At 38.1% G+C, this 72,089-nt stretch overlaps 3 protein-coding genes across 3 annotated transcripts; 1 reads left to right on the top strand and 2 right to left on the bottom strand.

Moving 5' to 3' along the window:
• Window positions 1–15,076: 15,076 nt before the first annotated feature.
• Window positions 15,077–27,832, bottom strand: LOC130836404 (speedy protein E4-like). Its single transcript, XM_057708439.1, has 5 exons — window positions 27,730–27,832; window positions 27,034–27,092; window positions 26,353–26,438; window positions 15,261–15,429; window positions 15,077–15,136 (listed from the first exon to the last, which is right to left on the bottom strand). Exons 1-5 carry the CDS (start codon window positions 27,797–27,799, stop codon window positions 15,077–15,079), a joined length of 444 nt encoding a protein of 147 aa, XP_057564422.1. The 5' UTR covers window positions 27,800–27,832.
• LOC130837438 (ras-related protein Rab-11A-like) lies at window positions 16,886–17,816 on the top strand. The gene has a single exon (XM_057710382.1). The coding sequence runs from the start codon at window positions 16,983–16,985 to the stop codon at window positions 17,631–17,633; it is 651 nt and encodes a 216-aa protein (XP_057566365.1). The 5' UTR covers window positions 16,886–16,982; the 3' UTR covers window positions 17,634–17,816.
• Window positions 27,833–31,667: 3,835 nt separating the features above from the next.
• On the bottom strand, window positions 31,668–41,918 carry LOC130836405 (putative vomeronasal receptor-like protein 4). Its single transcript, XM_057708440.1, has 4 exons — window positions 41,879–41,918; window positions 41,472–41,539; window positions 36,606–37,430; window positions 31,668–31,757 (listed from the first exon to the last, which is right to left on the bottom strand). Exons 1-4 carry the CDS (start codon window positions 41,916–41,918, stop codon window positions 31,668–31,670), a joined length of 1,023 nt encoding a protein of 340 aa, XP_057564423.1.
• Between the last annotated feature and the right edge of the window lie 30,171 nt (window positions 41,919–72,089).

Consider the following 72,089-nt stretch of genomic DNA (forward strand, 5'->3'; position numbering starts at 1 on the left):
ATTTATTTTGGGTTAATGCCCCCTCTGGGTCTGGGTTCCCTCCATTCTCCCTGGTCAGGGTAAAGTCCTCCTCCCCCTGTGAGTCAGGGTTCCACCCTTACCTTCTCCCCACTCCTGTGCAGTGCTCACTGCCCTCTGGGCTCTCTCACAAGCTCCCTCAGGGTCCTCCCCTTTCCAGCCCAGGTCAGGTTCTCCCCTACCCCTTTCCTGGTATCCCCCCCTTGGGGCTCTCCCACGTGGCACACATCAGACTCCTTCCACCCTTATACAGGTCAGGGTCCCCACTCTTCCACACCATCTCACCATACCACCCAGGGCCCCCCACCCACCCCCCTGTTCCCCAAAACCCCGCATTTGGGATGGCTCAGCCTTTTTGCCGGCATGGTCCAGCTTTCTCGGAAACCTTCCCCAGCAGTCAGAAGCCGCTCCCTCCCCCTCCCACCTTCTACCCCAACCCCACAGCCTTTGAGACTTTCCTGCCCATTGTGACAAGTTGCCATCACACAGCACTGTGTCCTCATCTGTACAGTTGCTGCCAGAGGTGACACAGTCCTCCCACAAATACAGCAACCCCAAAAGAGTACCTCGGTCAGTCACCTGGTCACCCTGGTCAGTCATGACAAGCTCATGTGCTGTCACTGCCTCCAAATGAAAAGGAAGCCCTTGCAGAGCCTGGAGTGGGGGAGCAAGTCACCAAAGCAGCATCCTCCCCCAAAGGCATTTCACTCTGGGGGCAGGGAGGGGTTGCAGTGCTCTAAACACAGACCGAGTGTTGTTTCCGGGTGCTGGAGGGACCCTGGCAGGAAGATGCTCCTGTCTCTGTCCTTGTCTCCTGCCACCTTCCTCCTAATCGTGGGATGACGTATATCCACACCTTCAGGGAACGGTCTATAGGACAGCAGCCCAACAGCAGAGTCCTAATACACATCCTCCACACACAAAATTAATAAGTTACAGGCAAACACAGAAAGTAAATCTGAGGAAGACCTGGCTTTTCTTCCCCCACGTAAAAGTAGTAGAGAAAACAGTGGAACCTGCCTCTTGCCTGGCTTAGGTTTATGTCTTCTGAACAGTAAAAGCCCCATCTCCACTCTTTTTCAGGCCCTTTAGAGTCTGGGCCACCTATGGGTGAGGGGTTAGGGTCTCCACACTGCACCATCCCCTCAATGGGACATTCTAGTAAGCACAACTGCAGGCACCTGGCCCTGGGGTCAAGGTTCAGAGAGAAAATCAACCATCTCCATGAGTGCCCCAGGGCCCTGCCAGGCTGACATCCTAGGAGCTGGTCCCAAGTGTCCTCAGTTTATTGGAAGAAATGAAATGCGTGGAGCATGGCAGTGACTTGCCCAGTCTCCTATGCTTGTCCATTTCCAAGACTACATGTGAATATTACTACAGAAACTGCCTTTAGAGCCTTGAAGCAGAAAGATCCCTGCCCCACCAGCTTGGGTGAGTAAGAATCACCTTACTGACGCCCACCCTGCCTGGGACTCAGGCTCCCCTTGGATCTTTCAGGACTTTTCTAACCTGATCTAGGACCATGGAAGACCAAGGAGGCCACCGTCTTTCAGGGACTCTAGGAAGGGGTCAGGAAAGACTGTTCAGAAAATTAGTACACCTTATGGTTTCCATAAGTCTAGAGAGGGTCTAGCCCTGCACTCCAGCCTCAGGGGGCAGGGAAGCCCCTTCCAAACTCCCCAGCCCCAAACAGCTCATCCCTTTCTATCTTCATTCCTGACTGCTAGATGTCCTGCCTCCCTTGGGGTCTTCCCTCATGTCCTTCCACTTCCTGGTCCTACATATTTTTTTTTTTGCCTCCATATCACAAGTGTACTGTTTTCTCATATCTTACCCCTAAAAAGAGCAAAACAAAAATGTCTAAAAAAATATAACACTAGGGCTTACCTTCTCGCGCCAGCCACCAGGCACTAGGGCCAGATCTAGCATGCCCATGGCCTCTGGTTTCCCCCTGCAACTGTCACCACCAGTGCCCCCACAACCCAAGCAGTCATGCCACCTCCACACCCTGTCCTCACTGGGGCAGACCTGAGTGCTCCAGGGCAGCCTCGGGAGCAGACTCCTGTGGGTGGCTCACACACAGAGGTGAGGCTAAAACCACACCTGAGTCCCAGGGGCAGGGTGACTAAGAAAGAGGAACAGAAGTCTTCCTGTGCAGCTGCAGAAGTCACAGATTAAGTCCCTGGGATCAGCTTGGTAAACCTTGTATTTATGGAGTATCCGAATGGACAACAAGTGTTCCCACAAATGAAACCACTCTAGCTCTAGCATCTGTGGAATTTGGGGATGAGTACATGAAGAAGTGGAGCCAGGTCAGCATTTGAGATGCTTCCACAGGGGGACCAGAGACCTATCTAGAGGTTTTGGAGGGCCTCCTGGGAAGATGGAGTTTGGCTGTGAATCTTGGTAGGGGCAAGGACACTGACAGCTGAGACCCCAGGAAAATATAATTATTACTGTATTTTAATGTTTTGTTTTATTCTGTTGTTGTTTTATTATTACTTGTTTTTAATTTTATTTTCAATTCTTTTAAAAATTTTTTAATATATTCTTTTTTCTATTTCTGCATTACTTTGTTTTTCTGTGATTTTTCCTTGTTTTCTTTTTTTCATTCCTTGGTTCTATTTTACTTAAATCTTTTTTCCTTTCTTCTATTTGTTCTTATCTTTATCTTTTTTAATCATTTTTGTGTGTTTGTTTTGTTTACTTTGCTTTTTCCTTCAGTTTGCATTCTGCTTTTGTTTCTATATTTTTTGTTTTTTGTAAATTTTTGTTTTTAATAGTTTGATTTTATTTTGGGGCTCATTAGTCTGTCTGGTTGTTCTTTTGTTTTTTGGTTTCTCCTGTTTTTGTTTCTTTTTTTTGTATATGTGTGTTTGCTTTTTTGTTTTTATTAGTTTTGCTTTTACCATCTGTCTGCAGTTTTGTCTGTCTGTTCATTTGTTTGTTCTTAATTGTTGTTGCTGCTGTTTGCTTATTTTTGTCTTTGCTATTTGTCTTGGTTTTTTTTTTTTTTTGTCTGTTTGTTTTCATTTCTTCTCTTCTCACCTTTTCTTTTTTTTCCCCTCTTTATTGCAACCTGTGTGGCTTGCCGGGTCTTGGTTCCCAAGCTGGGGGTCTGGCCTGACCCTCTGGGGTGGGAGCACCAAGTCCAGGATGTTGGAACACCAGAGAATTCCTGGTCGCATGGAATATTAAGTGGTGAGAGCTCTACCAAAGGTCTCCATCTCAACACCAAGAATCAGCTCCACCCAACTGCCTGTAGGCTCCAGAGCTGAACACCCCACACCAAACAACAAAGAAGATAGGAATACAAACCCACCCATCAGCAGACAGCCTGCCTAAAGTAGAACTAAGCCCACAGACACCCCAAAACACAATACCTGATGTGGCCCTGCCCATCAGAGGGACAAGATCCAGCTCCACCCACCAGAACACAGGCACCAGTCCATTCTACCAGGAAGCTTCTGCAAGCCACTGGACCACCCTCACCCACTGGGGTCAGATACCAGAAGCAATAGGAATTACAACCCTGCTGCCTGCAGAAAGGAGACTGAAAACACAGTCAATTAGACAAAATGAGACAAAAGAGAAATATGTTGCAGATGAAGGAGCAAGATAAAAACCCACAAGAACATGGGACTTCTTGGTGGCAGAGTGGTTAAGAATCTGCCTGCCAATGCAGGGAACATGTGTTTGATCCCTTCCCCAAGAAGATACCACATTCTGAGGAGCAACTAAGCCCATGTGCCACAACTACTAAAGCCTACTTGCCTAGAGCCCATGCTCCACAAAAAGAGAGGCCACCACAATAAGGAGCCTGAGCACCACAATGAAAAGTAGCCCCCACTCGCCACAACTAGAGAAAGCCCATGTGCAGCAACAAAGACCCAACACAACCAATAAAATAAATAAATAAGTAAATAAATAAATATAAATAAATTTTTTAAAAAAGCCACAAGAACAAGTAAATGAAGAGGAAATAGACAGCTTCCTGAAAAAGAATTCAGAGTGATGATAGTAAAGATGACCCAAAATCTTGGAAATAGAATGGAGAAAATATAAGAAATATTTAACAAGCACCTAAAAGAACTAAAGTATAAACAAATGTTGATGAACATTGCAGTAACTGAAATTAAAAATATACCAGAAGGAATCAATGGTAGAATAACTGAGGCAGAAAAATGGACAAGTGAGCTGGAAGATAGAATGGTGGGAATAACTGTCACAGAGCAGAATAAAGAAAAAGAGTGAAAAGAATTGAGGACAGTCTCAGAGACGCCTGGGACAACCTTGAATGCACCAACATACAAATTATAGGGGTCACAGAAGAAGAAGAGAAAGATAAAGGGTCTGAGAAAATATTTGAAGAGATAATAGTAAAAAAATTTCCCCAACATGAAAAAGGACATAGTCAATCAAGTCTAGGAATTGCAGAGTCCTATATAGGATAAATCTAAAGAGAAACATGCTGAGACACATATTAATCAAACTAATAAAAATTAAACACAAAGAAAAATATTAAAAGCAGCAAGGGAAAAGAAATAACATATAAGGGAATCCCCATAAGTTTATCAGCTGATCTTTCAGCAAAAACTCTGCAGGTCAGAAGAAAGTGGCATGATAGACTTAAAGTGATGAAAGAGGAAACCCTAAAACCAAGACTACTCTACCCAACAAGGATCTCATTCAGATCTGAAGGAGAAATTAAATGCTTTACAAACAAGCAAAAACTAAGTGAATTCAGCACCACCAGAGTAGCTCTACAACAAATGCTAAAAGAACTTCTCTAGGCAGGAAACACAAGAGAAGAAAAAGACCTATAAGAACAACCACAAAACCATTAAGAAAATGGTAATAGGAACATACATATCAATAATAACCTTAAATGTAAATGGATTAAATGCTCCAACCAAAAAAACACAGACTGGCTTAATGGATACAAAAACAAAACCTGTATATATGTTGTCTACAAGAGACCCACTTCAGACCTAGGGACACATACAGACAGAAAGTGAGGGGATGTAAAAGGGTATTCCATGCAAATGGAAATCAAAAGAAAGCTGGAGAAGTAATACTTATATCAGACAAAATAGAGTTTAAAATAAAGACTGTCACAAGAGACAAGGAAGGACACTACATAATGATCAATGGATCAACCCAAGAAGAAGATATAACAATTGTAAACATGCGTGCAACCAACATAAGAGCACCTCAATATAGAAGGCAAATGCTAACAGCCATAAAAGGAAAAATCACTTACACCAACCATCCAAACAGAAAAGTAATAAGGAAACACAAGTCTTAAAGGACACATTAGACCAGATAAATTTAATTGATAGTTACAGGACACTTCATCTGAAGTAGCAGAAGATGCTTTCCTCTAAAGTGCATATGGAACATTCTCCAGGATAGATCACATCTGGGTCACAAATCAAGCCTCAGTAATTTTAAGAAAATTGAAATTGTATCAAGCATCTTTTCTGACCACAACGCTATGAGATTAGAAATCAATTACAGGAAAAAAAAATATGTAAAAAACATAAGCACATGGAGGCTAAACAATATGTTATTAAACAACAAAGAGATCACTGAAGAAAGCAAAGAGGAATTCAAAAAATACCTAGAAACAAATGACAATGAAAACATGATGACCCAAAACCTATAGGATGCAGCAAAAGCAATTCTAAGAGGAAAGTTTACATAAATACAACCCTACTTCAAGAAACGAGAAACCTCAAAAAAACAATCTAAGCTTACACATAAAGGAACTAGAGAAAGAAGAACAGAGAAAACACAATGTAAGTAGAAGAAAAGAAATCTTAACAATCAGAGTAGAAATAAATGAAATGAAAACATAGAAAATAATAGCAAAGATCAATAAAACTAAAAGCTGGTTCTTTGAGAAGATAAACAAAATTGATAAACCTTTAGCCAGACTCATCAAGAAAAAGAGGGAGAAGACACAAATCAATAAAATTAGAAATGAAAAAGCAGAAAGAATTGACACTGTAGAAGTAAAAAGGATCATAAGAGACTACTATAAGCAACTATATGCCAATAAAATGGACAATTTCTTAGAAAAGTACAACCTTCCAAGACTGAACCAGGAAGAAATAGAAAATATGAACAGACCAATCACAAGTAATGAAATTGAAACCATCATTAAAAATCTTCTGACAAACAAAAGTCCAGGACCAGATACCTTCACAGGTGAATTCTATCAAACAATTAGAGAAAAGCTAACACCAATCCTTCTCAATCTCTTTCAAAAAATTACAAAGGGAGGAACACTCCCAAACTCATTCTTTGAGGCCACCATCACCCTGATACCAAAACCAGACAAAGATATCACAAAAAGAAAAAAAAAAAGAAAAAGAAAATTACAGGCCAATATCACTGGTGAACATAAGTGCACAAATCCTCAGTAAAATACTAGCAAACTGAATCCAACAATGTAGTAAAAGACCATACACCTGATCAAGTAGGTTTTATCCCAGGAATGCAAGGATTCTTCAATAAATGGAAGTTAATCAATGTAACACACCATATTAACAAACTGAAGAATAAAAAACATGATAATCTCAGTAGATGTAGAAAAAACTTTCAACAAAAATCAACACCAATTTATGATAAAAACTCTCCACAAAGTGTGCAGAGAGGAAACGTACCTCAACATAATAAAGGCCATATATGACAAACCCACAATAAACATTATTCACAATGGTGAAAAACTGAAAGCATTTCCTCTAAAATCAGAAAAAGACAATGGTGCCCATTCTCGCCAGTATTATTTAACATAGTTTTGGAAGTCCTAGCCATGGCAGAGAAGAAAAAGAAATAAAAGGAATCCAAATTGGCAAAGAAGTAGTAGAATTGTCGCTGTTTGCAGATGACAGGGTACCATACATAGAAAATACTAAAGATGCCACTGGAAAACTACTAGAGCTAATCAATGAATTTAGCAAAGTTGCAGGACACAAAGTTAATCAAGGCGAAAGAAACAGATAGAGAGATATATAATGTTCTTGGATTGGAAGAATCAATATTGTGAAAATGACCATACTACCCAAAGCAATCTACAGATTAAGTGCAACCCCTATCAAACTACCAAAAGCATTTTTCATAGAACTAGAACAAAAAAACTTTACAATTTATATGGAAACACAAAAGACCTTGAATAGCAAAAGGAATCTTGAGGAAAAAAAACTTTGAAGTCAGGCTCCCTGACTTCAGGCAATACTATAAAGCTAAAGTAATCAATAAAGTATGGTACTGACACTCTAAATATATGCAGTTTATTGTATGTTAACTGTATCTCAATAAAAGTTCTTAAACAAATAAAATAAAATAAAAAATTTTTAAAATAAATAAATGAAGTATGGTACTGAAACAAAAACAGAAATACAGATCAATGGAACAGGATAGAAAGCCCAGAGATAAATTTACACACCTATGGTCACCTAATCTATTACAAAAGAGGTCAGAATATACAACGAAGCAAAGTTAGCTTCTTCAATAAGTGGTGCTATGAAAGCTGGACAGCTACGTATGAAAGAATGAAATTAGAACAATCCTTAGCACCATACACAAAAATAAACTCAAAATGGATTAAAGACCTAAATGTAAGACAGGACACTATAAAACTCTTAGAGGAATACGTAAGCAGAACACTGTTTGACATAAACCGCAGCAAAATCCTTTTTGACCCACTTCATAGAGTAATGTAAATAAAAACAGAAATAAAGAAGTGGGGCCTAATGGAACTTAAAACCTTTTACACAGCAAAGGAAACAATATACAAAACCAAAAGACAACCCTCAGAATGGGAGAGAATATTTGCAAACAAAGCACCTGACAGAGGATTAATCTCCAAAATATACAAGCAGCTCATGCATCTGAATACCAAAAAAGCAAATAACCCAATCCACAAATAGGCAAAAGACCTAAATAGACATTTCTCCAAAGAATACATGCAGATGGCTAACAAACACATGAAAAGATGCTTAACATCACTAATCATTAGAGAAATGCAAGTCAAAGCCACAATGACATATCACCTCACACCAGTCAGCATGGCCATCGTCAAAAAAATCTAGAAACAGTAAATGCTGGAGAGAGTGTGGAGAAAAGGGAACCCTCCTGCACTGTTGGTGGGAATGTAAACTGGTACAGCCACTATGGAAAACAGTATGAAGGTTCCTTAAAAAATGAAAAAGAGAACTACAACATGACCCAGCAAACCCATTACTGGGCACACACCTAGAGAAAACCATAATCCAAAAAAAAAAAAAAACATTCACCACAATGGCAGCACTATTTACAATAGGCAGGACATGGAAGCAACCTAAATGCCTATTAACAGATGAATGGATAAAGAAGATGTATCACATATATACAATGGAATATTAGCCATAAAAAAGAATGAAATTTAGTTATTTGTAGTGAGGTGGACAGAACTAGAGTCTGTCATACAGAGCAAAGTAAGCCAGAAAGAGAAAAACAAATATCGTATGCTAACTCAAATATATGGACTCTAAAATAATGGTACTGATCTACACAGTGATAGGGCAAGAATAAAGATGCAGATGTAGAGAACAGACTTGAGGACATGTGGTGGGGGGGAGGCATGAAGGGGAAATTGGGACAAAGTGAGAGAGTAGCACTGACATATATATGCTACCAGATGTAAAATAGATAGCTAGTGGGAAGCTGCTGCATAACACAGAGAGATCGACTCGATAATGAATGATGATTTAGAGGGCTGGGGTAGGGAGCATGGGAAGGAGCCGCAGGAGGGAGGGGATAGGGGAATATATATATAAATACAGCTGATTCACTTTGTTTTATAGCAAAAACTGGCACAACAGTATAAAGCAATTATATTCCAATAAAGAGCTTAAGAAAAAAAAAAGAGGATATAACATTTGTAAATACTGTACATCCAACAGAGGAGCACCTAAACATGTAAAGCAAATACTAACTGACATAAAAGAAGAAAAAAACAAATGAAATATTAGTAGGTGACTTCAATGTCCCACTTACCAGAAAATAAATAAGGAAATGTTAGGCTTAAATGGCACTTTAGACAAGATGGACATAACCTATGTATGCAAGACATTCCATCCAAAGCAGTAGAATACATATTCTTCTCAAGTCACATTGAATATTCAACATGTGTTTGGCCACAAAAACAGTGTTAACAAATTTAAGCATACTGAAATCATATCAAGAATCTTTTCCTACCACCGTGGAATAAAACTACACATCAATTACAAGAAGAAAACTAAAATATTACAAATATATGGAGATTAAACAACATGTTACTTAACAACCAAAGGGTCTACAAAGAAATCAAAAGAGAAATCAAAAAAAAAATGAGAGACAAATGAAAGTGGAAATACAACATACCAAAATGCATGGGATGAAATGGAGAACAAACTAGTGGTTACCAGTGGGGAGAGGGAAACAAGAGGAGCAAGATCGGGGTATGGAATTAAGAGACACAAACTACTATGTATAAAATAACTAAGCAACAAGCATATATTGTATAACAAAGGAAAATATAATTTTATGATAACTTTAAATGGAGTTTAATCTATAAAAGGATTGAATCACTATGTTGTACATTATTTTGTACCCTAATATTGTAAATCAACTATATTTCATTTTTTTTCTTCAGATCTTTATTGGAGTATAATTGCTTTACAATGTTGTGCCAGTTTCTGCTGTACAACAAAGTGAATCAGCTGTATATATACATATATCCCCATATTCCCTCCCTCTTGAGCCTCCCCCCACCCCACTATCCCACCCCTCTAGATCATCACCAAGTATCGAGTTGATCTCCCTGTGCTATGCAACAACTTCCCACTAACCTTCTGTTTTACATTTGGTAGTGTATATATGTCAATCCTACTCTCTCACTTCATCTGAGCTTCCCCTTCCCTCTCTGTGACATTGTGGTACATGTCAATTTTTTAAAAAGTATGGAATATAGCAAAAACACTTCTAAGAGGAAAGTTTAAAGAGACATGTAAATCAACCATACTTCAATTTTTTTTAAAGTATGGGATATAGGGCTTCCCTGGTGACACAGTGGTTAAGAATCTGCCTGACAATTCAGGGGACACGGTTTCAAGCCCTGGTCCAGGAAGATCCCACATGCCACAAAGCAACTAAGTGTGTGTGCCATAACTACTGAGCCTGTGCTCTAGAGCCCACAAGCCACAACTACTGAACCCTGAGCACCTAAAGCCCATGCTCTGCAACAAGAGAAGCCACTTCAATGAGAAGCCCAGGCACCATAATGAAGAGTAGCCCCCACTAACCATAACTACAGAAAGCCCATGCGCAGCAAGAAAGACCCAACACAGCCAATATATTAAATTAATTAATTTTTTAAAAAGTATGGGATATAGCAAAAATACTTCTAAGAGGGAAGTTTATACAGATAAATGCCTACCTCAAGAAACAGAAAAAAATCTCAAATAAAATCTAAAAAAATACATCATAAAGAACTAGAAAAAGAACAAACAAATCCCAAACTTAGTAGAAGGGAAAAATGAATGCGTAAATAAATGAAATAAAGACTAAAAACACAATAGAAAAGTCGAAAACCATTAGTTGGTTAGTGGAAAAGATTTTTTAAATGAGAAGTCTTAAACTGAACTCATGAATTTTTTTTTAATTTGGAGAGAATTCAAATAAATAAAATCAGAAATGAAAAGAAATACACAAGATCATAATAAACTGCTATGAACAAATCCATGCCAACAAATCGGACAACCTAAAAGAAGTGGATAAATTCCCAGAAATATACAACTCTCCAAAACAATCATGAAGTAATGGAAGATATCTAAACAGACCAATTATCTTAAGGAGGGGGAATCAATAATCAAACACCTCCCTCTTAACAAAGAAAAGTTCAGGACCAGACAGCTTCATTCTACCAAACATTCTAAGAAGAATCAATACAAACCCTACATGAAGAAACATCTAACATGACTAATCACTAGGGAAATGCAAGTCAAAACTGCAGTTAGATATCACCTAACACCCGTTAGAATGGTTATTATCAAAAAAGACAAGAAATGCCAAGTGTTGATGAGGATGTGGATTAAAGGGAACCCTGTGCACTGCTGGTGAGAATGCAAATTGGCGAAGTCAATGTGGAAATCAGTATGGAGGTTTTTCAAAAAATTTAAAATGCAATGATCACTTGATCTTATAATCCAACAATTCCACTTCTGGGTATTTATCCTAAGGAAACAAAAACACTATTTTGAAAAGATATACGTACCTCCATTTTTATCACAACATGATTTATAATAGCCAAGATATGGAAACAATCCAAGTGCCCATCAATTGATAAATGGGTAAAGAAAATGGGGTACATATATACAATGGAATATTGCTCAGAGATCAATAAATGAATGAAATCTTGCCATTTGCCCACAACATGGATGGAACTTGATGGCGTTATATGAAGTGAAATAAGTTATACAAAGATATCATTTATGATATCACTTACATAAGGAATATAAAAAAGTTCAAGCTTATAGATACAGAAAACAGACTGGTACTTGCTATAGGTGTGGGCTGGGAGGTGGGGGAAATATTTGACGGGAGTCAAAAGGTAATTTCATTAATAAAATGAATAAGAATTGTGATGAAATGCACAATATGGCTACTGTGGTTAATAATACTGTATTGTGTATTTGAATATTGCTGAGAGTAAATCTTAAAAATTCTCATCAAAAGAAAATAAAATTATGTAAATATATATGGTGATGGACACTAACTAAACTTATTGTGGTGTTCATTTTGCAACTTATATGTTATCCTAAATTAATGTAATGTTATATGTCAATTATATCTCAATATAAAAATTTTATGTTTTGAAATTGTCTCAATTTTCTTAAAAATACATTATCATCACTCCTTAAAATGGTCAAGGAAGGTGCAAAAAATCAGTCACAGACCAATGGAGACTAAGGTGACGTTAATTGTAGGTGTACAGTGGTTTCCTGGATAGGATCCTCAAACAGAAAAGTGACATTATAAGAATGGAGAGAAGAAACTACTGGGTTGGCCAAAAAGTGCCCTCGGTTTTTAAGTAAAAATAAAAGACACTTTTTCTCATTTTCGCCAAGAACTTCATTGGACAACATATTCACCCTTTTGTTCCAGTACCTTCTGCCATTTTTCAGGCAACTTTGTAATTCCATCTTCCCAAACCTTTTTATCTTTTTGAGCAAAGAACTGTTTCAGTTACCTTTTACAGTCTTCCAGGGAATTGAATTAAGAAAATTTTGTTAAGACCAAAATAAAAGGAAATCCAAAGGTACAATATGGAGGATGAATCAAAATTTCCCAGCCAAGCTGTAACAGTTTTGCCTGGTAATCAAAGAAACATGCAGTCTTCCATTATCCTGATGTAAGATTATGCATTTTCTGTTGACTAATTTTGGATGTTTCTCATCAAGTCCCCTTTCAGTTGGTCTAATTAGGAGCAGTACTTGTTGGAATTAATCCTTTGGTTTTCCAGAAGGATCTTAGAGTAGATGACTCCTTTCCAATCCCAACATATACACACCACCATCTTTGGATGAAGACTGGCCTTTGGTGTGGTTGGTGGTGGTTCATTTTGCCTGCTTCATGATCTCTTCCGTTCCACATTGTTGTACAGTATCCACATTTCATTGCCCATCACAATTTGTTTTAAAAATGGAACACTTTTATTACGTTTAAGTAGAGAATTACATATGGAAATATGGTCACGAAGGTGTTTTTCACTTAACTTACGTGGAACCCAAACATCAAAGTGATTCACATAACCAAGCTGGTGCAAATGATTTTCAATGTTTGATTTGGATATTTTGAGGATGTGGGCCATCTCCCACAGGGTATAATGTTGATGTTCTCAATTCATATCTCTATTTGTTTGTAATCAACTTCAACGGGTCTACCCAACTGAGGAACATTGTCCAGCAAGAAATCTACAGCACAAAACTTCCCAAACCACTTTTGACATGTTTGATCAGTCACGGCACTTCTCCATACACTGCACAAACCTTTTTTGTGTGTGTTTCAGCTGTGTTTTTACCTTTCTCGAAATAACAAAGCATAATATGCTGAAATGTTGCTTTTTATTTCTTCCATCTTCAATATTAAAATGGCTACACAAAAATTCACCAATTTTGATGTCTTATTTAAATGCACACTGATATGACAGCTGTCACATACAATCTAACAAAATTGTTTTGAATGAACTTAAAGACACCTAACTGTTACCAGAGCCATCTTATGGGGAAAAAAAATGAACAAACTATTTGGCCAACACAATACTGAAGTCTGAAAAAAGTGTGGAGTTTAGTTGCTGATTTCCATCGTTGGTTTCTTAGCTATGGCAAGCATAAAAAGAAATATCAGATGCTAATACCAGGGAAAACTGGGTAAGGAATATATAGGAATTCTATATATTAAATTTGGAAATTTTCTGCAAATCTAAAACAGTACTAAAATAAAAAGCTTTAAAAAGTAACAACCACTACCTTTGCCCATAGATTTCTGTAACTCTGCTCTTTGCAGAAATATCTTCTCTCAAGACAGTTTTTCTTCATTTGATTGAGGTGTGGTGAGGCTACAGCCACCAAACTAAATAACTTTTTAACATTTTATTTTTTTTAATTAAAATATGACAAACTCCCATCCAGCTATCACTGTTTATCAACTAGGAGCAATTTTGCCCCCAAGGATCATTCGGCAAAGTCTGGATATATTTTTAGTTGTCACAACCAGGGGAGGGGTGCTATACTGTCAGGAGTAAGATAGAGAAGATTACTAACATCCTATAATGCACAGGATGGCCCCCTACAACAAAGAATCATCTATCCCAAATGTCAAACATGTTGAGGTTGAGAAACTCTGCCACAGAGCTTTCTTTCTTTTTTACTCTTTTTCTTCTTCTCCTTCAATCTATTTCCCTAATCAAGCTAAGGATGTGTATCATCTCCCAATATCAAATTATTTTGTTTGGTTTTTGAAATAAAAATTGGAAAAAAACTACAAACTATTTAGACACCAACATAATTTAATGGCAAGCAAGTAACTGAGACACGTGTTATCACGCAAATATTGAAGGTGGTAAGATTTTTCATCTTTAACAAGTTGACAAACAATGTATTCTCGTAAAGTCCTATGTTTTAAAATATTTGTTTTCTACTTGTTGCAAAACCTTGTCATGTACAATAATCTAAATTAACCTACAAATATATCAAATAAAGTTCAAAAGTACAATTAAATTCAAACAATTCAATATTGATGATAAACCATCAAAGAAATCATGCATGTCTACAAAAATTTTAGGGATCTAAAGCCTAGGTATGTAAATTTAATAGATAAAAATACAAAAATCTTATAAAATGATAAAAATTTTTTAACTTGAATAGCATCCATCACAAAAATTTTTAGTAATAGTTTAGTTTCAAAAGTAGTATAGTTTCAAAAAAAAAGACCAATATTTTCCCCAAAATGTGAAATATCTGCCGTATATCTATCATCCATAACCCTATAAATTTAATAGTATTTTATATGTTTATTAAAATAGGTATTTTAAATCGCAATATAAAACCCCTTCTTTGGCAGTTTATTATCTATTGGCTTTAGTTAAAGTGTCACAATTCCTGGCATTTTCTTATAAGTATAACCCAGTTTCTATAATTATGTGTTCATTTTCATCTTTTCGCTATTCTTTTTGTTATTCCTTTAGTGCTCTTTTGAGTCAGTATTATCTCACTTTGGGATTATAACATGCTTGGATTATAACAACATATTATTGACAATGTATGATGTAAAAAAATTATCATTACAAAGAAAAATAGTCCTCTGTATAACCTGATCAACTACAATATAAGTTCTTTCACTACTAATTTTCCACCTCCTCTTTTAAGAGCATTGCTTATTTCTTAATCTGATATTTTTCTTGTGATGTTCACAGGTTCAGATTGGAGGACGACTGTAGCTTGACCTCAGGCCTCTGTGGTCCTTGGGAGTTCTAGGGAATGAGAGTGCGATCTCGCCCCCATGCCCAGTGTTCCGGATCATAAGCCTGGATCTGGAAAGAAAACATCCAATGGTTAGGATGAGAACCCTCTGGAAAAACACAGACCACCAGTGCCTTCCTTCCAGTCCTAAGTCTCCTATGCTCCCCTCTCTCCCATCCAGCCCATCCACCCTACCTCCTCACACTCATCTGGAGAAACCTGAGTCTTCCAGTACATGGAGCGAATGAACTGGAAGCGTAGCTTGTGGAACATGGGGAGCTGAATGCGGCTCTTCCCATAGAGGAAGGAAAATATGGCTTGTTTAGGGGCCTGGTTGTCCTCCTCCATATCATTGGCCAGGTAACTGGGGAAAGAAAGCAGAGTTCTTATCAGAAACAGAACAAGAAGAACCTCTGTTTAAGGTCATCTTACTAGACAATGCTACAGGCTGACCATCTTCAGCACATGGCCATAGTCAGCTTATTAACGGTCCCAGGGTACAGCATCAACTGGGACGTTTACTGCTGAAAGAAGTACTTTTTTCTTACCTGAATGACAAAGATCACACTGGGAACCTGGAAACTATATTCAGCTAACATTACGCAATACAATTTACATCTTAATTTTCCATCAAAACTTTCTCCCTCTTTCACTCCTATGTGTATTTGCAAATAACTTTCTCTACGTGGCACTGTAAGATTCTCAAGGAACTGACTCTGATTTATTTGTGTACCATCCCTCTCCCACCAAATACCTAACATAGTACCTCGCTTATATGGGTACGTTAATCAGTGAGCATTTCTTAATTTCCTCCTTTGTACCTCTTCCTGTTCCCTCATAGTCCTTGGCACACTGGAGTTACTTAATAATCTTATGTCAATTGAAGGAATCAATGAATGAACATTTATAGAATCATTCTCTCTTATTCACGCAATTGAAAAACAAAAAGTAGTGTGTTTATTGCTTTACAGGATCTGATGATTTTATGATAAAGACCCTGTTTTTAAGCAGTGTCTACTCTAATGAGGTTGTATAAAAGGAGTGGGGGTGATAAATAACTAACACTCAAAATAGTATATGATAATAGTATTCAAATAAATGCCACAGAGAAGCAGAAGGTCAGGTCTCATGTGAATGTGAAGTTCAGGAAAAGCATTATGAAAGAGTTGAAGTTTAATTGGATGAAAAAATTTATTCAAATAGATATGCACATGTAATAAAAACCAGATGGAAGAAACTAAAGGGCATTTGCAAGGAGGAGTAAATAATTTCTTTAGAACAAATAAATGAGATGTCTGGATGTCACACTATGTTCACTGAGACTGTAAAGAGTGTAGAATTAAACTGCGAATTCTGGACTTGATTAAGAAGGAAATTGGGAGCCATTGCAAACTTTTAGGAGGGCTATGACTTTGTCTGATCTGTGTTTTAGCCTCAAGTGTCCACAGTAAGGAATATGAGCGGAGAGACCTGCAGTAGGTTACATGATATAGAGAGGATCTGATAAGGGCATGTACCACGATATCTAGAAGAGGAAGAGGAATATATTTGAAGCTGACATGGGAATCAGAAATGACTATGATTTCAACAATATTCACTTAGGGCATGGTGGTAACAATTAGTTTTTTCTCTACTTAGAAGAGTTTCATATTTTCTTTAATTTCATTGTCTCATTTCTAAATTGGCATTAAGATTTGTTTATGACAAACAATAAAAAGTGAAAACAAAACTATACCTTAATCCCCAAACTCAAATATTCCTTATTGTTTTCCACTACAGGGAAAACACTACAAATAGTTTTAAAATAAAGATGAGGTCCGGCTGCTGAAGCTCGGCGCTCGGGTTACCCCTGCAGCGACGCCCCCTGGTCCCACCGGTCCCGCTGCTGCTCCCGCCCCTTAGCTTCTCGACCGCGCAATGGGCACCCGCGACAACGAGTACGACTACCTTTTCAAAGTTGTACTTATTGGAGATTCTGGTGTTGGAAAGAGTAATCTCCTGTCTCGATTTACTCGAAATGAGTTTAATCTTGAAAGCAAGAGCACCATTGGAGTAGAGTTTGCAACAAGAAGCATCCAGGTTGATGGGAAAACAATAAAGGCACAGATATGGGACACGGCAGGGCAAGAGGGATACCGAGCCATAACATCAGCATACTATCGTGGAGCTGTAGGTGCCTTACTGGTTTATGACATTGCTAAACATCTCACATATGAAAATGTAGAGCGGTGGCTGAAAGAACTGAGAGATCATGCTGATAGTAACATTGTTATCATGCTTGTGGGCAATAAGAGTGATTTGCGCCACCTCAGGGCGGTTCCTACAGATGAAGCAAGAGCTTTTGCAGAAAAGAATGGTTTGTCATTCATTGAGACATCTGCTCTAGACTCTACAAATGTAGAAGCTGCTTTTCAGACAATCTTGACAGAGATATACCGCATTGTTTCCCAGAAGCAAATGTCAGACAGACGTGAAAATGACATATCTCCAAGCAACAATGTGGTTCCTATTCATGTTCCACCAACCACTGAAAACAAGCCAAAGGTGCAATGCTGTCAGAACATATAAGGTGTTTCTCTTCTCCCCTAGAAGGCTGTGTATAGTCCAATTCCCAGGTCTGAGATTTAAATATATTTGTAATTCTTGTGGTCATTGTTGTGTTTTATTACTTCCTCATACTTATGAATTTTTCCATGTCTTAAGTCTATTGATTTTAGCTTTATAAAATCATCCACTTGTCCCAAATGACTGCAGCTTTTTTTCATGCTATGGCTTCACTAACCTTAGTTTAAAAAACTGAATGTTTGGATTCCTCAATTATTGTTTACTTTTCATCATGGAAGCTGTCACTGTAGGATATAATATAATTTGATCCCTTGAAGCTCAGACCTATTGGTCTTGATTAAATCAAATTAAGAAGACTATAGAGATCGGAAAAAGATGGCGGCAAAGTAGAGAGACGTGGAGTGCATTCCTCTCCACAGATGCATTGGGAATGCACGGAAGGACGCAGTCATTCCCACAGAGAACCAGCTGAACACCAGCAGACGGCCTCGGACACCAGAAAGGGCTGTGGGGAGCCCAACATAGCCGGTAGGGAGGCATCTACGAGGGCTCAAAGAGGGTGAAGCGGCGGAGCTGTGGCAGACGGGAGGGAGTGAGAAACATACGGAGGGTCCGCAGCACAGCTCAGCATTCCCGGACCGAGACATCGATCCGCGGCTGAACGGAGGGTCCAGGAGCGGGAGCGTGGGAACCGGAGAGCTGGTTCAGTGTGAGAAACATTGTTACCGGTAGGGTGACGGACCGAGAGGACAGGAGGGAGGAGGTCCGCGGAGAGGAGTGCCGGTCCCTGAGAGCTGTCCGGCCATGATGGCAGCTGGAGGCTGCAGGCTCCCGGGCGGCGGGGAGGAGCCTCGCGCATAGCCTCTCCCTCTCTTTCCCTGCCTCTGCAACAGGCAGTGGAGACACGCCCTGCGGGCCACCTAAGGCACTCAGGGATAACAAGCACCCTCAGGCGCTCGGGCGGGGCTAGATTAAAACTCCTTGCAATGCCAGCAGCAGGGAGGCTGCCGAGAGAAAAAAAAAACCAGCATCAAAAAGAAAAAACCCCAAGAGAGGCCCAACTCTAAGACTTTCTGTGTACGCCTGAGCCACCAGCGCCCTCTGCAACAGGCACCTCCAAGCCTGACTGAAACAACAGTGTGCCACTGCACACTCACTCCCAGGAGAAGGAGCCACTATTGTACCCTCTCCCTCCCCACACACCGAGGCTTACAGACGAACAATAAAGGAACCTCTGCTGGTCACAGAATAATGCAAAAAAAAAAAAAAAAAAACCCAAGGCAAGGAGAAGGACACTTACAGCTGAGACGCTAAGGAAACAGAAATAGTAGTATCAATACCTATTGAACTGGTCCATTCGGGGATCAGTTCTGGATTTTTTTTTTCTTTTTTTCTTTCTCTCTCTCTCTTCTTTTTTTTTTTTTTTTTTTGATTTATTAAATACGATCTTAGCCCTAAGGGATCTACAAGTTTTACAACATAATTTTTTAAGGATATTTTTTATTCTTTTTTTTTTTTTTTTTTTGCCTTTTTATATACTTCTATATCTAGCTAAGTTTTTGGTAGCACGGACAAAATAACTTTCATACTTTCCTTTCATCCCTTTCTTTTATACACTTCTATTCCTTTCTTTTTCTTTGCATGTTTCCAACCACATTACGCTCTTCTGCTCCCCTTTCTTCCAGTCATTTTAACTGTATTTTATCTTAACATACTTATAAGCAACACTATCGGTCTGCTCAGACTCCTTGCTCTATTCTCCAGATGATGCACTGCCTTGGTATTAATATTAGGCTTTTGTCTTTATCTTAGTTCTTAGTACAGTTGTCTAATTACATTCTGAGAATCTCCATTCTCTCTGGTGGTACTCCAGCTCATTTCTATATTTGATCCTAGCTTACAAAATCTCCCTGGATTGATGTTTGTATGTGTAGGGTGTTATTTGTTGTTTGTTTGCTTTTGCTTTTGTCTCTGATTTGTTCTGTTTCAGTTGTCAATTTCTGCTGGGTTTCTCTTTGAATATCTGATAGCACACTGGGGTTCTGTCAGGTCTTTCTAGAGCCTTATGTCCTAACGGATTCAATAATTGTGTGTCTTATACATGTATGTGTTTCCGAGACTGAATATTCGTTTAATCCAATACTTGGACATTAGTCTGAGGCTTGGACAGTCTTCTATAAACACCTCTATCACCAGGACAAGCAACCCCAAAAGCTTGGACAACCATGAGGAAACAAAGAAACCCCATGCAGGCAAAGGAGCAGGAAAAAAACCCACAAGACCAAATAAATGAGGAGGAAATAGGAAAAATGCCTGAAAAAGAATTTAGAGTCATGATAGTAAAAATGATACAAAATCTCGATAACAAAAGAGAGAAAGTACAAGAAACAGTTCATAAGAACTCAGAAAAACAAACAACAATGGATAACAAAATAACTGAAATTAAAAATACTCTAGATGCTATAACCAGCAGAATGACTGAGGCAGAAGAACGAATAAGTGAGTTGGAAGATAGAATGGGAGAAATAAATGCCACAGAGCAGGAAAAAGAAAAAAAAAATAAAAAGACTAGAAGACAGCCTCAGAGACCTCAGTGATAACCTTAAATGTACCAACATTCGAATTATAGGCATCCCAGAAGAAGAAGAAAACAAGAAAGGGTCTGAGAAAATATTTGAAGAGGTTATAGTGGAAAACTTCCCCAACATGGGAAAGGAAATAATGAACCAAGTCCAAGAAGCACAGAGAGTCCCATACAGAATAAACCCAAGGAGAAATACACCAAGACACATATTAATCAAACTAATGACAATTAAACACAAAGAAAAAATATTAAAAGCAGCAAGAGAAAAGCAACAAACAACATATAAGGGAAAACCCATCAGGATAACAGCTGACCTTTCTACAGAAACTCTGCAGGCCAGAAGGGAATGGCAGGATATACTGAAAGTCCCAAAAGAGAGAAACCTACAGCCAAGAATACTCTACCCAGCAAGAATCTCATTCAGATTTGAGGGAGAAATCAAAAGCTTTCCAGACAAGCAAAAGTGAAGAGAATTCAGCACCACCAAACCAGTCTTGCAACAAGTGCTAAAGGAACTTCTCTAAGTAGGACACACAAGAAAAGGAAAACACCTACAAATACAAACCCAAAACAATTAAGAAAATGGTAATTGGAACACACATGTCAATAATCACTTTAAATGTAAATGGATTCAATGCTCCAACCAAAAGACACAGACTGGCTGAATGGATACAAAAACAAGACCCTTCTATATGCTGCCTACAAGAAACCCACTTCAGACCAAGGGATACATATAGACTGAAAGTGAAGGGATGGAAAAAGATATTCCATGCAAATGGAAGTCAAAAGAAAGCTGGAGTAGCAATACTCATATCAGACAAATTAGACTTGAAAGTAAAGACTATTAAAAGAGACAAGGAAGGGCACTACATAATGATCAAGGGATCCATCCAAGAAGAACATATCACAATGGTAAATATCTATGCCCCCAATATAGGAGCACCTCAATACATAAGGCAAATGCTAACAGCTATAAAAGGGGACATCGACAGTAACACAATAATAGTGGGAGACTTGAACACCCCACTTACATCAATGGACAGATCATCCAAACAGAAAATAAATAAAGACACACAAGCTTTAAAGGACACATTAGACCATCTCGACTTCATTGATATTTATAGGATAGTCCATCCAAAAACGACAGACTACACTTTCTTCTCAAGTGCACATGGAACATTTTCCAGGATAGATCACATCTTGGGTCACAAATCAAACCTCAGCAAATTCAAGAAAATTGAAATCATATCAAGCATCTTCTCAGACCACAACGCCATGAGACTAGACATCAATTACAGGAAAAAAACTGCAAAAAAGACAAACACATGGAGGCTAAACAATTCACTCTTAAACAACCAAGGAATCACTACAGAAATCAAAGAGGAAATCAAAAAATATCTAGAAACAAATGACAACGAAAACACAACAACCCAAAACCTATGGGACGCAGCAAAAGCAGTTCTAAGAGGGAAGTTTATAGCAATACAGTCCTACCTTAAGAAACAAGAAAATGATCGAATAAACAACCTGACCTTACACCTCAAACAACTAGAGAAAGAAGAACAAAGAAACCCCAAAGTGAGCAGAAGGAAAGAAATCATAAAGATCAGAGCAGAAATAAATGAAAAAGAAAGGAAAGAAACCATAAGAAAAATAAATGAAACTAAAAGCTGGTTCTTTGAGAAGATTAACAAAATTGATAAACCATTAGCCAGACTCATCAAGAAAAAAAGGGAGAAGATGCAAATCAACAGAATTAGAAATGAAAAAGGAGAAGTCACAACGGACACCTCAGAAATACAAAACATCATGAGAGACTACTACAAGCAACTATATGCCAATCAATTGGATAACCTGGAAGAAATGGATACATTCTTAGAAAAATACAATCTTCCAAGACTGAACCAGGAAGAAATAGAAACCATGAACAGACCAATCACAAGTACAGAAATTGAGGCAGTGATTAAAAATCTCCCAACACACAAAAGCCCAGGACCAGATGGATTCACAGGCGAATTCTATCAAACATTTCGAGAAGAGTTAACACCTATCCTTCTCAAACTCTTCCAAAATATTGCAGAAGGTGGAGCACTCCCAAACTCATTCTGTGAGGCTACCATCACCCTGATACCAAAACCAGGCAAAAATGTCACAAAAAAAGAAAACTACAGACCAATATCACTGATGAATATAGATGCAAAAATCCTCCACAAAATACTAGCTAACAGACTGCAACAGCACATTAAAAAAATCATACACCACGATCAAGTGGGGTTTATCCCTGGGATGCAAGGATTCTTCAATATACGCAAATCAATCAACGTGATACATCATATCAACAGCTTGAAGGATAAAAACCATATGATCATTTCAATAGATGCAGAAAAAGCTTTTGACAAAGTTCAACATCCATTTATGATAAAAGCTCTCCAGAAAATGGGCATAGAAGGAAATTACCTCAACATAATAAAAGCCATATATGAAAAACCAAAAGCCAACATTGTTCTCAATGGAGAAAAACTGGAAGAATTCCCTCTAAGAACAGGAACAAGACAAGGGTGTCCACTCTCACCACTGTTATTCAACATAGTTTTGGAAGTGTTAGCCACAGCAATCAGAGAAGAAAAAGAAATTAAAGGAATCCAAATTGGAAAAGAAGAAGTAAAATTGTCACTCTTTGCAGATGACATGATATTATATATAGAAAACCCTCAAGACGCTACCAGAAAACTGCTAGCACTCATTGATGAGTTTAGTAAAGTAGCAGGATACAAAATTAATGCACAGAAATCTCTTGCATTCCTATACACGAACAACGGAAGAGCAGAAAGAGAAATTAAGGAAACTCTCCCATTCACCATTGCAACAAAAAGAATCAAATACCTAGGAATAAACCTGCCTAAGGAGGCAAAAGATCTGTATGCAGAAAACTTTAAGACATTGATGAAAGAAATCAAAGACGACACAAACAGATGGAGGGACATACCATGTTCCTGGATTGGAAGAATCAACATCGTGAAAATGACTGTACTACCCAAAGCAATTTACAGATTCAATGCAATCCCCATCAAATTACCAATGGCGTTTTTCACAGAACTAGAACAAGAAATCTTACGATTTGTATGGAAACGCAAAAGACCCCGAATAGCCAAAGCAATCTTGAGAAGGAAAAATGGAGTTGGTGGAATCAGGCTTCCTGACTTCAAACTATACTACAAGGCCATAGTGATCAAGACAGTATGGTATGGGCACAAAAATAGAAAGGAAGATCAATGGAATAGAATAGAGAACTCAGAAGTAAGCCCAAACACATATGGGCACCTTATCTTTGACAAAGGAGGCACGAGTATGCAATGGAAAAAAGACAGCCTCTTCAATAAGTGGTGCTGGGAAAATTGGACAGCAACATGTCAAAGAATGAAATTAGAACACTTCCTAACACCATCCACAAAAATAAACTCCAAATGGATTAAAGACCTACATGTAAGGCCAGACACTATCAAACTCCTAGAGGAAAACATAGGCAGAACACTCTTTGACATCCATCAAAGCAAGATCCTTTTTGACCCACCTCCTAGAATCATGGAAATAAAATCAAGAATAAACGAATGGGACCTCATGAAACTTAGAAGCTTTTGCACAGCAAAAGAAACCATAAACAAGACTAAAAGGCAACCCTCAGAATGGGAAAAAATAATTGCCTATGAACCAACGGACAAAGGATTAACCTCCAAAATAGACAAGCAGCTCATGAAGCTTAATACCAAAAAAGCAAATAACCCAATCCACAAATGGGCAGAAGACCTAAATAGACATTTCTCCAAAGAAGACATACAGATGGCCAACAAACACATGAAAAGATGCTCAACATCACTCATCATCAGAGAAATGCAAATCAAAGCCACAATGAGGTATCACCTCACACCAATCAGAATGGCCATCATCACAAAGTCTGGAAACAACAAATGTTGGAGAGGGTGTGGAGAAAATGGAACTCTCTTGCACTGTTGGTGGCACTGTAAGTTGGTACAGCCACTATGGAAAACAATTTGGAGGTTCCTTAAAAAACTAGAAATAGAACTACCATATGATTCAGTAATCCCACTCCTGGGCATATACCCAAAGAAAACCATAATCCCAAAAGAAATTTGTACCATAATGTTCATTGCAGCACTATTTACAATAGCCAGGACATGGAAGCAACCGAAATGCCCATCAACAAATGAATGGATACAGAAGATGTGGCATATATATACAATGGAATATTACTCAGCTATAAAAAGGGATGAGATGGAGCTATATGTAATGAGGTGGATAGAACTACAATCTGTCATATATAGTGAAGTAAGTCAGAAAGAGAAGGACAAATATTGTATGCTAACTCACATATACGGAATCTAAAAATGGTACTGATGAACTCAGTGACAAGAACAAGGAAGCAGATACAGAGAATGGACTGGAGAACTCGAGGTATGGGAGGGGGCGGGGGGTGAAGGGGAAACTGAGAAGAAGCGAGAGAGTAGCACAGACATATATATACTACCAACTGTAAAATAGTCAGTGGGAAGTTGTTATATAACAAAGGGAGTCCAACTTGAGGATGGAAGATGCCTTAGAGGACTGGGGCAGGGAGGGTGGGGGGGACTCGAGGTGGGGGGCATCAAGGAAGGGAGGGAATATGGGGATATGTGTATAAAAACAGTTGATTGAACCTGGTGTACCCCCCCCAAAAAAAAAAATAATAATAATAATAAAAAGAAAAAAAAAAGACTATAGAAATAAGCTATCATTTTGCCACAGAGCAGCTTATAATTGATACACTCTTCTCTCAGTGCAGTATATATTTCCATAAATCTAAGAATTGCCCTATGAACATAGCAGAATTTTGAGAGCTTGAAAATTTTCCATTATTCCAGAAGTCAACTTCTAAAATGCCTTAATAGGGTTATGTAGTTTAGTAAATTTTGTTTTTTAATTTTTGTAAACATTAAAGTTGATTGGAGAGGGGGGAGCTTTTTTTCTGAATAAGAATTATCTTAATAAACACAAAGGCTGTGATGATTTCAGTAGCAGTATGGTTATGGGGCCATGTTAAACAGTGCTGCCTGGCAGTCTGTGAACTGCAGAGACTGATGGCATTCCATCTGAGGTGCCTCTGTTGAAGTAATCAGGCAGCCCACGTCAGTTAACTTATCTAATTTCCCAGTGGTAGATTATGTGGCATTTTATTGGTCAGGCAATAACTGGTTTAATGCTCCTAGTATCTGATGGTGAAGTGTTAATTTTGTCTTAAAACCTTCCAGTAAATGAAATACAACCTAGTTTTATCACCGTATCCACCAGCAGGCATGGATAATTATTTTATTTTAACAATGCTGATTTTTGAGTTTTGCAGTATATTATGGAATATAGTCCAGTTAAGTATCTGGTTTCAGTATGTCTAAAGAATACGATGAGAGGTTAATTTCTGCTCAAGTGGTACCACTTAAAGGCATGTATTCTTTTATAGTATGTAAGATGAAATAGTACCTTGAGTTTAAATAGAATGCATTTAGGCATTGTACAAACCGAAAGTTTTCTTCCACTACATTATTGAAATCAATGGAGCAACTCATTTCTCATTCAGAAATGTGCACACTAATATTTAGTTTTATTTTCTTGTGGATAATATTAAGCACTTAACTCTGAAGTGTTCTGAAAGTTGTGTCAACTAAAGTGATAGTATTCAGGGTGGTGGAATATCCCCAAAATATACATGTGTGTGGGCTTGCATAGAGTACTATGTTTCATAGTTAATCTTCTGTCTTTTGCGGTTTTCATGACGTGTGGGACGCACGGAAGGCATTGCTATGGTCAGTCAATTTAGTTTTCCTCTGAAGCCATTTTATTATTTTGGTGTATTGGTTATAAAGATACTACTATCTATTTGTAAATCGCTACTTTGTATTTTATGCATGCTCTGTAACTTGATTTTATTTTATTTTATTTTATTTTTAGTTATTGATTTGAAATATATTCACATTCTAATAAACAGTTATAGGGGGAAAAAAAAAGATGAAAAGTGAGAGACCCTCCTTGGCCACTCCCACACACCTGGGGAACTGAAGGTTGGGTAATGGGATAAAGAAAAATACTCACAGAGCTAGGAAGAAATGAATCCGCTGGTACTGCCAGGAGAAGAAGCCAGCCCGGCTAAAATAAGCAATTACAATGGACAGAAGATACTAACAGAGAGATAAAAAAAGACAATAAAGGGGGGCTCAAATGTGGAAGTGGAAGAACACTGGAATAGGAAATTAGAGACAAAAGAAATGGAGTCACGGCACGTAGACAAGAGAGTATCAACTGTGGGTTAAAGGTGCTTAATGGGGAAGGGTCAGCAGAAATGTCAGAGGGTCAGTTATAAATTACAGAAAACATGGAAAGGAAATGCACATGCTGTGAAAATGACAAGCTCTGACTGCTTGAGGGAGGGGGCTTAGGAGGGCAGAGATTGGGAGGAGTTTTGGTAATCTGGAGCAGAAAAGTGTCTCAAAGGTCTGTGTGGAGACATGGTCCTAGGAATGCAGGTGGCAGGGACTCAAGGCCCCAGGACACTGCAAGGGCAGGGTTCTACATGCCACATGGAAAGGAAATAACAAGAAGTGGCGGGGTGTGGGGGTGGGGGAGGGAGTGGCATTGCCAGGTACCGAAGGAGCCAGGTGTTTTCTAGACAGCAGAGAAGAGATTAGTAAAGATTGAGAAAAGGAGAGGTATAGATTTTTAAAAAGTGTAATGCCACAAATTTGGGCATTAGTAGATTTTGGTGGATAATGTTACCTTGTCAGATACCCTCAGCTTTTTATCCCAAGCCAGGAATCTTTGAACAACGGTATCCTCTGCAAAAAGAGGGTATATTCGTTTGATCTTGGAGTCCTCACCAAACCTCCCCCAAACAAGTACCAGGGTTGTGGCCAGGGGTTAGCATGAGGAGAAAAGGACTGAGAACATTCATTGTGCAATCAACTGTGACTGTCGTTGTGGGGCTCACAGGAGGACTGATTATATGTGCAGTTGTGTTTCTGTAGAATATCTACATTACTAAGACTTTAAAATAAATATCTACAGCCACTCATTAGACATGAATGTGTCATTTCAGAGATTAACAATGTAAACTCACATTTATTTCCTCATGTAATATTACATCACTGGAGTGGGTGTTATGGTCTTCATTGTACAGATAAAAATATGTAGATTCAGAAATTTAAGAAAAAAGTATGTAGTAGAGGCTACACTTAACCCCAAGTATTCTCATCTCAAATGGAGAGATTTCACTCGTCTGTTCTCACGTGTCATTTTCAAAGTGTCCTTAACCAATGATCAATAACAGATTGTCACCACTTACACATTCCCAGGAATGGAGAGCTCACCACCTAAAACAAAATCTTATTTCTTACTGATCAAGCATAGTTATCGGAAATTTATTCATTTTAGAAAGAATAAAATTGTAGGATGATGTCTGGGGCCTCTTTCTACCAAGCAGTCTGTTGAAGACCTCATGGTACTCAGGGTCTACGGCCGACTCCCACTGTCTCTTCACCTGCATCGTGACACCTCTCACATTCTCTGTGACCCCACTGTCCTGAGACTCTAAGGCTACCTCCTTCATGACAGCTACTGTCCAGTGCCTCTTCTGGCTGCAAGTCTCAGACAAGGAGCTGGAATCTATCCAGAGAACTATGTAATGGAATGAGATACAAAATAAAGCATTTTCTTTGAGATTCAGCCATGGATTCCACACCTAAGCCCTCCCCAAACCTCCCTACAACTATCCCCATGGTCCTTATAGACTCTAGGCCTTGCCCTTCTCTTTCTTTCCTCTTTGTTTATACATACCTGCTTCCATTATCTTGGTAGTATTACATCTCTATATTCTCAAAAATCTTCCTAATTATAATTAATTTTCAGCACTGGGGAAAGAAAAGGACACTCCTACATGTTTCCCTTCTTCTCCTTTCCCTCTCTTGTGCATCCCAGGTACAAAACCCTCCCTCCTGGACTTCCTAGGTGGCACATTGGTTAAGAATCTGCCTGCCAATGCAGGGGACACAGGTTCGAACTCTGCTCTGGGCAGATTCCACATGCCATGGAGCAACTAAGCCCATGCGCCACAACTATTGACCTGTGCGCTAGAGCCTGTGAGCCACAACTATTGAGCCCTTGTGCCACAACTATTGAAGCCCACCTGCCTAGAGCATATGCTCCCCAACAAGAGAAGCTACTGCAATGAGGAGCCCACAAGCCACAATGAAAGGTAGCCCCTACTCTCAGCAACTAGAGAAAGCCTGCATGCAACAACAAAGACCCAACACAGCCAATAAATAAATTAAATAAATAAATTTATAGAAAAAAAACTCCCTCCTTGTTGCTCAGACTATCTTTCCATTGAGTTTTTTTTTTCCTTTCCAGTTCTTGTACCTTTTTCTCCCAATGTCATAAATCCTGACACCCTCCTCTTTCTCACACACTGACTCACTCTTTCCTAACTTCTTAATGCTTTTTTTAAAATAGTAACCCCACCTAAGCATCTTCACAACTCAGTCTCCTCACCTGAAGAACTTGGGCTTTCGCCCTTCACCATCACTTCCAGGGCACTTTCTGAGGAGCTTGACTGTGAGCTCTTGTTTACAAACTGGGCTAAAGGAAGGCATTCAGCCATGATTTCCCCCAGAATGTTTGCTCCCTTGCAGAGCCCAGCCCTGTTCACACTTAATCTCTGATTGTTCCACACTTATTCTGTATAATGGCTGTGCTGAAGGCTGTGATGTCTCTTCCAGTCTGAGAAAGATGATAAGTAATGAAGACCTCTGAAAAGAAGCTGTTGTCCACATCCATTGCCTGGATCCCACTGAGTTTGAATAGTCCAATCAGGATAATTGGAACTCTCTGATGTCATCCCTCATTCCAACCTGGCAACCAGGTCAGTTTGAAGGAAAACACATGTAACTGTCAGAATTGTGGGTTTTCTTCCTTGGAAAGTAGTATTAAGAATATCTCAGGTTATTGACTCAACGTCTTCTAAATTTCCATCACTATCTCCATCAGAAAATCAATTTTTACCCTTTGTCTCACCAGAAGCCACATTTCCCATTCAAAATCTGAATACGTGGACATATATCTCCTTTCCATGTCCATTTTAGTACTTTGACAGGGGATGTGGGAAGGAAATAGTAAGTAAATTCAGGCTAAGAAGAAATAATAATAACTTGAAGAGCCAGTTCAGAACTACAGAGACCACAGGCACATTGATTTACTGTGTGAAAAAAAAAATCAGAGCCGACCCAGTTTTGCAAACTACTTACTGATATGTACTGTTGCAGGACCCTCTCCTGGTAAGACCTATGCACAACCAGCATTATCAGGCACCTACAGACTAAGCCACCCTTAAAAGGATTAAACAAAAGCCCCTTTTTTTGAATCAAATATAAAGACATAAAAGTCTATGGATGTGCTTACACACATTTCAAATGGTATATAAAAATTTCAGTGAGTCTGTGATTTCTTTAAGGCCTATCCCTCAATTCCAAGCAAGTTTATCCTCCATATCAGGTTTTGGATACATGTATTTTTGAACTAAAATTTTCAGTACTGTTTATATATAATTAAGATATGTCACCTGTACAAAAATATCTAATTTAAGGGAAAATATGGTGTTTTCTCTAAAAGTGAGGGAGAGTGCCATGGGTGTACACATGAGAAAAGGAACATAGCCATTACAGATGAATTGTATAATACAGTATCCAGTAAAGCTTCTACCAGGCTTCCTACTGTGCCTCTTTTTAGCAACCCTGAATATCTTACACATATTAAAAGGTAGTTGAGCCCATGTTTTTTACCTACTGTTTGAATTTTAACAAGAAGTACATCTGTTAATTCTGGTAATGCCAAATTTTACATTGCATTTTTTAGAATTAGATATTCCTCACTCATTCCAAATACACATGAGGAAAGGGAAGTAAAGTATATATAAGATACATTGATACTATGTATGTACTCAGTATAAAAGAAACTTCATCGGATGAGGTTTCAGGCACCATCTAAACAATTCTGCCTTATTTTACCAACTGCAAATTGGCTATGTGTCTGCCAGGATACTTGCCCTGGTGGGAAATTCCCTGATCTCTGTGAAAGAATGTTCACTGTTATATAGAAGTCTGGTAGTTACGAAGCTTTTAATGTGTTTAAATACACATATATATATATTCCATATATTCAATGTGTTTATATTCCACTTATAAGTGAGATCATACAGTATTTTCTATCTCTGTCTGGCTTATTTCACGTAGCATAATGCCCTCCAGTTTTATTAATGCTGTCACAAACAGCAGGACCTTCCTTTTTAAGGCTGAATAATATCTATCTATGTGTATATCTATACCTATAATATGAAATCAGTCAGATACACAACAAAAAACACTACATGAAGTCACTTATATATGGAATCTAAAAAGTTGACTGTCTGGAAGCAGAGAGTATAACCATGGTTACCAGGGGCAGGGAGATTGGAGAAATGAGATGTTGGTCAAAGGGTACACATTTGCAGTTGTATAGGATGAATAAGTCTAGAGACAATGTATAGCATGATATCTATAGTTGATAATACTGTATTAATAATGGAAATTTGCTAAAAGAGTGGATGTCAGGTACTCTCATCACACACGCACATGCACACACACACACACCATGGTAACCATGTGAGGACATGGATGTGTTAATTAGCTTGCCTGTGGTAATCATTTCAATATATGCATGTACATAAAATCATAATGTTGTACACTGTAAATATACACAATTTGGTTTCAAAAATCACATGTAGGAAGAAAAGATGCTGTTGAATATTAGACTAACTGCTTAAACAAGATTTTGCCATAAATATAGAAAATCAGAACGTGACATCAGCTTAATGGCAGAATGAGACACTCACTCCCTTTGCCTCACCCCTTCAGTCTACAACCAGAAAAACCTCCACATCTCAACACAGGTGCCTTTGCCCAACACATCAGGATGCTGGAGAATTCCACACATCTGTTTCTCTAAAAGTGGGTGGACTGGAACAGAGAGAGGAGGCAGAAATAGGGTAACGGCAGAGGCACAGCCGGTAATCCCGGCCCCTCAACCAAGAAGCGGAAACGTCAGCACCAGAGCATCCAGCAGCATCAGGGGAGGCTGCGCAACACATCCCGCATCCCAGCAGCAATGACACCTGCAGCCACAGGGAGCTGTGCATCAGCCGCAGTGGGGTCTGGGACCCCATCCCTGGAACTGTACAGACACCCACACCTCCAACGGCCACACCTCAACCCACAGCAACGGAGCCCACAAAGTTTACAACACTGTAAACAGCAGCGGTGCCCATGCAACTCCACCTCCAGCCCCAATGCTACCCCTTCCTCTGTGATGACAGAGCCTGCAATTCAGGGGATCCCAGAGGTGGCAGAAGAGCCCATCCCTGTGCCCCAGGTGGTGCTACCAGCATCACGGGCAGCAGCAAAGCACCAAGGATCCTAGAGGCACAAGAAGCAATAAGAAGGGCATGGGGCCCCACCTCTGAAAGGCCTTGGAAAGTGGGAAATGCTGTTGGCTTTGATTCATCATTTCTATGAAAAGTTCTTTACTCAGGTCTGTGCAGCGAATCACGAAAATGAGACACTCACCCTCTACCTAGGAGTTTGCAGTCTAGCAAGGGGAACTGCAACTTTCCTCCCTTCCTCATCTTTTTGCCTGTTCCTGAGAATCCCTTGTGCTAAACCATGTATACTACAAGCCTGAATGAAAAACGGCATAAGAAAGGAATAATGTGAATTTGATGTAGTCTATTTGCTTTCCTCTCTGGACATGTTCAGGGAGTGCATGGCTCTAGGAAGACCAATTGAAGGTCTTGTTTCCTGCTTTGTACCAAGTGCTATTTCTGGCACTGTGTGCCCACAACTGACTCTCACAAACATTTATAATAAAAACCTTGTCATCTCAGCTTTACAGACAAAGTAAATGGGGGTTCAGAAGATATTAGTAACTTGCACAACAAACTAAGGTCACACAAACTAAGAAGTAATAGAGACAGGCTTTTAACCTAAGTCAGTCTGATGACTAACCTGTGCTTTGTGCCAACAATTGGGAATTCTTTCAAATGCTAATTTAATAGGAAGAAATGCATACACTTTTTTAAAAAATTGTTTCAGACTTACAGAAATGTGGCAAAAATAGTCTTCCTATATTGCTCATTCAGCTTCCTCACATATAAGCATATAATCATAGCACGGTAAGCAAAAAGTAAGAAATTAATAGTGGTACAATATTAGCTAAATAAAGTATTTGCATTTTATCAGTTTTTCTGTTTCAGGATCCCATGCTGTATTGAGTTATTTCTCCCAGGTCCCCTCCAGTCTGTAACACTGCCTCAGACTGTCCTTGTCTTATATGATCTTTCCTCTTTTGAAGACTATGTCTTTGTTTCCCTCTAAGATAACCATTCATGTTAAATTAACCTGATTTCTTTGACAAGATTACAAACAAACTGAGTAGAATAATGTGTTAGATAGTGTGTTTCTGAAAGTGCTCTATCTAGTCAGAAACAAATGCAATTCTCATCTTTTAATCTAGAATTCAGCCAGGTACTTAAACTCAGTCCTAGATAGAAATTATTTGTATTCAGAATTCCTTTTTGTTGTTGTTATTGACATTGTTAATAAAGGTTTACTAAAGTGTTGTGAAAAGTTTACACCACTGCTCAGATCTGGAAGCTTTTTGTTAGTGAATAGCCACTCACAGAGGAGCTAGAGGTACCTGCCCTACATTGTGGACTATGAAATTGTGATGTATTCTTCCAGCCTTATAAGGTATAACCAACATACTATAGAACATTGTGTAAGTTTAAGGTGTACAACATGTTGATTTGATGCACTTATATATTGTAAAATGATTACTACCATAGAGTTAGCTGAGATCTCCATTATATCACATAATTACATTAATTTTTTGTGGAGAGAACATTTAAGATCTTCTCTCTTAACAACTTCCAAGTATATAATTGATTATTATTAACTATGGATATAATCACAATGCTGTGATTAGATCCCCCCAGAATTTGCCCGTCTTACAACTAGAAGTCTGCACCCTTTGACCAACATCTCCCCATTCTCTTCCCTAGTCTTAGCTTTGAAGTCACTTCTCTATCATGTGGATTAAGGCAAACTTTCAGCTTCATAAAGAAAGAGCCAATTGTGAATTTATACTATACTACAAGTTTAATTTTTTTTAAACCCCTGGGGAAAAGAGCAGGAGGCATATGCAATGAAGGTGCACAGACGGAGTTGCCCCAAAGACAATGAAGGAAGGAAGGGTTTTTACTTAGATGCATACCTAATTCACTCTTGAATTCTGATTTAAAAGGCTACTCCTGATATCATACCTCTTCTTAAAAAACATAAAGGCTCCACACCATTCAGTGAATCAAGTGAAAATTTCAAAGCAGAGTCTTTGAGACCTATGACAACCTGGATCTCATCTACTTTCACCATCTTATCTCCAAGAATAGCAACCCCGAGGACACCCTGTGCTTCAACCAAATTTGAATACTCAATGTTTCTTCAAAATGTTGTTCCCTCTGACCTGCTAGTTCTTTGAACTGTCAAGGGATTGCTCACAGCCTACTTACACTGTACTTATATATACACTTAATACATTATATCTCCCTCAGGAAACTATGAGCTCCCTAAAAGCAGGAACTCTTCTTTACTCACCATGCTACACATTCCACCATACCCATCCCGGGGCAGAAAGCCCAGCATAGACAATGTTTACTTACAAAAATTGAAATGAAAGATCAGAAAGAGAAATGAAGGAAACAATCCCATTTACCATCACATCAAAAAGAATAAAATACTTCAGAGTAAATCTACCTAAGGAGACAAAAGACCTGTACTCTAAAAACTATAAGATACTGATGAAACAAACTGAAGATAATACAAAGAGGTGGAAAGATATACCATGTTCTTGAATTGGAATAATCAATATTGTCAAAATGACCATACTACTCAAGGCAATCTACAGATTCAATCCAATCCCTATCAAATTACCAATGGCATTCTTCACAGAACTAGAACAATAAGAACAAAAAATTAACTTGTATGAACACACAAAAGACTCAAATAGCCAAAGCAAACTTGAAAAAGAAAAACAGAGCTGGAGGAATCAGACTCACTGACTTCAGACTATACTACAAAGCTACAGTCATCAAAACAGTATGGTACTGGCACAAAAACAGAAATATACATCAATGGAAAAGGATAGAAAGCCCAGAAATAAACCCATGAACCTACAGTCAGTAATCTACAAGCAAGGAGGCAAGAATATGTAATGGAGAAAAGACAGTCTCTCCAATAAGCGGTGCTGGGAAAACTGGACAGCTATTCAATACAGGTAAAAGAATGAAATTATTCTCTAGCATCATACACAAAAATAAATTCAAAATAAATTAAAGATCTAAACGTGAGAATGGACACTATAAACCTCTTAGAACAAAACATAGGCAGAACACTTTCTAACATAAATCACAGCAATATTTTTTTCACCCTGTCTCACAAAGTAATGGAAATAAAAACAAAAATAAACAAATGGGACCTAATGAAACTCAAAAGCTTTTGCACAGCAAAGGAAATCACAAACAAAACAAAAAGACAACTCATAGGGTGGGAGAAAATATTTGCCAATGATGTGACCTAGAAGGGATTCATCTCCAAAATTTACAAACAGCTCTTGCAGCTTAATATCATCAAAACAAACAACCCAATCAAAAAATGGGCAAAAGACCTAAATAGTCATTTCTGCAAAGAAGACATACAGATGGCCAAGAAGCACATGAAAGGATATTCAGCATCTCTAATTATTAGAGAAATGCAAATCAAAACTACAATGAGATATCACCTCACACCAGTCTGAATGCCTGTAATCAAAAAGTCTACAAACAATAAATGCTGGAGAGGGAGTGGAGAAAAGGGAACACTTTTACACTGTTGTGGGAATATAAATTGGTGCAGCAACTCTGGAGAACAGGATGAAGGTTCCTTAAGAAACTAAAAATAGAGCAACATATGATCCTGCAATGCCACTCCTGGGTATATAACTGGAGAAAAACATGGTCTGAAAGAATACATGCACCCCTCTGTTCACTGCAGCACTATCTGCAATAGCTAAGACATGGGAGCAACTTAAATGTCCATTGACAAAAGACTGGATAAAGAAGATATATATATATATATACACACAATGGAATATTATTCACCCATTGAAAAGAATGAAATCATACCATTTGCAGCAATATGGATGGACCTAGAGATTGTCATACTGAGTGAAGTAAGTCAGACAAAGAAAGACAAATATTGTGGATATCCCTTCTATGTGGAATCTAAAAAAATCATATACATGAACTTATGTACAAAACAGAAACGGACTCAGACTTAGAGAATGAACTTATAGTTACTGGGGGTAAGGGTGCAGTGCAGGAATAGCTTGGGAGTTTGAGATCGGCATGTACACTCTGTTATATTTAAAATGGATAACCAACAAGGACTAATGTATAGCACAGGGAACTCTGCTCAATATTCTGTAACAACCTAATTGGGAAAAGAATTTGAAAAAGAATAGATGCATGTATATGTGTAACTGAATCACTTTGTTATACACCTGAAACTAATACAGCATTGTTAATCAACTATACACCTATATAAAATTAAAAATTAAAAAATATAATTCAAGAAGAAAGAAATGTTTTCCCACATGAAGTTCTGAAAACCAAAATGAAAGTTAATATACTTAACATTGGAATGTCCAATAAGGGTGGGCACCGAACTAAAGGAACCAAATAATCCTTGGCAGCATTGGTTTCAAAACTATTTAGATATATAGAAAGTGTAAACAGGACTTCCTTGGTGGCACAGTGGTTTTACACTCTGGAGCAACCAAGCCCGTGTGCCACAACTACTGAGTCTGTGCTCTAGAGCCAGTTAGCCACAACTACTGAGCCTGTGCGACACAACCATTGAAGCCCACGTGCCTAGAGCCCATGCTCTGCAACAAGAGAACCCACCGCAATGAGAAGCCCACACACCACAATGAAGAGTAGCCCCTGCTTGCCAAAACTGGAGAAAGCCCATGTGCATCAGTGAAGACCCAACGCAGCCAAAAAAAGAAAAGAAAAAAAGTGTAATCCCACACGTTTATAATAAATCAAATGCAAATTCAACACTAATTTATTTAAACTGATAGATGAGATAAAATGTTTTTTCAAAAAAATATACTCACTAACTTATAAATTGATGGCATTTACTTTGAATATTTAGTAGAATATTTGTTACCCTTTTATCAGAACTGATTAGCAACAAAGGACTGACTGTGGTGTAAGCATTGAGAACAAGCATCTGGACACTGAGGAGGTCTGCGTCATATGCCCATAACAAGATGGAGGAGGATGAGATTAGGTTCACCCAATACATGACCACAAAGAAAATCACCAGCATCAGGATGGTCTGGATGGCCCTTTTCTCTGCAGAGCTTCTTGGGGAGGGACTGCTGCTGTGAAGATACTGGGATCTCCTCTGATGTCTGAACAATAGAATTACCATGTATACACTTGAAAGCAGCATGATTCCTACAAAGGAAGCATCCCTGAGTAAGTTCAGAGTGAAAAACAGTCCCCTTATGATGAAGTTCATGTAGGAAAGTGAGCAGTATTTACTGACCTTCAGTGAATTGGTTTTGGTTACATTGGAAGAAGAAATAGTGTAGAAGATGAGGTCACTACTGAGAGACAAATTGAAAGCCCATAAGAAGAAGAAAACATGGATGATGCAGCTCATGAATTTCTGTTTAAATTGTGCCAACCAGGAGCTCCTGGGGCTGATGGTGATGGCCTGGAACATGCTCAGGAGGCAGGTGGTGCAGATGGAAAGACCCCTCATCACTCTGTTCACGAAGAAAAATGCCTTACAGTGGACGTCATTCTGAAAATTCAGAGACTTAAACAGGTGTGGAGATGACACAAAGAGTGACGTGAGGAGCATCACTATGTGGATGAGGGCCAAGTGGCAGGAGATGAGGTCACTAGGCTTAGGCCTGCAGTCCAGGAGGAGGGTGAAGATGTGGAAGAGAAGGAGACGAGCATTGGCTGAGACTCCGCCAGACTGGAAAACAAATAGCACTTTGAATAATAACATATGCGGAAACTGATGTTCTTAATGGCATAGAAGAAATGTGTTTTGTGTATCTGCAAATAATAATAATAAAGTAGTAATAATAACATGAATAAGCCTCCCATTATCAATGTTCTTTCTTCAGTCGTCTAAATCACCACCATTATGTCTTATTTCCCCTAATTACTCTCGATTAAACAAAACTAGCACATAAAACTTTTTTTAAATAAATTCTCAGCCATATTTTCTATAAGTTATATATGAAATATGTATCATTTATTTTATATATTTTAATATTTAGTTACAATTTTATATATTTACATTAAATATATTGTGCAATATATTGTTTATGGAATATTGTATATAACTTTGTAGAGTAATACAAAATTATAGTATAATATATACATATATCCCAACATATCTATAATCATGCCTGTATAGGGTATACATTTTCGATACTTCTAGTATATAAAAGAACCTCACTCCTTATAAAACATTTTTTTCTGTTCCACATTCCCTAAATTTAGTTATGAACAAATAATGATTCAAAATAATGATATACATATAAAATTTCTCAATAGTATTTATAAAGCTGAACTGAGTAAAATTGTATGAATGTGGAAAGAATAATCGAAACCAAAATTCAGAAAAAAATAATACCTAGTTGAGTCGTTCTGATACCACAGCATTTTTAACTTTCTAGTATTCATCACTCTTCCATGTTTATGAACCATTATCAATACATTATTGACCCCCAATAATACAGGATAACCTCCCTCTATTAAATCATCAGATTAAAATACTTGGTTCCACATATTCCCCTATTTTCCTGTTCCCAGAATCTGGGGAGTAGGATGTGGATATCGTTGTGTATTATTGTGCTGGCCGCAACTCTTACTAAAGCGTATCACCTCAAGATGGTTCTGGGTTTCTCTCAGTTTTGAGCTTCTCTCCCAGAGATTCCTCATGTAAACTGTACTGATCTCAAGAAGGAATTGCTAAAATCCAGCTTTCAATTACCAACTGGATAAAAATAACATTTATTTTCTTTATGACAGCCATGATGCTGCACCAAAACAGATCACATAATTATTCTTTACTTGAGGCTTCATTTCTGTAAAGACACCCTCCCATGCCTTGGAAAATACTTAGGTCTTCACCAGTAGAGAAACGTCCCTTCTCCTTTTAATCAAGATACCTTCAATATCAAAACATCTTGTAAAGTTTCATGAATACTTTTGCAATTACTATTTCATGTTCTTTTCCCTGGATACATGCATCATTATTTTTATCAAGTAATTTTAATCCAGTAATCAGCTGTACGACACTGACAGAATGGAAAACCACTGTATTTACTCAGGAGTATCTATGATATAGAAGAATGCTCAATTATTTATTCATGGCCACTCATAAGTTAATGGCTGATAAATATAAACATGTAAGACAATTCAGAAATCTTGACAGTACCCTTGGCTCCTGCTCAGAAATGCAATATTATTCTAAAATGACTTAATACACATACATTTAAGGAGAAATAGTGTAATTGATTGTGATTCTTACTTTACCTCCAAAACCTTAATCTATAAAGGGATGCACGTATCTTAAATGCCAGGACCAAACACTGATCATCCCCACCAGCTCACATGTGAATGTTCATTACTTTATGAATTCTGCTGTCCTGTTGGATGCAGGAGAAGCACCAGGATAATATTGACTTAAAGACTTAAATACACATTTTAAGGACCACAGTTCACTAATAGTAAAAGAACATTTAGTCATGGACTAGCACTAATATATGTATAATTACTCAAATACATATATGAATATTTTATTAATATACCATATGTATCATAACCTTACACTAAAAAAGAAAATTAAAAGAATTAGATAAAATAATACATGTAATAATTATAATACTTTCTATTCTCATTAGATATCCTGCTCACCTCCTCTAATTTATATCCCTCACTCAACATATGACTATTATGTCCTAAAAGAGAGTTGATCATTAAATAGCATCTTTCTACAATGAGGCTGTTGAGGAAAGGGGTGTTCAGCCTGGATAGGAAAGTTACATGGTTTTCATGGATTCGGGTTGACTACTAAAGTATAATTAATCTTACTAGATATTTGGAACTTTATCTCAACTGCAAGAACTCAAAAATTAACTGATTAGTTGTCAGTAACATGTTTCTGCATCTAAAAAGAATGTCATTCAATATTTATCTGATTTATTTATTTATTTGCCATACCTCATGTCTTGTGCGATCTCAATTCCCTGACCAGGGACTGAACCCAGGACACAGCAGTAAAAGCACCAAATCCTAACAACTAGACCACAAGGGAACTTCCTATATGAATTTTAAATTTCACATTGTGTTTTGTGTATTTATATGATGAATCTGGAAATTCCAACATGGAAGAACCATGGAACATGCAACAATATGGTGCTAACTTGGGAGAAATTAAATAGCAGTGTATTCAGAGAACTCACCTAGAGATTGGACAAAATGCAAAGACATCGGGTCCTATCTGATACATTGAAAACTTAAATATCTGAATGCACATCTGAGCACTCACTAGGAGAAGTGGCCACCAGTGGTGCTAGGGCTAAGGGGGAAGCACATGAGCCCTCTCAGGAAACAGATAACTTGGATCAAGTCCATTTTCATTACACTGACTTTCACCTTAGGCTAATCTCAATATTATGAGCCCCAAATTACACATGTAATCATAGATGTTGCTGGGGGAAAGAATAGCATTGAATGGACAAGGAACAAAAGATTGACGATAAATGCCTAGATCAGACATATGAATTAAAAAGAAGGAGTGTAATACAATGAAGAAGGCTTTCCTTTACAAGAACCCAAGTGCTACCTTGCACAAGATAAATGTGTTCTTTTGAAGGAAGTGAAGTTTAATATAATATTTTACCTTATCTCTATAATAATGTGAAATTGTTAGTTATTATTTAATAAATTATATTTATATTTATATAAGATTTTTGTACTCACTCTGGTGTATTGAAGTATATATTCTCTATGATAAAATAACATTCTGTGTATTGTTTTACTAGGATTATGTTAGTGAAAGTGTCATTTTCCTCATCAGACTTAACCACAGTCTATGAATGCTTTTTAAACATCTACGGCTGGACATCAACAAGATAAAGTGATTATGAGAATTTCAGGTGACAAGAGGAGGGAGGTTGTTTGGTTCAGTGGCAGTAATGAGTAACATGAAAAACAAAGGTGGCAATGTCACTAATGGAAAATCCCTTTCTCACCATGATTCATACATAAGACATTTATGAAGAGTCAAATTCCAAAAAAATACATAACATAAATATCAGATGCCACTGAATAAGTGGAATGCATCTGCTATTGCATGGCAATTGAGCTTAGTGTTGGGGGCACTTGGAAGCACAATGCTTGCTGACAAGGATATTTATAATTTTAAGATATTAATTCTCAGCTCTCCTAGGGAACATCACAGAAAGGGAGAGTATCACTACATAAGAGACAGAAAAACACTGAAAGATCTTGATCACAAATCAAGACACATTTGGTAAACCCTCAAAGTGCTGTCAGGCAATGTTGCTTTTTGTTGTTTTTTTCTGACAATAACATCTCATTTTATAACATCATGATTTTTGAAAGTCATAAATATTATAAGCAGACTAAAGTATCTACAAACTTACAAGAACAAAGACGTGACTAAATCATTCTGAATTTGTTTAGATAACTTATATTTTAAAGATAAAAGTTTACCTAAGTACATATAGTAAGTAAAATTGAGAAAAACCAGAAGTATTTTAAAAAATCAAATGCAGTTCCAATTAAAACACATCACAAATTTATACAGGTACTTTCAAAAATCTCTAATTTTAATGTCTGAGAAGTTTCATGAAATTGATCTTTTCATCTGGAAAAATCTATTGTATTTATTTATTATAAACTAAGATATGAGACTGAAATTATGAGAAAATAATTCTTCTGACACTTCGTTAAAGCCTCTCATTCCACCACTCACCTGAGTCTTGCGCTCCCTCGGTAAATACAGCTGAGAAAAAGACACCAAGCAGAGTCTTTGGAGTGAGTCTGTGTGAGAAGAGGCACCCAAGGTCTGATTATAAGGAAGGGATGTTTTCAGTTCATCTCCCTAAAGGCTCATGATTATCATGTCACCTGTAGAAGCAGGAAAGCCCTGATCTTGGGATTGTTACACATGGAAGCCACCAAAGGGAAAACTGAACTCACCTGATTGCTGGAAAACAACAGATAAGGAGCAGCTGGGTTCCAAATGTTTCCATGCGTGCGCTCATTTTCCTAGGTCACCTTGCTCTAATGAATAGTAGTGGCTCAGTTCCTGCCAACACAAAAGAAGCCAAACAATAACTTCAAAACAAGTAGAACACTAGGTCAGAGTCCCCAACATACCTCTTACTGGTTCAAGTGATTTCTGCGGGTCTTCACACATGTTCTCCATTGGTCTCTAATTTAGGTCATAACAAAACTAAAAGCTCCTTTGTGAGAGTTAGGAAAGTGTCCTCTCAGCCTGACCTACAAGATGAAGAACTTGTCCTCCAGAGAACACAGCTCTAAGCAAGAGAACCTGGGATGGGAAGCAGAAGGAGGGCTGCTTTTCACTCCCTGCACTTCCTTTTCCAAGTGCACTGAAGTTTGGGCTATAAAATGTCTGTCCTAAGGTATCCTACTTTGACGTGAAGTGTCAGGTTCTTACCGTGGTGTGCTCTGACCCCCACATTCCTCTGCTGCTTGTACTTACAGGGCTGTTATTTCACATGCTCAGTATTAGGGCAGCCACACTTTAGCAACAGGGAATTTTTTTTCTGTAACATCCATCAACTCCATTCTTGTTATAACTAACCTTGCTACATGTATAGTCCTCTTTCTTAATCAAACATCATTTATTGATTTGCTGACTCTCATTTCTCTAAAATTATGTATACTAGCACAGCACACCGATTCTCAGCCTGTTTGAATTCAACCTGGTCTATTTCTCACAAATCATTTTTGCTTCTCTAAAAATAAGTTCTTCATTTGGCTTCAGTCAGGAACACCTACCTCACAGGCTTCTACACTCTAAACTTATTCCTGCCATCAACCACCCAGCCCAATCTGTCATCGGCCACCATCACTATGACTTCTTTGTTCATTTCACATGGATTTTTTAGGTCTGGATTTGTTGCCAATCTTAGAAGATTTCTAACTTCTTCTTTTTAACTTTTGTATAATACTAAGGAAAAAGCTTTCAATCAAGAATCCTGTACCCTGAAAAGTATGAAAAATTAAGGCAAAGATACACCACATAAACAAAAACTGAGCCAATTTGTTGTTAGACATCTTACATACTAAAGAAAGTTCTTCAGTCTGAAAACAATTGACCCCAGATACGATGCACAAAAAGGACAGAGTACCAGAAAGGTAATTTTGTAATTATAAGAGAATATGAATGCATAATTTTGTCCTTTCTTACCTTAATTAATTTTTAAATCCATTATATAAAATATATATGTAATTGCATTGTTGGCCTGATAAGTATAGAAATGTATTTCCCAACAAATGCAAAAAGAAGGTAGATGGGAACAAGTTGTCTGGGGCTCAGAAAATTGCTCCAGATGATAACTTGAATCCATAGGAAAAAATGAAGGGAATAAGTTATGGGAAATAAGGTTAATATCAAAATTGTAAGAATATAAGTTGTTACATGTAGGCTTCATGGTAATCCCAAAGCAAAAACATATAGTGGCAACACAAAAGAGAAAGAGAAAGCAACCCAAGCATACTGCTAATAAAATCATCAAATCAAAAAATTCAATTAATTTCCAACAGAGGATCCAAGATATGTAATGGATAAAATGCATTCTCTTCAAAAAAATGGTGTTGGAAAAGCTGGACAACCATGTGGAAGAGAATAAGACTGGATCCCTATTTTACAGCATACACAAAAGTAACTAAAAATGGAGTAAAGGCTTGAATGGAAGACCTGAAACCGTAAAACTCCTAGAAGAAAACATAAGCAGTAAGCTGGTTCACATTGGTCTTGACAATGATTTTTTTGGATCAGACACCAAAAGCAAAGGCAACAAAAGCAGACATAAACTAGTGGGATTACGTTAAACAAAAAAGCTATGGCACATCAAAAGAAACCATCAACAAAATGAAAATGAACTGAAGGAAATATCTGCAAACCACATATTGTATAAGAGGTTAATATCCAAAACATAAAAAGAACTCATACAACTCAACAGCAAAAAGAAAAACAATCTGATTTAAAAAGGGGACATAGAATCTGAATAGATACTTTTCTAAAGAAGACATATACATGCCCAACCGTTTCATGAAAAAGATATTCAATATCACTAATCACAAGATAAATGCAAAACAAAACAACAGTGAGCTATCTATCACCTTACATCTGTTAGAATTGCTGTTAAAAAAAAGCCAAGAAGTAACAGTGTTGATGACATGTGGAGAAAAGATCCCTTGTGCACTGTTGATGGGAGTGTAAATTAGTGCAACCTCTAATGACAACCCTATGGAGGTGCCTCATAAAATTAAAAATAGAACTACCATACAATCCAGAAATTCCACTTCTGGCCATTTATCCAAAGAAAACCAAAACACTAACCAATAAACATGCACACACATGTTTACTGCAGCATTATTAACAATAGCCAAGATATGAAAACAACCCAGGTGTTCATCGAGGGATGAATAAAGAAAATGTGGTATATATACTCAATGGAATATTTGAAAATAAATAAAAAGAAGGAAATACTGCCATTTGTGACAACATAGATGAAACTTGAGGGCATTATGCTAATTGAATAAGTCAGAGAGAGAAAGACAACAAAATACCACATAATCTCACTTATATATGGAATCTTCAAAACAAAACAAAACAAAAAGCTCATACATACAGGGAAGAGTTTGGTGGTTGCCAGAGAGGCAGGGGCTGTGGGTTGATTAAAATGAGTGAAAGGGGTCAAAAGCTACACACTTCTATTTATAAAGTCATAGGAACATAATGTATGACATGGTGACTATATTTATTAATAACATATTGCATATTTGAAAGTTGCTAAGAGAATACATCTGAAAAGCTCTCATCCATGAAAACAATTATAACTATGTACATTGATGGATAAGTAGAATTATTGTGATGATCATTTCAAAGCATCTACAATTATCAAATCATTACATTGTGCCTCTGAAACTAATATCTCAAATATACCTCTATTACAAATAAAAATTATCTGAATAAAATATTTATGAATATGTCAGAACATTGGATTATCTAGAAGGAATGAAAAATTTCCTGGAAACATCCAACCTACAAAGACTGAATTAAGAATAAATACGGGGGGAAAAAAAGATGCTGGCAAAGTAGAGAGACGTGGAGTGCATCCCTCTCCACAGATGCATTGGGAATGCACGGAAGGACACAGTCATTCCCACAGAGAACCAGCTGAACACCAGCAGACGGCCTCGGACACCAGAAAGGGCTGCGGGGAGCCCGACATAGCCGGTAGGGAGGCATCTACAAGGGCTCAAAGAGGGTGAAGCCGCGGAGCTGTGGCAGACGGGAGGGAGTGAGAAACATACGGAGGGTCCGGAGCGCAGCTCAGCGTTCCCGGACCGAGACATCGATCCGCGGCTGAACGGAGGGTCCAGGGGCGGGAGCGTGGGAACCGGAGAGCTGGTTCAGGGTGAGAAACATTGTTGCGGTAGGGTGATGGACCGAGAGGACAGGAGGGAGGAGGTCCACGGAGAGGAGTGCCGGTCCCTGAGAGCTGCCCGGCCATGATGGCGGCTGGAGGCTGCAGGCTCCCGGGTGGGGGGGAGGAGCCACGCACATAGCCTCTCCCTCTCTTTTGGTGCCTCTGCAACAGGCAGTGGAGACACGCACTGCGGGCCACCTAAGGCGCTCAGGGATAACAAGCACCCTCAGGCGCTTGGGCAGGGCTAGATTAAAACTCCTTGCAACGCCAGCAGCAGGGAGGCTGCCGAGAGAAAAAAAAAAACCAGCATCAAAAAGAAAAAACTCTGTGAGAGGCCCAACTCTAAGACTTTCTGTGTACGCCTGAGCCACCATCGCACTCTGCAACAGGGACCTCCAAGCCTGACTGAAACAACAGTGCGCCACTGCTCACTCACTCCCAGGAGAAGGAGCCACTATTGTACCCTCTCCATCCCCACACACCGAGGCTTACAGACGAACAATAAAGGAACCTCTGCTGGTCACAGAATAATGCAAAAAAAACCCCAAGGCAAGGAGAAGGACACTTACAGCTGAGATGCTAAGGAAACAGAAATAGTAGTATCAATACCTATTGAACTGGTCCATTCTGGATTTTTTTTTTTTTTCTTTCTCTCTCTCTCTCTCTTTTTTTTTTTTTTTTTTTTTTTGATTTATTAAATACGATCTTAGCCCTAAGGGATCTACAAGTTTTATAACATAATTTTTAAGGATATTTTTTATTCTTTTTTTTTTTTTTCCTTTTTATATACTTCTATAGTCAGCAAAGTTTTTGGTAGTATGGACAAAATATCTCTCATACTTTCCTTTCATCCCTTTCTTTTATACACTTCTATTCCTTTCTTTTTCTTTGCATATTTCCAACCACATTATGCTCTTCTGTTCCCCTTTCTTCCAGCCATTTTAAGTGTATTTTATCTTAACATACTTATAAGCAACACTATCAGTCTGCTCAGACTCCTTGCTCTATTCTCCAGATGATGCACTGCCTTGGTATTAATATTAGGCTTTTGTCTTTATCTTAGTTCTTAGTACAGTTGTCTAATTACATTCTGAGAATCTCCATTCTCTCTGGTGGTACTCCAGCTCATTTCTATATTTGATCCTAGCTTACAAAATCTCCCTGGATTGATGTTTGTATGTGTAGGGTGTTATTTGTTGTTTGTTTGCTTTTGCTTTTGTCTCTGATTTGTTCTGTTTCAGTTGTCAATTTCTGCTGGGTTTCTCTTTGAATATCTGATAGCACACTGGGGTTCTGTCAGGTCTTTCTAGAGCCTTATGTCCTAACAGATTCAATAATTGTGTGTCTTATACATGTATGTGTTTCGTAGACTGAATATTCATTTAATCCAATACTTGGACATTAGTCCGAGGCTTGGACAGTCTTCTATAAACACCTCTATCACCAGGACAAGCAACCCCAAAAGCTTGGACAACCATGAGGAAACAAAGAAACCCCATGCAGGCAAAGGAGCAGGAAAAAAACCCACAAGACCAAATAAATGAGGAGGAAATAGGAAAAATGCCTGAAAAAGAATTTAGAGTCATGATAGTAAAAATGATACAAAATCTCGATAACAAAAGAGAGAAAGTACAAGAAACAGTTCATAAGAACTCAGAAAAACAAACAGCAATGGATAACAAAATAACTGAAATTAAAAATACTCTAGATGCTATAACCAGCAGAATGACTGAGGCAGAAGAACGAATAAGTGAGTTGGAAGATAGAATGGGAGAAATAAATGCCACAGAGCAGGAAAAAGAAAAAAAAAAAAACTAGAAGACAGTCTCAGAGACCTCAGTGATAACCTTAAATGTACCAACATTCGAATTATAGGCATCCCAGAAGAAGAAGAAAACAAGAAAGGGTCTGAGAAAATATTTGAAGAGGTTATAGTGGAAAACTTCCCCAACATGGGAAAGGAAATAATGAACCAAGTCCAAGAAGCACAGAGAGTCCCATACAGAATAAACCCAAGGAGAAATACACCAAAACACATATTAATCAAACTAACGACAATTAAACACAAAGAAAAAATATTAAAAGCAGCAAGAGAAAAGCAACAAAAAACATATAAGGGAAAACCCATCAGGATAACAGCTGACCTTTCTACAGAAACTCTGCAGGCCAGAAGGGAATGGCAGGATATATTGAAAGTCCTGAAAGAGAGAAACCTACAGCCAAGAATACTCTACCCAGCAAGAATCTCATTCAGATTTGAGGGAGAAATCAAAAGCTTTCCAGACAAGCAAAAGTGAAGAGAATTCAGCACCACCAAACCAGCCTTACAACAAGTGCTAAAGGAACTTCTCTAAGTAGGAAACTCAAGAAAAGGAAAACACCTACAAATACAAACCCAAAACAATTAAGAAAATGGTAATTGGAACACACATGTCAATAATCACTTTAAATGTAAATGGATTCAATGCTCCAACCAAAAGACACAGACTGGCTGAATGGATACGAAAACAAGACCCTTCTATATGCTGCCTACAAGAAACCCACTTCAGACCAAGGGATACATATAGACTGAAAGTGAAGGAATGGAAAAAGATATTCCATGCAAATGGAAGTCAAAAGAAAGCTCGAGTAGCAATAGTCATATCAGACAAATTAGACTTGAAAGTAAAGACTATTAAAAGAGACAAGGAAGGGCACTACATAATGATCAAGGGATCCATCCAAGAAGAACATATCACAATGGTAAATATCTATGCCCCCAATATAGGAGCACCTCAATACATAAGGCAAATGCTAACAGCTATAAAAGGGGACATCGACAGTAACACAATAATAGTGGGAGACTTGAACACCCCACTTACATCAATGGACAGATCATCCAAACAGAAAATAAATAAAGACACACAAGCTTTAAATGACACATTAGACCATCTCGACTTCATTGATATTTATAGGACATTCCATCCAAAAACGACAGACTACACTTTCTTCTCAAGTGCACACGGAACATTTTCCAGGATAGATCACATCTTGGGTCACAAATCAAACCTCAGCAAATTCAAGAAAATTGAAATCATATCAAGCATCTTCTCAGACCACAACACCATGAGACTAGACATCAATTACAGGAAAAAAACTGCAAAAAAGACAAACACATGGAGGCTAAACAATTCACTCTTAAACAACCAAGGAATCACTACAGAAATCAAAGAGGAAATCAAAAAATATCTAGAAACAAATGACAATGAAAACACAACAACCCAAAACCTATGGGACGCAGCAAAAGCAGTTCTAAGAGGGAAGTTTATAGCAATACAGTCCTACCTTAAGAAACAAGAAAATGATCAAATAAACAACCTGACCTTACACCTCAAACAACTAGAGAAAGAAGAACAAAGAAACCCCAAAGTGAGCAGAAGGAAAGAAATCATAAAGATCAGAGCAGAAATAAATGAAAAAGAAAGGAAAGAAACCATAAGAAAAATAAATGAAACTAAAAGCTGGTTCTTTGAGAAGATTAACAAAATTGATAAACCATTAGCCAGACTCATCAAGAAAAAAAGGGAGAAGATGCAAATCAACAGAATTAGAAATGAAAAAGGAGAAGTCACAACGGACACCTCAGAAATACAAAACATCATGAGAGACTACTACAAGCAACTATATGCCAATCAATTGCATAACCTGGAAGAAATGGATACATTCTTAGAAAAATACAATCTTCCAAGACTGAACCAGGAAGAAATAGAAACCATGAACAGACCAATCACAAGTACAGAAATTGAGGCAGTGATTAAAAATCTCCCAACACACAAAAGCCCAGGACCGGATGGATTCACAGGCGAATTCTATCAAACATTTCGAGAAGAGTTAACACCTATCCTTCTCAAACTCTTCCAAAATATTGCAGAAGGCGGAGCACTCCCAAACTCATTCTACGAGGCTACCATCACCCTGAAACAAAAACCAGGCAAAAATGTCACAAAAAAAGAAAACTACAGACCAATATCACTGATGAATATAGATGCAAAAATCCTCCACAAAATACTAGCTAACAGACTGCAACAGCACATTAAAAAAATCATACACCACGATCAAGTGGGGTTTATCCCTGGGATGCAAGGATTCTTCAATATACGCAAATCAATCAACGTGATACATCATATCAACAACTTGAAGGATAAAAACCATATGATCATTTCAATAGATGCAGAAAAAGCTTTTGACAAAGTTCAACATCCATTTATGATAAAAGCTCCCCAGAAAATGGGCATAGAAGGAAATTACCTCAACATAATAAAAGCCATATATGAAAAACCAAAAGCCAACATTGTTCTCAATGGAGAAAAACTGGAAGAATTCCCTCTAAGAACAGAAACAAGACAAGGGTGTCCACTCTCACCACTGTTATTCAACATAGTTTTGGAAGTGTTAGCCACAGCAATCAGAGAAGAAAAAGAAATTAAAGGAATCCAAATTGGAAAAGAAGAAGTAAAATTGTCACTCTTTGCAGATGACATGATATTATATATAGAAAACCCTCAAGACGCTACCAGAAAACTGCTAGCACTCATTGATGAGTTTAGTAAAGTAGCAGGATACAAAATTAATGCACAGAAATCTCTTGCATTCCTATACACGAACAACGGAAGAGCAGAAAGAGAAATTAAGGAAACTCTCCCATTCACCATTGCAACAGAAAGAATAAAATACCTAGGAATAAACCTGCCTAAGGAGGCAAAAGATCTGTATGCAGAAAACTTTAAGACATTGATGAAAGAAATCAAAGATGACACAAACAGATGGAGGGACATACCACGTTCCTGGATTGGAAGAATCAACATCGTGAAAATGACTGTACTACCCAAAGCAATTTACAGATTCAATGCAATCCCCATCAAATTACCAATGGCATTTTTCACAGAACTAGAGCAAGAAATCTTACGATTTGTATGGAAACGCAAAAGACCCCGAATAGCCAAAGCAATCTTGAGAAGGAAAAATGGAGTTGGTGGAATCAGGCTTCCTGACTTCAAACTATACTACAAGGCCATAGTGATCAAGACAGTATGGTACGGGCACAAAAATAGAAAGGAAGATCAATGGAATAGAATAGAGAACTCAGAAGTAAGCCCAAACACATATGGGCACCTTATCTTTGACAAAGGAGGCACGAGTGTACAATGGAAAAAAGACAGCCTCTTCAATAAGTGGTGCTGGGAAAATTGGACAGCAACATGTAAAAGAATGAAATTAGAACACTTCCTAACACCATCCACAAAAATGAACTCCAAATGGATTAAAGACCTACATGTAAGGCCAGACACTATCAAACTCCTAGAGGAAAACATAGGCAGAACACTCTTTGACATCCATCAAAGCAAGATCCTTTTTGACCCACCTCCTAGAATCATGGAAATAAAATCAAGAATAAACGAATGGGACCTCATGAAACTTAGAAGCTTTTGCACAGCAAAAGAAACCATAAACAAGACTAAAAGGCAACCCTCAGAATGGGAAAAAATAATTGCCTATGAACCAACGGACAAAGGATTAACCTCCAAAATATACAAGCAGCTCATGAAGCTTAATACCAAAAAAGCAAATAACCCAATCCACAAATGGGCAGAAGACCTAAATAGACATTTCTCCAAAGAAGACATACAGATGGCCAACAAACACATGAAAAGATGCTCAACATCACTCATCATCAGAGAAATGCAAGTCAAAGCCACAATGAGGTATCACCTCACACCGATCAGAATGGCCATCATCCCCAAATATGGAAACCACAAATGTTGGAGAGGGTGTGGAGAAAATGGAACTCTCTTGCACTGTTGGTGGGAATGTAAGTTGGTACAGCCACTATGGAAAACAATTTGGAAGTTCCTTAAAAAACTACAAATAGAACTTCCATATGATCCAGTAATCCCACTCCTGGGCATATACCCAAAGAAAACCATAATCCCAAAAGAAACTTGTACCATAATGTTCATTGCAGCACTATTTACAATAGCCAGGACATGGAAGCAACCTAAATGCCCATCAACAAATGAATGGATAAAGATGATGTGGCATATATACACAATGGAATATTACTCAGCTATAAAAAGGGATGAGATGGAGCTATATGTAATGAGGTGGATAGACCTAGAGTCTGTCATACAGAGTGAAGTAAGTCAGAAAGAGAAGGACAAATATTGTATGCTAACTCACATATATGGAATCTAAAAATGGTACTGATGAACTCAGTGACAAGAACAAGGTCATGGATACAGAGAATGGACTGGAGGACTCGAGGTTTGCGAGGGGGTGGGGGGTGAAGGGGAAACTGAGATGAAGCGAGAGAGTAGCACAGACATATATATACTGCCAACTGTAAAATAGATAGTCAGTGGGAAGTTGTATAAGAAAGGGAGTCCAACTCGAGGATAGAAGATGCCTTAGAGGACTGGGGCGGGGAGGGTGGGGGGGCTCGAGGGGGGAGGAGTCAAGAAAGGTAGGGAATACGGGGATATGTGTATGAAAACAGATGATTGAACTTGGTGTACACCCAAAAAAATAAATAAATAAATAAATAATAAATAAATAAATAAATAAATAAATAAATAAATACAAAGACTGAATAGATGAAGAGCAAATAAGAACATTGAAGCAAGAATCAAAAACTTCGCAACAAGGAAAACCCCGGAGCCAATGGCTCTGAGGGTGAGTTCTACCAAATAAATATTTAGGGAAGAATTCATAGCAGTCCTTATTAATCTATGTTTCTCTCCTTTTTATATCTTTGCTGAGTGTAATATTTCTGGCTGGCCATTTTTTCTTTCAGTATTTTGAATATTTCATGCCACTTCTTTCTGGCCTGCACTGTTTCTGCTAAGAAATCCACCAATATTCTTACAGGGTTCCCTTGTATGTGACATATCCCTTTCCTCTTGTGCTTCCCAAATTTTCTGTCTTTCACTTCTGAAGATTTGATTTCATGTGTCGTTGTGTGGATTTCCTTGGCTTTATCTTACTAGAACTTATTGGGAATCTTAGATCTTATGTCTATTTCCTTTGCAATTTTTGGCTATGACTTCTTTAAGTAAGCTTGTTTTTGTTTTCTCTGGGACCCTCATAATGCATATATTTGCCTGCTTTTTTAATACTTAGTCATTTAAGCTTTTTTCACATTTTTTCATTCTTTTTGCTCCTCTGACAAGAAGATTCCCATCAACCTCTCTTCTAGTTCCCCGATCCTTTTATCTGCTTGATCTAGTCTACTCTTGAATCCCTCTACCCCTCTATTCTATTTTTCAATTCAGCTATTGTATTCCTCAGCTTCATGGTTTCTGTTTGGTGCATTCGTCGTGTATATTTGCTATGTCTTTATTGAAATTCTCACGTTGTTCATGCATTGTTTTCCTGACAACACTGCACATCTTTATGGCAATTAATTTGCTTTCTCTGCATGTGAATTATATATGTGTGCTTCGTTAGAATTGGTTCCCGGAGATTTATCTTATTCCTTTATTTGGAACATATGTTCTTGCCTCTTCATTTTCCTTAATTCAGCATGTTGGGATATGTGTCTTAGACAAAACAGCCGCCTCTCCCAGACTTCACAAAATGCCCTCGTACAGAAGTCCCTCACCCATCATCCTTACCAGAGATCTGGGAAAACTCTCATTCTGCCTAGTCCAAACCACTGTCTTTTTTCTTAGTAGCCCCCAGTCATCTATGGGATGCTGAGTTCCATCAGCACGCTGATTTGGTAAAAGAAAATCCAGTTTCTTAGGCACTCATGGGAAATTTTGGAAATTTGTAGAACTAGTCCCACTCTTTCCCTTTCAGGGACAATTTGGGAATTGGGTATTTTCTAAGAGGCAAGGGGTGCTACATCAGGACATCTTAGATAGTTCAGGTTGCTATGACAAAATACCATGGACTGGGTGGCTTATAAGTAACAGAAATTCAGTTCTCATAGTTCTAATGGTTGAAAAGTACAAGATAAAGGCATCAGTTGACTTGGTGTCTGATGAGCACACTACTTGGTTCATAGATGGCTGTCTTTTTGCAGTGTCTTCATATGGTAGAAGGGGTAAATGGTCTCTTTGGAGTCTCTTTTATCCTATTCATGTGAGTTCTATCCTTATGATCTAATTACCTCCCAAACCCACCACCTCAAACACAATCACATTGGGAACTAGGCTTCAACATATGAATTTGTGGGAGGGACATATTCAATCTACAGTAAGGCGGTAGAGCTTATCAGGAGAGGGTGTCTCCTTTTTCCTTGCTGGCATTGATGTGACTGGTTTCACACTCACCCAAGATGCAAAAGCCTCTTAATTTATTTTCATATTGTAAATTGATTTGTGTATTGCTGCATCTGCAGGGAAAAAGGTTTTCTAGTGATTCATGTTCTGGTTTCCTGCTCATGTCACTAGACTACAAAATTTCTTAAATTCTTTAGTTAATGTTATCAGGGACAATTTTACATCTTAACAAATGATAAGGATAATTACGTAATTAACCCCATCAAAAGTACCCATTACAAGGCTTCAGCAATTCTCAATCTTCTATTCATTTTCAACTATCAATTCTAATTATTTTGGTGGCATATTAAAGTAAATGTAAGATATAAGATGCTTTTGTTTGTAGGAACTTTAGTACCTTAGCACCTTTAGTATCTTGTGGATGAGACGAATTAATAAAAATGTAATTACCACACATAATAAGATACTGTACAAATATTTTAAAACATGGTACAAAACCCAGTTGGATGATGTTTTATGCTTGAAACTTGAGTTCTGCAATGAGCACATACTTCATATGAAATAGCATTTTAGGTCTCATATTTATACATACCGGAGTTTCAAAAGTGACAATGAATGAATGTGTTTAATAATGTATAAATGGCCATAGACTAGCTTTGGTAGGGAAAATATAAAATAAACTACTAGATATTCCCAACCCATTTATTGTGAAAACAAACACATGGGAGGAAGAAAAGACATTCCATTTTAAGGGTAAGTGATAAAAAGTCCAGATGAAAATCCTATTCAGATTTCACAGAAGGACAGAGTGTTCAGCACCTAATTAAAATTTTGCACCTATTGGATATGGCACAGCAAAGCTATAATGAGGGAGAGAGAGAAAGCCATATATGTAATGAGAATCTTTTAAGCAGAGAAAACCTCAGATCTGAAAAATATCAAGAAGCAGAAAAGTGTAGTCTAGGACTTGATGATTTACGTACACTTTTCATATAACAAAGAATCCCCGGATTAATAAGAAGACAACCTAGTGGAGAAAAGGAGAGAAAGAGTCAGTGAAAGCCCTCTTTGTTCTGTTTGGAATCACACGTGCTTTCTGGACCAGTTGCAGTGGCCAGGGGAAAAGGGGAACCCTTGTTGGCTCAGCCTGTGGACATCTTTGGGCAGGTTGTTCTGATTGGTTCCTCCAAGCATCCCTGTGATTTGTCTAAACTTCAGGTCATAAAGAACTTTAGGCTAAATACAGTGTATTAATGAAAGAAAGAGGGTAGGGGAGTGGGGGGAAAGGAGAGAAGGAAATTAGTGAAATACAAGGAAAAAACACAAAAAGCATCTCATAAGTTTAAAACTTTCAATATTTTGCTATTTTTATTCATGTTTGTATTTTTATGAATTGGCTTCGGTCATTTTAAAAAAGAAAAAAAAAAAGAACACCCATAAAAATGAACTCTATAAAGATGCACCTACTGTGGGAAAGGTCTTTTTGAAGCACTCTCGGTAGAGCCAGCTGAACCTTTTTGTCAATAGGAAGACTATCCAATCAGAGTGGATACTTCCTTCTCGTCCAATCAGAATGAGGCTTTCAGGAGTCCTCATTTGAATACAGCTACCATAAATAGGACACTCCTGCCCCTACCTGCCACTTTCCAGTTTCCATGGCTGGGCTTATTTGCACTTTGCGGTTTGCGGTTCTGCTACTTCCCAAAGATGGTCAGAGCGCTGCTCCAATACTGAGGAGAGTAACATAAGAAGCAGTGGCAGCAGCAGGATGGGCTGCCCCACGGGTGCATGAGATGCAGCAGCAGGTTCCCTATGTTGAGAACTTTCCAGGATCCAAGGGTTTCCCGGCTTCCCAAGGTCTGGTGCCTTGGGAGTTCCCCTTGTCAGTGTCTGTGAGCGCATCACATGGAGGCCACACTCAACCACAGGCCCTGGACAGTGTCCACTGGAGGGCAGGAGGCAGGAAGAATACATTGTGACTTGTGTGTGTGAGTGTGGGTGTATTTTCCTTGGACCGTTGCTGGTGTGGGCGTCCCTCCTATAGGTACTGCGTAGTGGCTCAGCAAGTTCTGGTGAGGACAGAGATCTCAGTCTTGGCTGAGAGGAAGGATGTTTCACCGGCTCCTTGTTATTCTAGGGGCACTAGATCCATGTCCCTCGGGTCCTGCTGGGCATGGGAGCTGCCTTGTCTTGTCAGAGGGTCTCAGGTCAGTCTAGGGAGGCTGTGTTCTATCTGGCTGCCTTGTGTTCCTACTTTGTGAGAGATACCTGATGGGTTGCTTTCTTCAGTGGGGTGGGGGAACCTAAGACACTCTGCTACTGTTCCTTTGCACTGCCTTTCAGACTTTTGCTTTGAGTGATTCTTGTGTTATTTCCAGGGTTTGTAGTTGTGCTTGGGAGAGAGGAGCAAAAAAACAATCTGTCTATTCTGACTTGTCCAGACTGGAAAGTCTTACTCCCAATCATTTTTGTTGACTCAGGATCCTTCTTACATCATGAACTGATTGATCTAAGTTGGATTTGAAGTTTCCTCCAACAAGGCAGTAATAACGTTTACTTCCTCTAATTTTGGTTGCATGATCCACCAAATGATCCTTGATCTTTCACTGCTACATGACCCCCATGCAACAAAATCGCACACGTTACAGGATGCTAGAAATAAAGAAGGCAAGCTGCTCCCTTCCATCCAAATAGAGTAACAGTAACACAGCACTGACAACCACCCATCACTTTTTATCTGACATAAACATTAGGGCTCCTCAAATAAATCTCCACTCTCTTTGCTGCTACTTATGCTACTTATGCAGTAATAAAAAGTTTTATTCTCAATTCCTACCTTCTGATTCTCTTTCAGCCATTTAGATTTCACCTGGTTTCTTTGCTGGAGCCTGGCTTCCTTTATCAGCAACTGTGTTCTCTCCACCTATTGTTAAACCTGATGGATTTTTCCCCCAGTCTCTAACACTGAAATGTGTTATTTTCACAGGATTCAAGGGAATGTTAGGAAATTTTTAACTGTCACAACACTTAGTTTAACTTCCTAAAATTTTAGAAAGGTTTGAAATTTAGGCCTGCATTATTTGTTTTACAGAAACCAATCTTAGACTATTAGAAAGGCATGAACAATGTAGGGAAACAGAAGGAGAAATAGAAAATAAAATAAAAATTAAAAACAAAAATTAAAAGTTGTTGCTATCATTTTCTCTACACTGCTGGTCACTCTGTGCCTGGATCTTGATTTGCACATCAGTCAATGTAAAAGTCTAACCACTAATGTAAAAGTCTAACCAAAAAGGTAACCACTATCTGCTTCCCTGTTTGTTACCTAGTAGATTGTATTTTCTAATCTATGGTGACAGAAAGCAGGTCAGTGTTTCCCTGAAGACCAGCAACAGGCACAGGAGAGAAATGACAAAGGGAGACAAGGAAAATTAGGGAATGATGGATATATTCATTATGTTGACACTTTCACTGGTTATACGTGTGTATAAAACCATTTTCAAGCCCCCGAACAAAACATATCAAGCAGTTTATTTAAAAAAATGAAAACTACATAGGGACCTCAAATTTTCACATTATACTGGAGTAGAAAACCTCAATGACATATTTATCAAATCTTTCTTAAATATATCTTCATATACAGTATGAAGTGAACAAGAAGAGACAAAAACCAGAACCAGCATTCTAAGGGCGATCAGTGAAAGCCAGATCAGGAAAGACCACCAGGGCAAAGTCAGATTTAGTGATTCCATGCAATGAGGGAAGGCATCTAGATAAAAGGGGAAAGAGAGTCATCATTTGTAAGGTGTATGTTCCCATTGAAGGATTCTGAGGCCGATCCAGGGAAGCAAAGCACAGTTCTGGATTAATGGTGTGTCTGGGGCAGGATTGAAAAGCAAGAGTTAACCGAAAATTGGATGTGGTCATGAGACAAGGGTGGTTCAGCAATTGCATATTTGAGACAATGCATGGTATAGTAAAGGAGATCTGAAACATCATTGATATGAAACAGGAGTCATTAAAAGATGGCATGGAGGATATTTTGGCATTTCACAGCTGCTGCATGGCCTTGGGCTAATGATTCATTATCTTTGCAGCTAAATGTATCTGTATTTGTCCTCCCCATATGTTAGCAGCAGAGATGACTTGTGTCTGTTTTTATTTTACAGTCCTTGTTGATTTATACACTTTTGTTTCGAAACCAGTGCACCCTTAGGAGGAAGGCAAATGGTTAGCTGATCAGGGAGGAAAGGTGTGCTGTCGTGCAGTGTCAGGGAAAGTAGAGAAGGCATTGGACTGGAGCAAGGCAGGATGTTGGAACTGAGAGTCTTGGATACAGCCAGTAACTTCAAGGGGCCGTGCAATCATTAAAATTATAGATTGGGGGGGGGGAATGCCCGTTCACTCAGGAGATGAAAAGATGGCTTACTTTGCCTTGGTTCCTGCATTGGGTCTCCCCAAAGATAACATTACACTACACATATTTCGTTTTGTGGCTAAAATTAGCCTCACTCAGTTCTTCTGAGAAGTCACAGGCCAGGACTGCTATCCTTCTTGTTCTGGTTCAGCCATAGAGGTTGCTTTGTGTCATAGAAGTCCCAGAAGGAGAGGAGATTGTGGTTTGCTAATATATATATATATATATATTTTTAAACTAACAATGGCTGAAAAATCCCAAGTGTAGCACTGTTTCCTTTGTTTATTTATTTATTTGTTTATTTATTTATTTTATTTTTTACTTATTGGCTGCCTTGGGTCTTCGTTGCTGCGCATGGGCTTTCTGTAGCTGTGGAGAGTGGGGACTACTCTTCATTGCAGTGCATGAGCTTCTTATTGTGGTGGCTTCTCTTGTTGCAAAGCACAGGCTCTAGGTACGTGGGCTTCAGTAGTTGTGGCCCGTAGGCTCCATGGTTGTGGCTCTCAAGCTCTAGAGCACAGGCTCAGTAGTTGTGGCACACGGGCTTAGTTGCTCTGTGGCATGTGGGATCTTCCCGGACCAGGGCTCGAACCCATGTCTCCTGCATTGTCAGGCAGATTCTTAATGACTGCACCACCAGAGAAGCCCTCCTGTGGTTGTTTCTTTGCTTTGCGTCTCCTTCTTAGAGAATTTGAGGCAAATTCTGGTCAACCTTCAGGAAATAGCATAATCTAAAAGGGAGATGAAACAAGACTGATTTAGAGAAGAAAGGAAATTGCAAGTGTAACATGAGCAGCCTATTTATATAACCTGTACTCAAATTAGGACTCCTAGAACCCTTAATTCTGATTACATAAGAGGGGACTATCTCCTGTATGCCAACCTTGATTGAAAAATCTTCCTACCTGGCATCAATCAATCAGAAAACAAAAGATTGTGCTGGTTTTACCTTGAGTACATTGAGAAGACTGTCTCTTACAGCACATATATTTCTACACAGTTAAATTTTAGCTGTTCAAAGTTTTTTTTTTTTTAATCATGACTTAGAACAAGGCGTTGAAATAGATGCATGCAGAAAAACAGTTAAGCAAGATATGAAAAGAATATAAATCTTTTGAGATGTTATAAACTCACTATTGGAAATCAGTCTACATATTTCAGTGGGTTCTTTTCTCTGATAATTTATTATTTATTTATTTATTTATTTATTTATTTATTTATTTATTATTTTTCCTCTCTTCTGGCTTTCCTCTCTCCTTCTTTCCTTTTTAATACTGCTTGACTTCAGCTTGGATAAAACACAGGGGCACTGGGAGGGACCCATCAGAGCAGCCCACCCAGAGTTGTCCACAGGCTCTGTCAATAAAGGAATCCCCTCCCTCCCCAGGACACAGCAATTGGTCACAATAACAGGTGAGCACTATGAATCGAACTGACAGGACTTTCTCAGGACTGCCTGTAATGCAAGATATTAATTTCCAATAACTGAATATGCCGAAGTACCCAAAATGATAAATCAGGTGTTTACAACACATACCTGCCTCATTGTAGTAGATGCTTGAGAGAATCTCACAGTGTGAATATACTATTTTACCCAGCCATTCCCCTATCAATGAACACAGTGTCACTTCAATTTTGGGCTACTACAAACTATGTTGCAATGAGCTTTCTCATAATTACCTCTTTTATTATATGTGCCATTTGTATTTCATTTTTCCTGAATTATCTTCTCCTATCCCTGGGCCATTTTAAAAATCTTTCATTGCTTTTCTCTTTTTAATAAGTACTTTTTTTCATTTACAAGAATATTCTTCATCTATGAAATACGTTCTTCTTCCATTTTCTAGCACAGACTGCTAATTATATTTGATGAATTTGCTTATAATGAATTCTAAAATACTGGAGGGTTTATACTTTTAATCATTTTCTACCCTTGCCTGAGAACAGCACAGTGGATGAGAACATGAGTGCGTAGACCCTGGGTTTGGTTAACTTGAGGCCCCAATGAATAAATCTTGGGGCCAGGTTTTTCTATCTATCTGTTCAGACATTCTCAGCATCATGGTTTGTCCTCAGTTATATCTCCTCAAAGTCACAAAATGGCTGCAGAGGCTGCATGCATCATCCTCAATCAATTCCCCAAGACTAGAAGAGAAAATATCTACTTTTTTTTCCCTTTTTTAAAACCCAGGTGTAATTTTGGCATATACTACCAATGCACAAATTTGAAGTGTACAGTTTGGTGATGGTTTCATTGCTTTATTGAGGTGTAACTTACCTAGTATAAAATCCATTAGTTATAATTATAGTTTGGGGTATTTTAGTAAATGTACACATTTGTACAATCATGCCAAAATTCAGATTTAGAACACTTACAAAATTCCAACAAGTTTCCTCATGTCCATTTGCAAGTAAATCCCCAGCTCCAAGGCAACAAAAACTCTACATTCTCTCTCTAGTTTTGTCTTTTCCATAAATTCATTATAAATATAATGATACAACATGCAATACTTATAACCAGCATACTCCTCTCACTATAACGTTTTTGAGGTGTCTCCATATTGAAACTTCTTTAGTTTGTTTCTTTTTGATGTTAAACATTGGATATGTCATATTATGTTTATGCATCTGCCTGCAGATGTACATTTAGGCTGTTACCACTTTTTTTGGCTATTATGAAAAATGCTGCTGGGGGCTTCCCTGGTGGTGCAGTTGTTAAGAATCCGTCTGACAACTCAGGTGACACAGGTTCGAGCCCTGGTCCGGGAAGATCCCACATGCCAAGGAGCAACTAAGCCCTTGCACCACAACTACTGAGCCTGTGTTCTAGAACCTGAAAGCCACAACAGTTGAGCCCATGTGCTACAACTACTGAAGCCTGCATGCCTAGAGCCTGTGCTCCACAACAAGAGAAGCCACCTCAATGAGATGCCGGCACACTGCAACGAAGAGTAGCCCCCGCTCGCCACACCTAGAGAGAAAGCCCTTGCACAGCAATGAAGACCTAACACTGACAAAATAAATAAAATAAAAATAAATTTTTAAAAAAAGAAAAGAAAAATGCTGCTATCAACATTTATTACAAATCTTTGCATGGACATACATTTTGAATGGGTAGATACTTACGAGTGGAATTGCTGGGTTCTATGCAAGTATATGAATGATGACTTAGAGGGCTGGGTTAGGGAGTGTGGGAAGGAGCCCCGGGAGGGAGGGATATGGAGATATATGTATAAATACAGCTGATTCACTTTGTTGTACAGCAAAAACTGACACAACAGTGTAAGCAATTATGTTCCATTAAAATCTTTTAAAAAATCTATTAACTATTTTCCAAAGTGTTTAAACCATTTTCATTCCCACTAGAAATGTATGAGAGTTTAACTTTCTCTACTACTTGCCAGAAGTAGGTATGGTTAGTCTTTGAATTTTAGACACTCAGACAGGTGTATCATGGTGTCTCATTGTGGTGCTAATTTACCTTCCTTCATCACCAATGATGTTGAATATCTTCTCATGTACATTTTTACCAACTAATGTCTTCTTTTGTGTTTATTCAAATCTTTTGCCAGTGTAAAAAATTTGATCATTAAGTCTTAAGGATTTTTTGTCTTCAGAATACCATACATATATAAGGCAAAAGTCTTCATAGAGCCTTCTGAAGAGCAAAAGTTTTTGGTTTTTATAAAGTCTCACTTGTCAATTTTTTCTTCTATGAATTGTGCTTTTGTGGTCAATCTGAGAGATATTCTGCCATCAAGGTCACAAATATTTCTTCCAATGTTCTTTTCTAGAAGTTGTATAAAGTTTTATAGTTTTATCTCTTGCTTTATGTACAGATTAGTTTTCAGTGTATTTTAACATGATGTGTTCCTGTATTTCTTTCTCTTATTTTTCTTTCTTCTTTCCTTTCTTTTTTTCTTTTTCCTTTTCTTTCATTTAGTATAAGGATGCTCAGTTTTGCCAGTACCATTTCTTGAAAAGAACATCCTTTTCTATATATGTGTGGTTCACTGTCTGGGACCTGGCCCTCATGCTGTTCTATTCACCTATATGTCTCCCTGGAACCAATACCTCACTGTCTTTACTGTAGCTTTAAGTGAGTCTACAAATCAAGGAGTATAAGTCATCTACCTGATTTCTTTTTTAGAATTGCTTTCAATATTCAAAGATGTTTGCTATGCTTATTAATTTTAGTATCACCTTGTCAATTTACATCAAATATTCCCCTTTGGGCTTTTGATAGGGCTTATATTGAATCTATAGATTAATTTGGGAAGAAATTCCATCGTATTAATATTGAGTCATCGCATCCAGGAGCATATTTAGGTCTTATTTAGTTTCTCTAAGTAATGTTTTGTAGTTTTCACCTTACAAATCTTGCCCTTTCCTCACTAAGCATATTCATAAGTTTGTTGTTCTTTTTTTATGCTACTCTGAATGGGATTGTTTACTTAATTTTCAATTTTTGAAATAAAATTGATTTTCATAAAGTGATCCCTAGCTAAACTTGTTTATTAGTTCAAGGATCTTTTTGCACTTTCCTTAGGATTTTTATGTGCATGATTATGTCATCTGAAAATAAACACAGTTCTGTTTTTTATTTTCCAGTCTGAATGCCTTTTATTTCTTTTTTGCCCTATCAGAATGCCTAGAACTTTCAATGCAATATTCAAAAGGAGGTTGAGACCAGACATCCTTGTTTAGTTCCTGGTCTTAGGGGTAAAGCATTCCAAATTTGCACCATTAAATATTATGAGAACTACAGGATTTTATAGATTCCTTTTATTAGGACAAGAGTGTTCTATTCTTTTTCTAGTTTGTGAGAGTTTTATCATGAATGTTGTTGGATTAAGACAAATATTTTTCTTGGTCTCAACACATTTATTTTCTTTTGTCCTTTATTCTACTTATATTGTGTGTTATATCAGTTGGTGTGGGGATGTTAAACCAATCTTGTATTCCTGGGATAAACAGCATTTCCATGTATACACACATGTGCCCATCACCCCACTTAAAATAAAGAACATTTCATCACCCCAAATCTTCCCCCATGGTCCTTGAATCTTTATATCCCATTGACCAGTTCTGTTTTGATTTCTGCCCCCAAGTGTAGTTTTGCAATTTCTTGAAATTCACATAAATGAAACCATACATTACATTTTCATTTGTACCTGGCTTCTTTCAGTCAACAGTGTTTTTGAGATCAATCTATGTTATTATCATGCATAACAATATTTCATTCTTCTTGTTGCTGAAGAATATTCTGTGGTGAAAATAAGTCACAATGCACTCATCCATTCTCCTGATTACAAACGCCTGGTTTGTGGGCCACTTTAGCCTTCTATAAACATTCTTTTATAAGTTTTTTTTAGACATATGCTGTAATTTAATTTTTTTTCATTTTATTGGAGTATAGTTGATTTACAATGTTGGGTTGGTTTCAGGTGTATAGCAAAGTGATTTAGTTATATATATACATCTATTCACTCTGTTTTAGATTCTTTTCTCATATAGATTATGACGGAATATTGAGCAGAGTTCCCTGTGCTATACAGTAGGTCCCTGTTGGTTATCTATCATATTCAATATATATAATAGTGTGTGTATGTTCGTTCCCAAGCTTCTGATTTATCCCTCCACCCACCCACATGTCCACATTGGTAACTGTAAGTTTCTTTTCAATATTTAAAAGTCTGTTTCTGTCTTGTAAATCAGTTCATTTGTTTCCTTTCTTTTTTAAATTATATTCCACATATGAGTCATATCATATGATATTTATCTTTCTCTGTCTGACTTACTTCACTTAGGTAGTCTAAGTGATAATCTATAGATACACCCATGTTGCTGCAAAGGCATTATTTCATCCTTTTATGGCTAAGTAATATTCCATTATATATCTACCACATCTTCTTTATCCATTATTATGTTGATGGACATTTAGGTTGTTTCCATGCCTTGGCTATTGTAAATAGTGCTGTAAATTAACACTGAGGTGCATGCATCGTTTCAAATTATGGTTTTCTCCAGATAGATACCCAGGAGTGGGATTGCTGGGTCATATGGTAGTTCTATTTTTAGTTTTTTAAGGAACTGCCATACTGTTCTCCATATGGTCATAGTAATCTACATTCCCACCAACAGTGTCGAAGGATTCCATTTTCCCCACAGCCTGTCCAGCATTTATTGTTTGTAGACTTTTTGGTGATGGCCGGTCTGATCGGTGTGAGGTGGTACCTCACTGTAGTTTTGATTTGCATTTCCATTATAATTAGTGATGTTGAGCATTCTTTAATGTGCTTTTTGGCCATCTGTATGTCTGCGTTGGAGAAATGTCTATTTAGATCTGCCCATTTTTTTATTGGGTTGTTTGTTTTTCTTGACATACAGCTGCATGAGTTGTTTCTAAATTTTGGAGATAAATCCTTTGCTGGCCACTTTATTGGCAAATATTTTCTCCTATTCTGTGGGTTATCTTTTAATTTTGTTTATGGTTTCCTCTTCTGTGCAGAAAAGTTTAAGTTTGATCAGGTTCCATTTGTTTATTGTTGTTTTTAATTTCAGTACTCTAGGAGATGGATCCAAAAAAGATATTGCTGTGATTTTTGGCAGAGTGTTCTGCCTATGTTTTCCTCTAAGAATTTTATATTATCCAGCCTTACATTGAGGTCTTTGATCCATTTTGAGTTTATTTTTGTGTATTCTAATTTCATTCTTTTACATGTAGCTGTCCAGTTTTCCCAGCACCAGTTATTGAAGAGACTGTCTTTTCTACATTGTATATTCTTGTCTACTTTCTTATAGAATAATTGACCATAGGTGCATGAGTTTATTTCTGCACTTTCTATACAGTTCCACTGATCTATATTTCTGTTTTTTGTGCCAGTATAATACTGTCTTAATTACTATAGCTTTGTAGTGTATTCTGAAGTTGGGGAGCCTGATTCCTCCAGCTCTACTTTTCTTTCTAAGGATTGCTTTGGCTATTCAGAGTCTTTTGTGTTTCCATACAAATTGTACAATTTTTTGTTCTACTTCTGTGAAAAGTGCCATTGGTAATTTGATAAGGATTGCATTGAATCTGTGGATTGCTTTGAGTGGTATAGTCATTTTGACAATATTGATTTTTCCAATCCAAGAACATGATATATCTCTTCATCTGTTTGTGTCATCTTTGATTACTTTAATCAGTATCTTATAGTTTTCTGCATATAGGTCTTTTGCCTCCTTAGCTAGGTTTATTTCTAGGTCTTTTATTCTTTTTACTGCAATGATAACTGGGATCATTTCCTTGATTTCTATTTCTGATCTTTTGTTGTGATTGTATAGGAATGCAAGAGATTTTTGTGTATTAATTTTGTATCCTATAACTTTACCAGATTCATTGATGAGCTCTAATAATTTTCTGCTAGCATCTTTAGGGTTTTCTATGTATAGTATCATGACATCTGCAAACAGTGATGGTTTTACTTCTTTTCCAGTTTGGATTCCTTTTATTTATTTATTTTTTTTCTTCTCTGATTGCCATGGTTAGGACTTCAAACTATGTTGAATAAAGGTGGTGAAAGTAGACATCTTTGTGTTGTTCCTGATCTTAAAGGAAATGCTTTCACCATTGAGACTGATGTTTGCTTTGGGTTTGTCATGTATGGACTTTATTATATGGAGGTAGGTTCCCTCTAAGCCTACTTAATGGAGAGGTTTTTATTAAATCATAATTGGATATTGAGTTTTGTCAAAAGATTTTTCTGCATCTATTGAGATGATCATATGATTTTTATTCTTCAGTTTGTTAATGTGATTAACAGATTGATTTGCAGATATTGAGGAAACTTCTCATCCCTGGGATAAATTCCACTTGATCATGGTGTATGATCCTTTTAATGTATTGTTGGGTTTGGTTTGCTAGTATTTTGTTGAGTATTTTGTGTTTATGTTTATTAGTGATATTGGTAATTTTTTTTTTCTGTTGTATCTTTGTCTGGTTTTGGTATCAGGGTGATGGTGGCCTCATAGAATGAGCTTGGGAGTGTTCCTTCTTCTGCAGTTTTTTTGGAATACTTTTATGAAGATACATGTTAACTCTTCTCTAAATGTTTGATAGAATTCATCTGCAAAGCCATCTGGTCCTGAACTTTTGTTTGTTGGAAGTTTTTTAACCACTGTTTCAATTTCAGTACTTGTGATTGGTCTGTTCATATTTTCTATTTCTTCCTGGTTCAGTCTTGGAAGATTGTATCTTTCTAAGAATTTGCCCGTTTCTTCTAGGTTGTCCATTTTATTGGCATATACTTTGTATTAGTTTCTGATGAGCATTTGTATTTCTGTGGTGTCAGATGGAACTTCTCTTTTTTCATCTCTATTTTTATTCATTCGATTCCTCTCCCTTGTTTTCTTGATGAGTCTGGCTAAATGTTTATCAATTTTGTTTATCTTCTCAAAGAACCTGCTTCTAATGTCATTGATCTTTGCTATTGTTTTCTTTATCTCTATTTCATTTATTTATGCTTTGATCTTTATGATTTCTTCCCTTCTGCTAACTTTGGGTTTTGTTTGTTGCTCTTTCTTTAGTTGCTTTAGGTGTAAGGTTAGTTTTCTTATTTGAGATTTTTCTTGTTTCCTGAAGTAAGATTGTATTGCTATGAACTTTCCTCTTAGAACCGCTTTTGCTGCATCCTAAAGGTTTTAGACCATCATGTTTTTATTTTCATTTGGCTCTAAGAATTTTTTTTGTTTCCCCTTCAATTTCCTCAATACTCCATTGGTTGTATAATAGCATAGTTTAACCTCCATGTGTTTGTGTTTTACAATTTTTTTCCTGTAATTGATTTATAATCCCATAGGGTTGTGATCAGAAAAGATGCCTAATATGATTTCAATTTTCTTAAATTTACTGAGGCTTGATTTCTAGCCCAAGTTTTGATCTATCCTGGAGAATATTCCATGTGCACTTGAGAAGAAAGTGTATTCTGCTGCTTTCGGATGGAATATTCTGTAAATATCTAGTCCATCTGGTCTAATATGTCATTTAAAGCTTGTGTTTCCTTACTGATTTTCTGTCTGGATGGTCTGTCCATTGATGAGAGTGGAATGTTAACCCCCACCCCACCCCACTCATTATGTTACTGTCAATTTCTCCTTTTATGGCTGTTAGCATTTGCCTTATATATTGAGGTGCCCCTATGTTGGGTACATATATATTTACAATTATTACATCTTCTTCTTGGGTGGATTCCTTGATCATTATGTAGTGTCCTTCTTTGTCTCTTGTAACAGTCTTTATTTTAAAACCTATTTTGTCTGCTATGAATATTGCTACTCCAGCTTTCTTTTCATTCCCATGTGCATGTAATACCTTTCTACATCCCCTCACTTTCAATCTGTATATGTCCCTAAGTCTGAAGAGGGTCTCTTGTAGACAACATACATACAGGTCTTGTTTTTGTATCCATTCAGTCAGTTTTTATCTTTTGGTTGGAGGATTGAATCCATTTACATTTAAGGTTATATTGATATGAATATTCTTATTGCCATTTTGTTAATTGTTTTGGATTTGTTTTTGAAGGTCTTTTTTCATCCCTTCCTCTTTTGTTCTTTTCTCTTTTGATTTGATATCTGTCTCTACTGATGTGTTTGGATTGCTTTTTCTTTCTGTGTGTGGATCTATTGCAGATTTTTGGTTTGTGGTCCCTTTGAGGTTTTCATATAGCAGTCTATATATGTACAAGATTGTTTTAAGTTGCAGATCTCTTCATTTCAAATGCATTTCCAATGTCCTGCATCTGTACTCTCCTCATGATTGCTGGTTTTGATATCATATGTGTTTTGATGATTTCCTTCCTTTACTTTATGTTTGCCTTTGCCAGTGAGCTTCCCCATTCATAATTTTCTTGATTCTAGTTGTGGCCTCTTCTTTTCTGCCTAGAGAAGTTCCTTTAGAATTTGATTTAAAGCTGATTTGGTGGTGCTGAATTCTCTTATCTTTTGCTTGTATGTAAACCTTTTGATTTATTCATCAAATCTGAACAAGAGCCTTGCTAGTTAGTGTATTCCTGGTTGTAGGTTTTTCCCTTTCATCACTTTAAATATATTGTGCCACTCCCTTCTGGTCCGCAGGGTTTCTGCTGAAAAATCAGCTGATAACCTTATGGGGGTTTCCTTGTAGGTTATTTGTTGTTTTATCCTTGTTGCTTTTAATATTTTTTCTTTGTCTTTTCTTTCCAGTTTGATTAATATGTGTCTCAGCACTTCCTCTTTGGGTTTGTGTTGTATGGGATTCTCTGTGCTTCCTGGACTTGAATGAGTGTTTCCTGTCTCATGTTAGGGAAGTTTTGGGCGATAATCACTTCAAAAATTTTCTCAGGCCATTTCTCTTTCTCTTCTCCTTTTGGGATTGTAGCTCCTCTTGTTTCTGGTTTGCAACATAATGCAAATGTTGGTACCCTTAATGTTGCCCCAGAGGTATCTAAGACTGTCCTCATTTTTTTTTTCATTCTTTTTTCTTTGTTCTGTTCCATGGCAATGATTTCTACTATTCTGTCTTCCAGCTCACTTATTCATTCTTCTCTCCCAGTTATTCTGCTATTGATTCCTTCTAGTGTATATTTCATTCCAGTTATTATATTGTTCATTTCTGTTCTTTAAGTTGTCTTGCTCTTTGTTAAACATCTCTTGTAACTTCTTGGTCTGTGCCTCCACTCTTTTTCTGAGATCTTGGATCATATTTACTATCATTACTCTAAATTCTTTTTCAGGTAAGTTGCCTATCTCCTCTTCATTTAGCTGTTCTTCTGGGTTTTTACCTTTTCCTTTATCTGAAACATATTTCTCTGACATCTCATTTTACCTAACTTTCTGTGTTCATGGACTCCTTTCTGCTGGCTGAAGGATTGTAGCTCCTCTTGTTTCTGGTGTCTGCCCTCTGGTGGGTGAGGTTGATCCTGAGGCTTGTGGAGGGTTCCTTATGGGAGGGACTGGTGCCTGCCCACTGGTGGGTGAATCAAGGTCTTGTACCTCTGATGGGAAAGGCCATGTCAAGGGGTGTGTTTACAAGTGGCTGTCAGCTCAATATAGCTTTAGGCACCCAGTCTGTGGATGGGTGGGTCAGTGTTCCTATCCTGGTGGTCATTTGGCTTGAGAAGTTCCAGCACTGGAGCCTGTAGGCTGTTGGATAGGGCCAGGTCTTAATGCCAAAATGGCAGCCACTGGGAGAGCTCATGCTGATTAATACTCTCTGGGGCCTCTGCCACCACTGTCCTTCCCTGCCCCCTCCAGTGAGCCATAGCCAACTCCTGCCTCCCCAGGAGACCCTACAAGACTTGTAAGTAGGTCCAGCCCTAGCTCCTGTGGAGTTACTGCTTTATGCTGTGTCCTAGTGTATGTGAAAACTTGTGTGCACCCTCAAAGAATGGAGTCTCTCTTTCCCCCAGTCCTATGGAGCTCCTGTACTCCAGCCCCACTGGCCTTCAAAGCCAAATGCTTTGAGGATTCCTTCTCCTGATGCCAGACCCTCAGGCTGGAGAGCCTGACATGGGGCTCAGGACTCTGATTCTTGTGGAAGAACTTTGGCAATATAATAATTTTCCAGTTTGTGGGTCACCCATCCAGTAGGTAAGAGATTCAATTAAGTTGTGAAATTGCCACTCCTGCCATCTTGTTGTGGCTTTTTCTTTGTCTTTGACTATAAAATATATATTTGGGGTAGGTTCCCGATTTTTTATCAATGGTTGTTCAGCAGTTAGTTGTGATTTTGGTGTTCTCACAAGAGGAGGTGAGCTCAAGTCCTTCTACTCCATCCTCTTTTCCTGAATTGAGGGGCTGCTTTTAGTTGGGATGCTTACTGCCTCTTTCCTCCACATGTGCTGGCCATTATCCTCTTGATATGGGGTGTGCAGGTACGTGGCCCTTGTGTGCTCCTGGGACAGTGGGGACAGAGCCTAACACATCCTCAAGAGTCTCATAGCAGTGGCCAGTGCCCAACTCTGGATCCCATGATGATGGAAGTGACTCACACTCACCCCCAGAGCTCCTGCAGGTGGTGTCCTATTGCCTGAGAGCACTCACAGGGAAAGAAACTCTTACAGTGGTCCCGCCCCCTCCTCAAGTGCCCCTCAGTAATGGTACTTTGCCTTTCTGGCAGGCCCAGGCTTCTTCGAATTACACCCTCAGTTGCCACAGCCCAGACTCTTCAGGTTGTTTCTGCACAGTCAACCCTGTCCTCAACCTGGGTCTGACCTCTGAAGCCTGAGCTTCAGCATCCAGTCCCCGCTTGCACCAATAGATGAGTATCTCAGGCTGGGGATGCAGGTCAGTGGTGCCAACCTTCTGTGCAAGTTACTCTCCGTTTTGCCCTCCACAAACCAGTTGCCACACCCTCTTTTTAGGCTTCAAACCTCCCTCTCCATCCAGGCTGATCTCCCCGCTGATGAGGAGACTTCAACAGGTGCAGGAACCTTTCCTGCTTCACAATTTCCTCACTGGTATAGAAGCCCTATCCCTATACCTTCTTTCTCTTTTTGTCCTACCTGGTTATGTGGAGGTTTTCTTGTCTTTTTGGAAGTCTGAGGTCTTCTGTCAGCATTCAGTAGCTATTCTGCATGAATTGTTCCACTTGTAGATGTATTTTTAATGTTTTTGTGCGAGAAGGTGAGCTCCATGTCCTATTCCTTTGCCATCTTTATCCCCCTTCTTTAATTCTCTTTTGAATATATACCTAGGAATGAATTTGTTGGGCTATGTGGAGCCATATTGATATATTTATCATACACTGAGATGATGGGTGGTAACCAAAACTGTTGTTGTAATTACTTTGCAATACATACCTTCATTTTGTTGTACACCTTAAACTTATACAATGTTACATCAAGTATATCTCACTAAAACTGGAAAAAATTGCCAAACAATTTCAAGAAGTGGCTAATCAATTTTCAATCCCATCAGCAACACATGAGTGTTCCAGTTGTTCCACATCCCATTCCATAGTGTTCACCTTAATTTTAGCCACCCTGCTGTTGGCAGGAGGAGATAGGCGGTGGCAGGGTTTGTACTAGTGGTGTGTCCATTGCTAAGAGTGAGGAATACTATTTTAGGAAGTGCTGACTATCCCTGAAGACTTCCCCGTACAACTCAACAGTCAGATTGTACCAAATGCCAATTTCTTACCTAGTCAGTGGCAGAGGGAAGGGAATGATGACTGGCATAGTCTGAAGAATTATGAATTAGGAATTAAGAATTCTGTCACTTTCCTCTCAGGTGACAGAACAGCCTTTGTTAATATCTGGTCTTTTCTGCCACATGGACCAGTTAAAGGACACTATGAGTGGATGAGTGCAACTTGTGCACCATCAGCTTCACCCCAGAGCATCACCTGTCCAGGCTAATACAGCGATTCATGGTTCACAGAGCAGCACTTGGGATGTAATGAATGGCAGAACTGTCACAAAACACTCAGCGGCAGGTATTGCTTTCCCATTTTACAGCAGAGCAAGCTGAAAACTGAAGTGAGTTTTCTTCTGCACAAAGATAATAATCAGACCTTCAAAGGCCAAGTCAAGTGCCCTTTATGTGAACTAGGGAGAATAGAAAGACACACTCAGGTACTCCCATGTATTTCCTGAGAAATTACCCTTAGAAAACCATAATCCAAAAAGAAACATGTACCACAATGTTCACTGCAGCACTATTTACAATAGCCAGGACATGGAAGCAACCTAAATGCCCATTAACAGATGAATGGATAAAGATGTGGCACATATATACAAGGGAACATTACTCAGCCATAAAAAAGAATGAAATGGAGCTATATGTAATGAGGTGGATAGACCTAGAGACTGTCATACAGAGTGAAGTAAGCCAGAAAGAGAAAAACAAATACCATATGCTAACTCATATATATGGAATCTAAAAAAAAAAAAAAAGGTACTGATGACCCCAATGACAGGGCAAGAATAAAGAAGCAGATGTAGAGAATGGACTTGAGGACACCTGGAGATAGGGGGTGGGCGGCAAAGGGGAAGCTGGGATGAAGTAAGAGAGTAGCATTGGCATATATACACTACCAATTGTAAAATAGATAGCTCGTGGGAAGTTCCTGCATAACATAGGGAGATAAACTAGATGATGGGGGATAACTTAGAGGGCTGGGATCGGGAGGGTGGGAGGGAGTTGTGGGAGGGTGGGAGGGCGTTTCAGGAGGGAGGGGTTATGGGGATATATGTATAAATACA

The sequence above is a fragment of the Hippopotamus amphibius genome, chromosome 15 (genome assembly GCF_030028045.1).
Source record: "Hippopotamus amphibius kiboko isolate mHipAmp2 chromosome 15, mHipAmp2.hap2, whole genome shotgun sequence".
NCBI classification, from domain to species: domain Eukaryota; kingdom Metazoa; phylum Chordata; class Mammalia; order Artiodactyla; family Hippopotamidae; genus Hippopotamus; species Hippopotamus amphibius.

Coding starts and splice junctions, on each gene's coding strand:
- LOC130837438 (XM_057710382.1), top strand. CDS start 16,983: ATGGGCACCCGCGACAACGAGTACGACTACCTTTTCAAAGTTGTACTT.
- LOC130836404 (XM_057708439.1), bottom strand. CDS start 27,799: ATGCAGGTGAAGAGACAGTGGGAGTCGGCCGTAGACCCTGAGTACCAT. Junction 27,093..27,729: donor GGTCTTCAACAGACTGCTTG/GTAGAAAGAGGC, acceptor CTCTTTTTGCAG/AGGATACCGTTGTTCAAAGA. Junction 15,137..15,260: donor CTCCAGATGAGTGTGAGGAG/GTAGGGTGGATG, acceptor TTTTCTTTCCAG/ATCCAGGCTTATGATCCGGA.
- LOC130836405 (XM_057708440.1), bottom strand. CDS start 41,918: ATGTGTGAAGACCCGCAGAAATCACTTGAACCAGTAAGAG. Junction 41,540..41,878: donor ATCACTTGAACCAGTAAGAG/GTATGTTGGGGA, acceptor CTTCTCACACAG/ACTCACTCCAAAGACTCTGC. Junction 31,758..36,605: donor TAATCAGTTCTGATAAAAGG/GTAACAAATATT, acceptor TTGTGCCTCTAG/GATCCTTGGTGCTTTGCTGC.